We start from the raw sequence: 72,089 nt of genomic DNA, 5'->3' as shown, positions 1-72,089 counted from the left end.
AAATGTAGCTCTAGAAAAGAATTTTAAAATGATTTTCTGTTTCCATTTCAGCTGTAGCGCAATAGATTGGACTGAAAACATCTTTCCTCTGTCTTATCGAAAAAGGCAATTTCTTCCGTCCAAATCCAATGCTCAGTCAATAAGGTCATCTCTTAGTCAGTCAATGTTCAATTTTTATTCAGTCACTGGTCAGGCAAAGAGATCTTCACTTTCTCAGTCGATTTTCAGTGAATGTCCAATTTTTATTCTGTCACTGGTCAGTTAATCAGATCGTCACTCAGTCACTAGGCTGTCAATGAGATCGTCACTTAGTCAGTCAATGTCCAATTTTTATTCAGTCACTGGTCAGGAAAGGAGATCTTCACTTTCTCAGTTCCTGTTCAGTGAATGTCCAAATTTTAGTCTGTCAGTGCTCAGTTAATGAGATCACTCAGTCACTGCCCAGACAATGTCCAAATTTAGTCAGTCTCCGGTCTGTCAATGAGATAGTCAGTTAGTCAGTCACTGGTCAGACAATGTCCTACTTTTAGTCACACAATGAGATTGTCATTTAGTAAGTCACTGGTCAGACAATGTCCAATTTTTATTCAGTCACTGGTCAGGCAAAGAGATCTTCACTTTCTCAGTCGATTTTCAGTGAATGTCCAATTTTTATTCTGTCACTGGTCAGTTAATCAGATCGTCACTCAGTCACTAGGCTGTCAATGAGATCGTCACTTAGTCAGTCAATGTCCAATTTTTATTCAGTCACTGGTCAGGCAAGGAGATCTTCACTTTCTCAGTTCCTGTTCAGTGAATGTCCAAATTTTAGTCTGTCAGTGCTCAGTTAATGAGATCACTCAGTCACTGCCCAGACAATGTCCAAATTTAGTCAGTCTCCGGTCTGTCAATGAGATAGTCAGTTAGTCAGTCACTGGTCAGACAATGTCCTACTTTTAGTCACACAATGAGATTGTCATTTAGTAAGTCACTGGTCAGGCAATGTCCAATTTTTAGCCAGTCAACGGGCAATCAAGGAGACCGTCACATAGTCAGTCAATGTCCAATTTTTAGGCAGGCCCTGGTCAGTCAATGTGATCGTCAGTTAGTGACTGGTCAGAAAATGGATAATTTTTAGTCAGTCACTGGTCAGACAATGTCCTACTTTTAGTCAATGAGATTGTCATTTAGTCAGTCACTGGTCAGTCAATGTCCAATTTTTAGGCAAGTACTGGTCAGTCGAGTTTGGTGTCATGGCAAACAAATTTATCACGAATACAAACTGAATTTGTGTAAACTTATCTCAGATCTATATAGTATGTTTAAGTCCGTTGTTTATTTTTAATTTTTTAAAGCAGAAATATTTCAGTAGTGTTTTTCTTATGTTTGAAATTTTGAAACGCTTGCTATGATTCGAGGAAGGATGTTGAGTGTACTCGTCATCAAACCAGATAACAGGGACGGTAGCAACGACGAGATTAACGAGCTGTTCTTCAGAATCTTCAGTTGGTTTCAGTTCTGTTCTGTCTACTTGATCCAGTTTGCCATTCATTTTTGGTTCATTATTTGTGTTAAGGAGATTACCAGAATCGATGTCTCTTTGTGCTCCAAGATCGTTATGCGATACAATGCATTCAGCATCCAATGATTCAATAGAGGCATTCAAACTGAATTCTTCCTGGTTCAAGATGGTTATACTGCTATTCGGGACTATTTGATTACCTGAGTTATCAGGTTTTGGAAAATCAAAATCCTTTTCTGTTTCATGTTGGAGGTAATTAAATTGCTTTTCATCGCTGATATTGTGCACATCATAAGAATTATTATCGAAATCTTTGGCAAAATGGCCTATGTGGTCAGAATCACTATCAATATGCAACTTAAGAAGGTTATTATCAAAAGCTTCGTTATTAACTTCGAGAAGATCGGTGTCACTGTCTATGTCCACATCAAAGGAATCATCATTAAGTTCATTAATATCAGCATATGATTCAAGGAAATTTAAATTACGTACCTTGTTTCCGGCATTAATGTCGTGTTCATTACGGTTAATAGAGTTTTTATCATTATTTTCCCGAATTCTCTCTTCTCTTCGAGAAAACAAAAGGAAGACAGTCGCAAAACAAATAAGTATGCCCAATAAGCTGTCGATAAAGGCTGTTGGTATAAAAAAGAAACACAATACTGTCAAAAAAAAAAGAACTCCATTTCTAAAAATGGTTCGAATGCGATTTCAGCATTAAAAATAACAAGCAAATAAGCTCCACACGTAAGATTTTAGCACCACTAGATTGGATATCTCTAATGATTATGGTTTATAAGCATTGTTAAAAATGTATACATTAACTTCGTTTTAATTCAACAAAGCCTAAAACAATTATTGGTAAATTTATTGTTCCGAACGTTGTTAAAAGTATTCTTTGAATATATAACAATGAAAGGTATTCTGATATATAACTTTACTCACAATAGAGGGAAGATTCTATGAGTCTGTCTTTCGTTCGGTCTGCGTGTAAGCTGATAGACCCAGGCCTACGAATTTGCTACATAGGTGCATCTAGACAAGAGCCAGTGCACCTCGAAACGAGGTTTCCAAAATTCGAATGAATTTTTAAATTTTATTTTTTTATTTTTGTTTTATTCATTCATTTTTTTGATAAAATCGCATAAAATCGGTAATTTTCTCTCATTACATCAGCAATAATGGCACGCAACCATCATTGCTGTTGTATACCTGTCGCCATTGTTGATGATATCAGCAATGTTGCCATTCGGAAAAATGAGGGCTAAAATTAGCGTTTTAATAACTGTAAATTAATATCTCTGATTTTTGCTATTTTTGGGGATAAACGTGGAAGCGGAAAAGAGGAAAACGAACCAACGCTAAACTGCCGCTGCCATACATATTCAAATAAATGTTTCTTCTTTGGGGGTTTCTTGCAATACAAAGAATAAACGTAATACTTATATGTACATATATATAATTATATATAACCAGAGATTATTAATATTATTAAAACGAAAATACTTAAATACTCTGGGAAAATATTTTTTATACAAAAAGTAATTAAAAACATGAATTTGTATTGGATTTATTAGTGCAAAGCACAGAGAGTCATGTTTACCTGCCACTCTGATGGAAAGGGTTTCATCTACCTTTGACTGGGTAAAAATGAAGCTAAATATATACACAATACAAAAATATATAAAACTATTTTTAATTCTTTAATAGTCACCTCTTTAAGATAAAATTAACTGGTTAGCGTAACATGAACTTACGTTATATAATTAGCGAGAACGATACACCAAAATGAGTTTTGGTGATCGATGTACTTAGTGTACATAGTGTTTTTTCTACTTTTCATTATTTACACTTTATTACATTTACTTAATTATTGCTGATAAATCGATATGGACTTTGCGAAACCTTGGGACAGCACATTGATGTGTATTATGCTTTAAAAATTTCAACAACTGGTCTGTGCAACTATGCTCTGCTCACTTATGTTACATGCCTCAACAGCTACGGCCACGATATTCCGTTAGCTTCAAGACACGGAGCAAGGAGGACGCTACAGCCATGTCTATCCCTAATTTAGTGGCACCTGAGTTGATTACCTGAGTTATCAGGTTTTGGAAAATCAAAATCCTTTTCTGCTTCATGTTGGAGGTAATTAAATTGATTTTCATCGCTGATATTGTGCACATCATAACAATTATTATCGAAATCTTTGGCAAAATGGCCGATGTGGTCAGTATCACTATCAATATGCAACTTAAGAAGGTTATTATACAAAGCTTCGTTATTAACTTCGAGAAGATCGGTGTCACTGTCTATGTCCACATCAAAGGAATCATCATTAAATTCATTAATATCAGCATATGAATTAAAGAAATCTAAATTACGTACCTTGTTTCCGGCATTAAACTCGTGTTCATTACGGTTAATAGAGTTTTCATCATTATTTTCCTGAATTCTCTCTTCTCTTCGAGAAAACAAAAGGAAGGCAGTCGCAAAACAAATACGTATGCCCAATACATAGCCATGTCTATCCCTAATTTAGTGGCACTTCAGTGTAGTTACTACTCGTGAAGCTTGGGTATACGTGTAACGCTTGCAAGAGATAAACATGAATTTACTGTCGAAAAAGGGGAGCAAAAGACTTAATATATTGGTTCAGAGAAAAAAAAATTTTTTTTCTAAAAGTTTTATTGTTCTTACTGGATTCATTTATAAGGGGAAACTTAAGATAAGGAAAGTAGAAAAAAATATCAAAATCAATTCGGATTACAATCAGAAATAACTTTAACCACCTATATTAAAAGACGAAATTCCATCTCTTTATCCAAACAATCTTGACTGTATTAAGTTACATGAGGATAAGTCTACAAACCATACCTCTAAATCTACTGCTTTTCAAAAAAGTGAGATATGAAACCGCAATTGAAGCTATTCCCTCTAGATGCATATCCACCAAATCTCCTGATGTGTCTGCTATGGATTAATGTGCATTTGTACTTTTAAAACAAGCTCTTTATACGTGGCATCCCCAAACATTGGACGGACTGTGGAACATTGTGAAAGAGAAGTGGCATAAAATCAACCTTGATGTTTTCAGGAAAAGGCTTTTCTCTTACAAATCAAGATGTAATATGATGGTTCAACAAAAGGGCTCTCAGACGGAATATATTAGAAAATGAAATTATAACGTTTGTTTATATATATAATTCTTTGCAAAATCCTTAAAAGGATATCTGAACATCCCCTGCACTCAGTCATTTGCGATAGTTACGTTGAATTTTAAACTTCAGACTAAACGTTTCAGGATTATTCATAGGGTTTCCTTTATTCTCATTTTTATTAATAATGCCTCATAAATATTTATTCAAATATATGAAAGTATATGAAAGGTTCATTTTCTAATTTATAAAATACACTGTTTTAAAATATTTTTAACCCAGAGGGACATTAGCCCGAATTCTGTCCAAACGTTTATGTCTGCAAACGAAAAAGTGATCCCTTTGGGCGCAATACAAAGTCTGAAAGCTTTCAGTTTAATATTTGTTTTGGGTGTATCTGTGGGGTGTAAATTCTTTAACTTCCAGTATATATCCAATCGAGACATTTTTATAAAAGTTATTTAAATTAATTTCTTCCAAATTTCATGTCATGACTGATTTGTTTGACTAAAAGTTAGGTTATTTGAAAAGGGCAAAGAAAAGGATGGTTACCTACCTGGCGCGAGGGATGGCTTAGCGGAGAACGTTCTATGGGAAATCGCCTAATATACATCGAGATGAGGAAAACTGCAGAAGCCAACCATGCAGCCAGCACGTTGGCAGGGTATCAGACAGGGTAAAACTCTTAGCATTCTTAAACACAGGGCATATTGCTATGGGACACATATTGAAAATACTTCGTTTGTAAATAAAGCAATATATTCTCATTTATTATTTCTAGTAAGTTTTGACATGAAGGCCACAGAGAGAAAAAAATCTAAAATACAAAATAACATCCTTATTCGTGTGTTAATGATAATCTGGAGGTTTTTTTATACGAAATGCCGACAAATCACATAGGAAAAACAAAAAGGATGTAGCTGACGGTCACTTCGAATTGGGTGCACAGACAACAAGGGAAAATATGCGTAAGAAAAATTTCAATAATAGCTACAACTTAACTTAAGTCAATGAGAAGTTATAGTTAAAATAGAGCATATTGGTAAATCATAATTGAATATGGTGTGTAAACTAGTAAATTAATTTAAGAGCACAAGAAAAACAAATTTAGCAACGGCATTTAACTGCAAATAATATTTTAATTTCAGTTTACCATATAATTTCATTTAAATTTTGCAGTTCTGAAATGTAGCTCTAGAAAAGAATTTTAAAATGATTTTCTGTTTCCATTTCAGCTGTAGCGCAATAGATTGGACTGAAAACATCTTTCCTCTCTCTTATCGAAAAAAGCAATTTCTTCCGTCCAAATCCAATCCTCTATCAATAAGGACGTCACTTAATCAGTCAATGTTCAATTTTTATTCAGTCACTGGTCAGGCAAGGAGATCTTCACTTTCCCAGTTCCTGTTCAGTGAATGTCCAAATTTTAGTCTGTCAGTGCTCAGTTAATGAGATCACTCAGTCACTGCTCAGACAATGTCCAAATTTAGTCAGTCTCCGGTCTGTCAATGAGATAGTCAGTTAGTCAGTCACTGGTCAGACAATGTCCTACTTTTAGTCACTCAATGAGATTGTCATTTAGTAAGTCACTGGTCAGACAATGTCCAATTTTTAGCCAGTCAACGGGCAATCAAGGAGACCGTCACATAGTCAGTCAATGTCCAATTTTTAGGCAGGCCCTCGTCAGTCAATGTGATCGTCAGTTAGTGACTGGTCAGAAAATGGATAATTTTTAGTCAGTCACTGGTCAGTCAATGTCCAATTTTTAGGCAAGTACTGGTGAGTCGAGATTGGTGTCATGGCAAACAAATTTATCACGAATACAAATTGAAATTGTGTAAACTTATCTCAGATCTATACAATATGTTTTAAGTCCTTTGTTTATTTTTAATTTTTTAAAGCAGAAATATTTCAGTAATGTTTTTTTTATGTTTGAAATTTTGAAACGCTTGCTATGATTCGAGGAAGGATGTTGAGTGTACTCGTCATCAAAGCAGATAACAGGGACAGTACCAACGACGAGATCAACGAGCTGTTCTTCAGAATCTTCAGTTGGTTTCAGTTCTGTTCTGTCTACTTGATCCAGTTTGCCATTCATTTTTCTTTCATTATTTGTGTTAAGGAGATTACCAGAATCGATGTCTCTTTGTGCTCAGGGATCGTTATGCGATACAATGTATTCAGCATCCAATGATTCAATAGAGGCATTCAAACTGAATTCTTCCTGGTTCAAGATGGTTATACTGCTATTCGGGACTATTTGATTACCTGAGTTATCAGGTTTTGGAAAATCAAAATCCTTTTCTGTTTCATGTTGGAGGTAATTAAATTGCTTTTCATCGCTGATATGGTGCACATCATAACAATTATTATCGAAATCTTTGGCAAAATGGCCGATGTGGTCAGTATCACTATCAATATGCAACTTAAGAAGGTTATTATCAAAAGCTTCGTTATTAACTTCGAGAAGATCGGTGTCACTGTCTATGTCCACATCAAAGGAATCATCATTAAATTCATTAATATCAGCATATGAATCAAAGAAATCTAAGTTACGTACCTTGTTTCCGGCAATAAACTCGTGTTCATTACGATTAATAGAGTTTTCATCATTATTTTCCTGAATTCTCTCTTCTCTTCGAGAAAACAAAAGGAAGGCAGTCGCAAAACAAATACGTATGCCCAATACATAGCCATGTCTATCCCTAATTTAGTGGCACTTCAGTGTAGTTACTACTCGTGAAGCTTGGGCATACGTGTAACGCTTGCAAGAGATAAACATGAATTTACTGCCGAAAAAGGGGAGCAAAAGACTTAATATATTGGTTCAGAGAAAAAAAAAATTTTTTTCTAAAAGTTTTATTGTTCTTACTGGATTCATTTATAAGGGGAAACTTAAAATAAGGAAAGTAGAAAAAAATATCAAAATCAATTCGGATTACAATCAGAAATAACTTTAACCACCTATATTAAAAGACGAAATTCCATCTCTTTATCCAAACAATCTTGACTGTATTAAGTTCCATGAGGATAAGGCTACAAACCATACCTCTAAATCTACTGCTTTTGAAAAAAGTGAGATATGAAACCGCAATTGAAGCTATTCCCTCTAGATGCATATCCACCAAATCTCCTGATGTGTCTCCTATGGATTAATGTGCATTTGTACTTCTAAAACAAGCTCTTTATACGTGGCATCCCCAAACATTGGACGGACTGTGGAACATTGTGAAAGAGAAGTGGCATAAAATCAACCTTGATGTTTTCAGGAAAAGGCTTTTCTCTTACAAATCAAGATGTAATATGATGGTTCAACAAAAGGGCTCTCAGACGGAATATATTAGAAAATGAAATTATAACGTTTGTTTATATATATAATTCTTTGCAAAATCCTTAAAAGGATATCTGAACACCCCCTGCACTTAGTCATTTGCGATAGTTACGTTGAATTTTAAATTTCAGACTAAACGTTTCAGGATTATTCATAGGGTTTCGTTTATTCTCATTTTTATTAATAATGCCTCATAAATATTTATTCAAATATATGAAAGTATATGAAAGGTTCATTTTCTAATTTATAAAATACTCTGTTTTTAAATATTTTTAACCCAGAGGGACATTAGCCCGAATTCTGTCCAAACGTTTATGTCTGCAAATGAAAAAATGATCCCTTTGGGCGCAATACAAAGTCGGAAAGCTTTCAGTTTAATATTTGTTTTGGGTGTATCTGTGGGGTGTAAATTCTTTAACTTCCAGTATATATCCAATCGAGACATTTTTATAAAAGTTATTTAAATTAATTTCTTCCAAATTTCATGTCATGACTGATTTGTTTGAGTAAAAGTTAGGTTATTTGAAAAGGGCAAAGAAACCTGGCGCGAGGGATGGCTTAGCGGAGAACGTTCTATGGGAAATCGCCTAATATACATCGAGATAAGGAACGAGAATAATTAACGAGAACGATACACCAAAATGAGTTTTGGTGATCGATGTACTTAGTGTACATAGTGTTTTTTCTACTTTTCATTATTTACTCTTTATTACATTTACTTAATTATTGCTGATAAATCGATATGGACTTTGCGAAACCTTGGGGCAGCACATTGATATGTATTATGCGTGAAAAATTTCAACAACTGGTCTGTGCAACTATGCTCCGCTCACTTATGTTACATGCCTCAACAACTACGGCCACGATATTCCGTTAGCTTCAAGACACGGAGCAAGGAGAACGCTACAGCCTAGCACTAACGAGGATAAAGTTAACCAACGTTTATGCTACAGATGTGCTAACTTGCTTTTACGATGTGAAAGTTACGCTTCCGATATTTTAAATCGCTATTTTACACAAGTTATCCCACTGTTACATATTGCCACATTGGATCTGATTTCGAACTTAAAGTAAAAAGGTTTGTTCCAACATTGGGATCTATTTTTTACTTTTATATGATACCCACTAAGGACAGATATAGATAGGTAACGATTTCAGGGTATTGTACCTCTTAAGCGAAGACCTATGAACTATGAACTATATGTTATTAGAGTGAATGTATTTAGCGCTAGGAAGGCTTATAAATAATAAGCTCAATCATATGCTTACATACGAAACCATCACAAGAGACGACATTTTGACATCATAACAGGCGACGACATTTCATACGACCATCATAACAGACATTCTGTACATGGAAAAAGAGTGAATAGAACATAACACTTCAATTCTCTACATTCCTCAATAATAAGATATACTAATTTGGAAAAAATGTTCAGTAGAATTCAAGTCAGGGCTTTTAAGTAACCAATTTATGACAGAGAAGTCAGAGGAATGCTCTTCCATCTAACCAACCAGTAGCCAACCGTAACCTGTGAGAGGCGCAGTTATCTTTCTGAGATACTCCCTTTCCGTGTGAATGACAGGGACATAAATGGATGGAGATGATAGCTCATCAACCTCACGTACAGAATCATATAGAGGGAGGTAAGAACAAGTACTAAAGATCCCAAACACAACCAGAAGAAAGCATCCCAGACCATGATTAAGCCTCCACGGCCTTGTACAGTTCCAATCTGTCACACCGGATTCATACATTCATGATTCTCTTGCCATATTCTGAGCCTCCCATTGGTATTAATTAGAGGGATCGAGACTCATCACTCCTACACATTTCATGTCCACTAGTGTCTATTCTCTATATTATCTTGCCCAGGTAAGAATGGCAACTCCATTGGCATGCATTTAGGAAAGGTACCCTCGTGTGTCTACGGCTTCCGAAGCCCATATGGTGAAGGGAGCGATACACGATCTTTTTACTGACTGTACGACTGTCGCCTACTTTAGCTAGGTGGTAATTTGAGCTAATATTTGGCTTCATTGACCATGTACAATACGGCTGAGACGTCTCACAGCACGATTGTTCTAAGTTAAATGCGCTTTGCACTTTGCAGAGTCGCTACTTCTTTTTCCCACCATCCGTGTATTCTGGTATGCTCTTGACACTGTCGACCGTTAAAATCCTATCTCGCTGAGGATTTAAGAAATTGTATGGCCCATGCGACGAGAGATTACTATCTGCCCGATATTGAAACTTTACCTATACTGGTATATGAAACAACTGATTATCGACAAGCATAGTGCTAGATGTATGTGCATTTACCACAACTCCCTCACGTAAGCCCAGATGCGGCGCAGCGCTATTCAATTTGCATAGCCATGTCTATCCCTAATTTAGTGGCACTTCAGTGTAGTAACAACTCGTGAAGCATGGGCATACGTGTAACGCTTGCAAGAGATAAACATGAATTTACTGCCGAAAAAGGGGAGCAAAAGACTTAATATATTGGTTCAGAGAAAAAAAAATTTTTTTCTAAACGTTTTATTGTTCTTACTGGATTCATTTATAAGGGGAAACTTAAAATAAGGAAAGTAGAAAAAAATATCAAAATCAATTCGGATTACAATCAGAAATAACTTTAACCACCTATATTAAAAGACGAAATTCCATCTCTTTATCCAAACAATCTTGACTGTATTAAGTTCCATGAGGATAAGGCTACAAACCATACCTCTAAATCTACTGCTTTTGAAAAAAGTGAGATATGAAACCGCAATTGAAGCTATTCCCTCTAGATGCATATCCACCAAGTCTCCTGATGTGTCTCCTATGGATTAATGTGCATTTGTACTTCTAAAACAAGCTCTTTATACGTGGCATCCCCAAACATTGGACGGACTGTGGAACATTGTGAAAGAGAAGTGGCATAAAATCAACCTTGATGTTTTCAGGAAAAGGCTTTTCTCTTACAAATCAAGATGTAATATGATGGTTCAACAAAAGGGCTCTCAGACGGAATATATTAGAAAATGAAATTATAACGTTTGTTTATATATATAATTCTTTGCAAAATCCTTAAAAGGATATCTGAACAGCCCCTGCACTTAGTCATTTGCGATAGTTACGTTGAATTTTAAATTTCAGACTAAACGTTTCAGGATTATTCATAGGGTTTCGTTTATTCTCATTTTTATTAATAATGCCTCATAAATATTTATTCAAATATATGAAAGTATATGAAAGGTTCATTTTCTAATTTATAAAATACTCTGTTTTTAAATATTTTTAACCCAGAGGGACATTAGCCCGAATTCTGTCCAAACGTTTATGTCTGCAAATGAAAAAATGATCCCTTTGGGCGCAATACAAAGTCGGAAAGCTTTCAGTTTAATATTTGTTTTGGGTGTATCTGTGGGGTGTAAATTCTTTAACTTCCAGTATATATCCAATCGAGACATTTTTATAAAAGTTATTTAAATTAATTTCTTCCAAATTTCATGTCATGACTGATTTGTTTGAGTAAAAGTTAGGTTATTTGAAAAGGGCAAAGAAAAGGATGGTTACCTACCTGGCGCGAGGGATGGCTTAGCGGAGAACGTTCTATGGGAAATCGCCTAATATACATCGAGATAAGGAACGAGAATAATTAACGAGAACGATACACCAAAATGAGTTTTGGTGATCGATGTACTTAGTGTACATAGTGTTTTTTCTACTTTTCATTATTTACTCTTTATTACATTTACTTAATTATTGCTGATAAATCGATATGGACTTTGCGAAACCTTGGGGCAGCACATTGATATGTATTATGCGTGAAAAATTTCAACAACTGGTCTGTGCAACTATGCTCCGCTCACTTATGTTACATGCCTCAACAACTACGGCCACGATATTCCGTTAGCTTCAAGACACGGAGCAAGGAGAACGCTACAGCCTAGCACTAACGAGGATAAAGTTAACCAACGTTTATGCTACAGATGTGCTAACTTGCTTTTACGATGTGAAAGTTACGCTTCCGATATTTTAAATCGCTATTTTACACAAGTTATCCCACTGTTACATATTGCCACATTGGATCTGATTTCGAACTTAAAGTAAAAAGGTTTGTTCCAACATTGGGATCTATTTTTTACTTTTATATGATACCCACTAAGGACAGATATAGATAGGTAACGATTTCAGGGTATTGTACCTCTTAAGCGAAGACCTATGAACTATGAACTATATGTTATTAGAGTGAATGTATTTAGCGCTAGGAAGGCTTATAAATAATAAGCTCAATCATATGCTTACATACGAAACCATCACAAGAGACGACATTTTGACATCATAACAGGCGACGACATTTCATACGACCATCATAACAGACATTCTGTACATGGAAAAAGAGTGAATAGAACATAACACTTCAATTCTCTACATTTCTCAATAATAAGATATACTAATTTGGAAAAATGTTCAGTAGAATTCAAGTCAGGGCTTTTAAGTAACCAATTTATGACAGAGAAGTCAGAGGAATGCTCTTCCATCTAACCAACCAGTAGCCAACCGTAACCTGTGAGAGGCGCAGTTATCTTTCTGAGATACTCCCTTTCCGTGTGAATGACAGGGACATAAATGGATGGAGATGATAGCTCATCAACCTCACGTACAGAATCATATAGAGGGAGGTAAGAACAAGTACTAAAGATCCCAAACACAACCAGAAGAAAGCATCCCAGACCATGATTAAGCCTCCACGGCCTTGTACAGTTCCAATCTGTCACACCGGATTCATACATTCATGATTCTCTTGCCATATTCTGAGCCTCCCATTGGTATTAATTAGAGGGATCGAGACTCATCACTCCTACACATTTCATGTCCACTAGTGTCTATTCTCTATATTCTCTTGCCCAGGTAAGAATGGCAACTCGATGGCATGCATTTAGGAAAGGTACCCTCGTGTGTCTACGGCTTCCGAAGCCCATATGGTGAAGGGAGCGATACACGATCTTTTTACTGACTGTACGACTGTCGCCTACTTTAGCTAGGTGGTAATTTGAGCTAATATTTGGCTTCATTGACCATGTACAATACGGCTGAGACGTCTCACAGCACGATTGTTCTAAGTTAAATGCGCTTTGCACTTTGCAGAGTCGCTACTTCTTTTTCCCACCATCCGTGTATTCTGGTATGCTCTTGACACTGTCGACCGTTAAAATCCTATCTCGCTGAGGATTTAAGAAATTGTATGGCCCATGCGACGAGAGATTACTATCTGCCCGATATTGAAACTTTACCTATACTGGTATATGAAACAACTGATTATCGACAAGCATAGTGCTAGATGTATGTGCATTTACCACAACTCCCTCACGTAAGCCCAGATGCGGCGCAGCGCTATTCAATTTGCATAGCCATGTCTATCCCTAATTTAGTGGCACTTCAGTGTAGTAACAACTCGTGAAGCTTGGGCATACGTGTAACGCTTGCAAGAGATAAACATGAATTTACTGCCGAAAAAGGGGAGCAAAAGACTTAATATATTGGTTCAGAGAAAAAAAAAATTTTTTTCTAAAAGTTTTATTGTTCTTACTGGATTCATTTATAAGGGGAAACTTAAAATAAGGAAAGTAGAAAAAAATATCAAAATCAATTCGGATTACAATCAGAAATAACTTTAACCACCTATATTAAAAGACGAAATTCCATCTCTTTATCGAAACAATCTTGACTGTATTAAGTTCCATGAGGATAAGCCTACAAACCATACCTCTAAATTTACTGCTTTATGTTTTGAAAAAAGTGGGCGACCAATACTGCTACAGCAACCTGCTAGTTTTTTGTTTGTTTTTTTTTTTTTTTGGACGCCATTTTGTTTTCACGAAGTAAAGGCTTTTTTTTTTTTTTTTTTTTTCTCTCAACATTTTTTTCGAACAATCTGCTAGCCGAATTACGCTTATGCTAGAACTTTTATTGAACAAAAGTGCTTAATCATGACGAAGATTAGGTGCGAAATTGGGAGAAAGTGCAGAATCGCTCACTGCTTGCCTCGTTTTTAAGAATTGCACATACACGGTATCATCCATATACACTTCGACCTATTTTCACTTAAAAACACATCCCAGAATTGCACAAAAATCGCATTGCGCACACTCTTGACTTTATCCATGTACACTGCTAATGTCCTAGCTACTAACCTTTATCGCCTTACCAAAATGTCGCCAAACTACCTGTTACCATATTCCACAGATTAGCCGCATTTTCAGTGCATTTAGAGCAGAGTCTTTTGAACTGTAGGTTTCAACCTGCAGTAGCAGTTTTAATATTGCTTTAACTTGTAATAATAATTTTACAATTAACAAATATTTTTACACAATATATCTGAAGATGGTTAAAGATAAGACCATTCAGAGTAAATCGAAAAACGAAAACGTTTTGACGCATTCCTTTTACAATATAAACTTTCATTTTACTTGCTTTGACGCTGTCATTTCGTCTGTTACTTGTTTAAAATGTTCACATTGTTCTGCGTCTTAAAATTAGAAATAAAGTTAATGACCTAAAATTGCAATAGAATTTGCGTAATGCTCATGGGGTCCTGGGGTCGCGAAAAAATCTCAGTGCAGAAAAGGGGTCGCGACTGAAAAAAAGTCTAAGAAGCCCTGATTTAGAGTGTGCTGGATTATTTTCACCTACAATTTGCACAGAAACACTAAAGCAAGCGCATCAACTCGCTAATGAAAGAAGCTGAGTTGTGTGTGAACATTTTAGTCACGTATGGATTATGGGAAAACTTGCTATTTATAGTTGATTTCTTAAAAAGAATTTTTTTTTTTTTTTTTTTTTTTTTTTTTTTTGTGTGTGTGTGTGTGTTAAGTTAGCGAGTTCGTTCTGTTGAGATTCTCCAGTATCCAGTACTTAAAAGTTAAACCTTAAACTTTAGTAAGATTTATGCATGTAAAATTAATATGTAAAAATGACACTGTATTAGGATTTTTCGTATACAGAGTGACTGTCAATTGTTCTTACAAAACCAGAAGGGTGGTAGTACCCATCCAGACGAATAATAATTACACTCCATGGAACACTCCACTATGAGAGACAGAAAAGAGTAAAATAAGAATTCCGACATGAACTTATAACAGTGCTGAGAAAGCGAATGAACGATACAAAAAGTTGCATAATCTGATTCGTAGATGAGCTCAAAGTAGGCTCACCAGTAGTCGAGCCCACCAGCGGCCGAGCGGTAAAGTCGCTGAACACCGGTAGTTCGGTCCGAGGTTCGAATCCCGCGAACGGGCTGGCTGCATGGGCGTTTTCGTGGTTTTCCCCATGTGTAACGTGTATACGAGCCAGTTTTCCTTAGAAAGTCCTCCACGAAGGAATCCCTCCCCTTAGGCAGATAGGCCTCGTGTGCTTTGCCATAATTAAATACACACACACAAGTAGTCGAACGGTAAAGTCCCTGAACAGTCGAATCACGCGAACGGGCTGGCTTATGGGCATTTTCGTGATTTTCGCCATGTGTAACGGGTTAAGTACGAGTCAGTTTCCCTTAGAAAATTCTCCAGGAAGGGATCGTTCCCTTCCGTGTAGTGTCGTGTAGGGCGGCACACGTAAATAATAATAAGAGCTCAAAGTGGCGGTCTTGTTGCACAGTTCACCACGGGCAATGAATGACTGGCACAATAGCATGTGAACAGGCATCTTCTTATGCAGTGTTAGTGAACGCTTGTGTGCCTCATGGTGCAGTCATTGCTGGGGCTTTGCCCATTAATTAGTGCTACAACAGCCTCGTGCTTTTTAACAGTGTTTTTTTATCTATGTTCTTAGCGACGCTACAATAATCAACGCCTTAGCAATCTAACTGCACTCTTCTGCACACATGAGTATTCATGAACACATCATTCATCATTCAAGATGTACCTGTATTTACATACACTAACATTGTGCTCCAGCTATCTTGTGACTTCATGTACTGCATTTGTCTTAAGCTACTTTTTTGCCACTCTCTTTTTCACCCATGCTTTTCATGCCAGGATTTAACGAGCGTTTATTCAGATTGAATGAGAAAGAAGTGGAATTGAAGAGATGGTTTCGCAAGTTAATTTTAGAGCATGTTCTGCTTACTTGAACCCACGCTGTACCGGGATTTATTAGCGATTTGATTCTGTGGCTTTGAGTGCTTTTAAGCACTAGGCTTGTCTCGCCGGTTTCCTACAAACCAGGGCCTTTCCTGAGCGTTACTTTATACTGTGAGCCGTTAGGCTAATCTATTACATTTGAGTTAGTTCAACATTACGTATTTAAGTTAACCCAGAAGTTGTGGCTTGTGTAAACCTAAGCTGGGTCATTGTAACTTCTTTGGTGTTGAAATAAAAAGGTCTTATAGACCCTTCCTTTGACATTCTGTAATCACAAGACTCGAAGATAAGTTTGTTCCCCTTCAAAATCAACGAAATTCCGATCAAAGACGATAATTATTTGGTTTAATAATTACTTTTTCATTTTTAAATGATTCCATTTTCAATTTTTTTCGTGATTCATATTTGAAGTTTCTTTTTAAAAAAAATTCAAGGTTCATTTTTAAATGCTTATAAGTTACTTCATTGAACTAAAATTTTACTAACTCTCTCAAAGGATATAATATACTCAATAATCCATAAGTAAATGAATTATTATTTAATTACTCTGCAGCTTTTGCGCAAGGTATTAGGCAATTTTTTACGATTTATTAATATATTTACTTTAATTCAATCTTTGGTATAGATATATATATACTCACATATATAACGTAAGGCGTAATATAAAGGGAAATGAAGCCAGAAAAATGCTAATCGACTTTAACAATTTAGTGTATATGTATATACTACATATAAACATAAATACATATTATTTCATTATAAATATATAATATATGTGTGTGTATATATGTAATTTAAAAACTTCTAATTGCTTCCAAACCTAACTAAAAATTTGTGTTGCAGTTACATATATTTACGTAAATGAATACAATATATTTAAGAATTTTTCTGTGATATTTTATATCTTCTTTAGTATTTTGTTCCATATATATTTACTTACATTGTACACTAATGGATAGATAGAGCAATTTGCCATAATTAAGTAAACGAAACCAAATCTTAAAATTGCGACTTCTAGGCGTTCTTAAAATTTAACGACTTCATACGGCTCTGGTGGCGATTAGTTTGTGTTATGGTGCTAAAGTTGACAACTGGTCGCTCGGTTTTGCCTTTTTGTCCGTTAACACCTAAGTACCTTAAAGATAGCCAATGTAGCAAAAATTGCAGAACGCCTAAAAGAGAAAGGACAAATATGTCGAACCTGCAGAAATATCTCAGCCCGTTCCCTGAAATTTCCGTATTTCGTAACGTAATTTTCCTCCCTTTTTATTAATTCTAGCGGTAAAGTCGTTGAAAGTAGAAAGAAAAACTAACATGGAAGAAATCAGATTAACAGCCCTTTTTGAATATGAATAAGATCCGATTACAAATTTTAAATTGATATTAAAATTCCACATATAAATAACTATATGATTTGTTTCATTTATAAGCGAAAAATTTGCATCTATAGGATGGTAAGCATTACAACTTACGTATGTAATACAATTCATAGTGTCATATATTAGAATTATTTAGAAACGTTTTTGGTATTTTCACCGAAGATTTATTCCAAATTATTTACATGCTTGCTATCTGATAAAATGGGTCACAAACTATAAAAAATTCCCAGATATTAAACTGTAAACTCTAAAACTTGGATTACAAAAGTTATTGGTAAAGTGTCTATAATTAAAATTATCGTTGGTACAACCTGTTAATTGTTTACATCTCATACTTTTTTTTTTTTTTTTTTGTGTGTGTGTGTGTGTGTTAACGCTCGGCCACCGATAAGGCAAAAAGGTTTGTAAAATTCAAGGTTAATTTGAAAAAAAATTAGAATGACAAATGATAATTAACTGAGGCATTACATGAAACAAAAGTTGCTGAAAAGGGAAATTTCCGTCAGGATCTTCTGAAGCTGTTATAGTGCATTTTTACAAGCTTCACTAGAGTTCTACTTTCACTTCATTAAAATTGTTACTCAATCTACAGTTTAAAAAAAAACTCGAGTAACGCGAATACTAATGCTTTCCATGTTGACTTAAAAATAGTAATAAATTAATTAATTATTTAATTAATTTATTACTATTAAGATATTTATTAATTAATTAAGACAGATTAAGACATTTAGAGGCGCTTAAAGCATTCTGGTGTCCCCTCATACATTTACGCTAGTAGTCTTAACTGTACTGCTCATTCTGTGATAAAACTGGCAATGAAATTTTTTTTTGAAATTATGTATACAGTACATTTTTGCTGGTATGAAAAAAGTGAAGCACAATTTTAGCAGGTCCAAGAGATTCAGGCGCATAACTTTGGGAAGTCCGTCAAAGATGAAACATTTTGGTGCTTTTGAGTCTTTTTGGGGGTGCCTCTTTGATGTTCTAAGCGTGTACTCATTTTGCTCAATGGCTAATATATTAAGTAACCATTCAATAAAAATTTTTGCTTGAAAATACAATCCTGAAAAAAATAAATAGAAAAAAATTATGTAGTTTTGAATGTTACAATTACTTCTAAAGGTTTACCTATTCGTTTCACTTGCCCCAGTGCGACTACTTTTTAAAATATATTAAAATTCTCTAATGCATCTCTGTACATTCGTATTTCAAGGACTAGGCATTCAATCAGCATAATTGCACTTTGATTCATTTTACTTCCACTTCCTCGTTGGCCCACCAGCGGCCGAGCAGTACTGTTGGTTCGGTCCGAGGTTCGAATCCCGCAACCGGGCTGGCTGTATGGGAGTTAATGTGTATGCGAGCTAGTTACCTTAGAAAGTCCTCCCCGAAGGCTTCCCTCCTCTTAGTCATATAGCTCTTCAGTTTCCTGCACACTATGAGGATCTTGTAGATTTTCTGAGCCGATTTTCAGTCGCAACCGTTGGAATTCACATTCTGAGTCGAATTTTAGCCTTCTGTGTTAGTTTCTAATGAGCATTTCTGATGTTTACTTTCGGCCCACCAGCGGCCGAGCGGTAAGGTAGCTGAACACTGGTAGTTCGGTCCGAGGTTCGAATCTCGCGAACGGGCTGGCTGCATGGGCGTTTTCGTGGTTTTCCCCATGTGTAACGTGTATACCAGCCAGTGTCGCTTAGAAAGTCCTCCACGAAGGCATCCCTCCTCTTAGGCAGATAGCCCTAGTGGGCTTTGCCATAATTAAATACACACACACACACTGATGTTCACTTTCCTGGTCAGCTCGTGGTTAAGTTTTCAGTAATTCACTTTACGAGTTCCTGCCAAGCTCAGTTTTCTGCACCGACAATATCGAGACAATTTCTTAAAAATTTACTCTTAAACTGCTCACTGTACTGAACTGTGTTAAAGACTGGAAGAAAAGAAATGCTTAATCTTTCAAAATAAGTATTTTCATGACTTATTTTGAAATTAGTCGTTTTTAAGTAATGAATTTTTAAGTAATTAAAGTTCGTCATTCATTAGCGAACACACACTTGCCTAGTCGTTTTCTGCTTTTATTTGAAATTCTAGTTTTTATTATTAATTGTTCACATTTCCTCTCATTCTCATTCCAAAATTTGCTCCATTCTGCGGGTTACCCCGTTTTACCCGTTATAATCCGCACAATGGAGCAAATTTTAGTCCGATTTTCTCGGTTCCTATGGCTCCGATTGAAACGCGGTTTGGGTCTTAATATGCCAGAGGGTAGCCCCATTTTTTGATGTCAAAAAATTTCGTTTCACCGTGGGGGGTCAAGGTGATTTTGAAACCCATCGATTTCGATGATTTCTCCATAACTGCTCGATAGCTCGATAGAAAATCGCAATTTTTTGTGTGTAGGAGGAAACCCATGTGACCTTTCATCTCCGCAAGAAAGGTGATTCTATCTACAATAGGCGAAAATTTTTTAATTTTGTAAAAATATCCAAAAATCGGTAAAATTTAAAAATTATTTAAAAAACTGAAATTGCCAAAATGTTTGTCTCGAGACGCTCTATGATTAAAAAAAATATTCTTTCTCTAGGCCAATTACGACACGAGATCCATATAAGCGCCCTAACCCGTACAACGGGGCAAATTTTGGTTCCTATTTTCTCGAGTCCAATGGCTCCGACTGAAACGCGGTTTGAGGTTTAATATGCCAGAGGGAAGCCATATTTTTTTATAACAAAAAAAATTCATTTTAGCATGTTGGGTCAAGGTGATTTTCGAACCCCATGTTAATTTTTTTCGACAATTTCTCCGGAACTGCTCCATAGAAATCTCCATTTTTTGTGTGGAGGAGGAGACGCATGTGACCATTCATTTCCGCAAGAAAGGTGACTATCTACAATAGGCGAGTTTTAGCGATTTTTTTTTAATTTTGCAAAAATATTCAAAAGCAATAAAAATTTAATAATTAATAAAAATCCGAAATAGCAAAAATGTTTTTTCTCGACATGCTCTACGATTTAAAAAAAAAAAATTCTCTCTCTAGGTCAATTACGATACGAGATCCATGTGGGCGCTCTAACCCATACAACGGGGCACATTTTGGTCCCGATTTTCTCGGTCCCTATGACTCCGATTGAAACTTGGTTTCCGGCTTTAATATGCCAGAGGGTAAACCTATTTTTTCATATTAAAAAAAATTCATTTCGCCATGGGGGATCACGGTGATTTCGAACCCTATATGTTAAGGTTAGCAATCGCCTTCGCCAGGAATCGAACCACGGACCTCTGAAATACCGGCTCAGTGTGCAGAACCACTACACCACGAAAGCACGCTAGGGAAGTGGGAGAAATACCTTATATACTCCCCTTTTTAAAGGGCGACTAGGGTTTCAGGTGGCCTAGTCGCCAAATCCTGGGTGCGGAGAATCATCATCCACAACCCTTTTATAGTTCGGGCGCCATTCCAGAGACATTAGGATTTTTTCGGAAGCAGGCAAATAAAAAATATGCAACGTCTTCGCCGGGAATCGAACCAAAGACCTCTAAAATACAGGCTAAGTGTGCTGACCACTACACCACGAAGGCACGCCAAGAAGGTGGAAGAAATACCTTACAACTCTTATTATTACATTACGACAAAATACACTAACGCTAAGGGTGCGACTTCGGGGTCTGCTTTCTAAAGAACACTGCCTCGTGTTTAATTTACGCATAAATGTTTACTTCGTGTTTACTTTATGTACTCATGAAAAGTGACATGCAAGCAGTGATTGGCATTTGAACCCGGATCGAACAGCCAATCTTCAGAGATTTTTACCACTCAATAACTAAAGTAGTTTCATTTTCCAATGGCCCTTATTATTTTTCATAGTAATGGGATTCATAGTACATCATATTTACAATGTGGAAAACGTGAGCAATTTTTCTGGTTTTGGCCATAATTCCACAAAAATTCATGTCAGAGACTTGAAATTCATCCTACAAAGGCTTATGATGCCTTATTTTATTCTGCTCTATAGGTGGTGCTGTCCTTGCACCAGACGTTTTCCTGCGTAGGTAGTTTTAGTTTTGCTTTTGTGGCAAACGATGTGAAAAATCAAACCACACAATTCAATATTCCATGAAAATGTCAACATGCAAAAATTTCAAATAGTGCATTAAAAGAACCACTACACCACGAAAGAGAAGTGGGAAAAATACCTTATAACAGAATCAAATCGCTAATAAATCCCGGTACAGCGTGGACTCAAGTACGGAACATGCTCTAAAATTAACTTGCGAAACCTTCTCTTCAATTTCACTTCTTTCTCATTCAATCTGAATAAACACTCGTTAAATTCTGGCATGAAAAGCATGGGTGAAAAAGAGAGTGGCAGAAAAGTAGCTTAAGACAAATGCAGTACATGAGAGTAGGTAAATACAGGTACATCTTGAATGATGAATGATGTGTTCATGAATACTCATGTGTGCAGAAGAGTGCAGTTAGATTGCTAAGGCGTTGATTATTATAGCGTCGCTAAGAACATAGATAAAAAAACACTGTTAAAAAGCACGAGGCTGTTGTAGCACTAATTAATGGGCAAAGCCCCAGCAATGACTGCACCATGAGGCACACAAGCGTTCACTAACACTGCATAAGAAGATGCCTGTTCACATGCTATTGTGCCAGTCATTCATTGCCCGTGGTGAACTGTGCAACAAGACCGCCACTTTGAGCTCTTATTATTATTTACGTGTGCCGCCCTACACGACACTACACGGAAGGGAACGATCCCTTCCTGGAGAATTTTCTAAGGGAAACTGACTCGTACTTAACCCGTTACACATGGCGAAAATCACGAAAATGCCCATAAGCCAGCCCGTTCGCGTGATTCGACTGTTCAGGGACTTTACCGTTCGACTACTTGTGTGTGTGTATTTAATTATGGCAAAGCACACGAGGCCTATCTGCCTAAGGGGAGGGATTCCTTCGTGGAGGACTTTCTAAGGGAAACTGGCTCGTATACACGTTACACATGGGGAAAACCACGAAAACGCCCATGCAGCCAGCCCGTTCGCGGGATTCGAACCTCGGACCGAACTACCGGTGTTCAGCGACTTTACCGCTCGGCCGCTGGTGGGCTCGACTACTGGTGAGCCTACTTTGAGCTCATCTACGAATCAGATTATGCAACTTTTTGTGTCGTTCATTCGCTTTCTCAGCACTGTTATGAGTTCATATCGGAATTCTTATTTTACTCTTTTCTGCCTCTCATAGTGGAGTGTTCCATGGAGTGTAATTATTGCTCGTCTGGATGGGTACTACCACCCTTCTGATTTTGTAAAAACAATTGACATTCACTCTGTATACGAAAAATCCTAATACAGTGTCACTTTTACATATTTATTTTACATGCATAAAACTTACTAAAGGTTAAGGTTTAACTTTTAAGTACTGGATACTGGAGAATCTCAACAGAACGAACTCGCTAACTTAACAAAAAAGAAAAAAAAAAAAATTCTCTTTAAGAAATCAACCATAAATAGCAAGTTTTCCCATAATCCATACGTGACTACAATGTTTACACACAACTCAATTTTTTTCAACTAATACTCTAAAAGCCTTTATCTTCTAACTTTGTCAGATGTAAATACCTAGGTATTATCCTAAATTCGGAATTAATGTAACCCTACATTAACACGTTGAGCACCACGCGCTTCGCTTAAAAGCGCTGGTATTGTAGGGCCAGTTATTACAGACAGTTATTACAGATTAGACAGTTATTACAGATACACAGAATAAAAGGGATAATGATCTTCGAGAAGAGTAAATAATTTCAGCGCTGGTAAAAAGATGGCACCAAAAGACAATAAGCAGGTAATTTTAAATGACAAATAAACAAAATAAACTTTACTGTTAGCTTTGAAGCAGGTGTTATATATTAAACAGTCTTAATTCACACACAGAATTAGTGACATAACAGATCAAAAAAGAGTAATAATCAAACTCGCAATATATTAACATTAAAATAGCTATACATATATATATTTTTATAGATTTTTTTTTTAGAAAGGCTTTAAAAACACCATTCTAAAAACAGATTTCGAAGAACATCTTGGAAGCAAAAGTCATAAACCATAAAAGAAATATTTCATTCAGAATTTTAACGTAAGAACCGTTTCTATTTTTAAGTTCTTTACTTAGGTAAACTTATCCATGAGAGAGGAACGCTTAGTCCAATGTACAAGAAATTATCCTGAAATATTACATCACTTTAATGAAATTATAGCAATATTTCACTCAGGGAAAGGACATATTGACTGGCTGCCCGGGTTCGAGCCCAGCTTTAATACAGCAAGCCAAAACACATCAAATTCCATTGAATGATACAGCATTTTGAAATGATGCAAAAAATTTAAATGCAATTTCCTGGAAGCACTATTGTAATTACCTACATACTAAAATTTTGAGCAAAAATTAAAGAAAACTAAGATACACTTTTTCTTTAGAAGGAATCAAAGTCATATACTAATGTACGGATGCTCAACGTATTGTACTATAAAACCTAAACATAGGAATGAAATTTTGTCAGCTATGTGAGATGTCCAATAAAGAGAAATTCCGTAAATTGTAGAATACAACCTACGTCTGAAAACATATGAACGGTAAAACATAATTCAAATACTTTACTTTTAGCACTGAAGCAGGTATTCTACATTAAACTGTCTTAATTCATATACAGGATTAGTAATATAATAGCTCAAAATATTGTAAGAACAAAACACGCATTACATAAACATTAAAAAAAAGTCTATATACATTTATTAGTGTTAAGAGGGTTTATTCTGAAATATTGTAAAGTCACTTTCAATCAAATGATAGAAATTTTCACTCAGGGAAGGGACATTCTGTCTGGCTGCCTAGGTTCCATCCCAACTTTTGTTACAAAAGTTTCATAGAAGAAATTAAAAAATTCAGAAACGAAACTTATGAAGAAATTATTGAACATACCTTGTTCTATGATTTAGCCATTCTTACAGACATAATAACTAAATCTTAAACTTGAGGGGGTGGAGAGAACTAAAGTCTTTGAATTAAAGGTATTATAAATTCATTTTAAATCAAATTAATTTTGTGAAAATAATACACAAATATAAGGAATATACATTTTTACCATAATGTAATGTACGTTTTGCCACTTTGAAAATCTCGAGAACTAAAGCGTGAAATATAAGAAAACTGAAACAAACATTTCGAAAATCTCATCGAGCTTAAGTTAGTTTCTAAATTAGATGTTTTGAGTGTATTTAAAATTAGGCCAACTACTTCATTCACTTCAAACCCATTACATAATACTAGTATTTAAGAAAAATGGTAAAAGATTGCAAATATGTTAAATAACAATGCTACTGATCTAGAAATGGAAGTAACTGATTTTCATCCTAATTAAGATCAAAAATATCACAAAATGCCATTTGAATAGTCCTAGATCAGAAAAATCATGACCTGTTAAACTTTTAGAATGATAAATTTCTGCTTTCGATTTACTAAAAAATGTGAAAGAGGATTTTCAACAACGAACTTGTTAAAAATCAATGTTCAGATACAGGATAACAAGCAAACATCCAAAGGACTGCATGGATTTAGCCATAACATCGCATGTATCAGAGGGAAAGAAAAACTCGCAGAAGAAATGCAGTGTACAAATTATAACATTCAAGCATTTCTAGTGGAAATAAAGTTAATATAAAACAAGAATTACCAGCCACAGATGTCTTTTTGCTCTGCACTATTTCTCCATTCTTTTCATCTTCGTTCTTTTTCTTTCATGATATCATGTTCTGCAATCCAAGAGTGCACAAAATTGATGACAAATTACACTAGAAGAGGCCAAGGGGGGGGGAAGGAATCATTAGATTTTAACTACTTTAAAATTAAAGAATAATTATACACACACAGAAATATCTAATATTCTTTCTTAATATATATAACTTCAAAAGTAGCCTTCTTTGTTTTAAATTCCAGCAATGTGCTACATTGTTACTAAAATCACGACTAAAGTCGATAGAAAAGCAAATTATTTTCCTAATACGACAGAAGCACAGTAAGCGAAGGGGGATTTTAATGTATGGGTACAGCATGAACAATGAAAGAAAAAAAATTAGACAGTTATTACAGATACACAGAATAAAAGGGATAATGATCTTCGAGAAGAGTAAATAATTCCAGCGCTGGTAAAAAGATGGCACCAAAAGACAATAAGCAGATAATTTTAAATGACAAATAAACAAAATAAACTTTACTGTTAGCTTTGAAGCAGGTGTTATATATTAAACAGTCTTAATTCACACACAGAATTAGTGACATAACAGATCAAAAAAGAGTAATAATCAAACTCGCAATATATTAACATTAAAATAGCTATACATATATATATTTTTATAGATTTTTTTTTTAGAAAGGGCTCAAAAACACCATTCTAAAAACAGATTTCGAAGAACATCTTGGAAGCAAAAGTCATAAACCATAAAAGAAATATTTCATTCAGAATTTTAACGTAAGAACCGTTTCTATTTTTAAGTTCTTTACTTAGGTAAACTTATCCATGAGAGAGGAACGCTTAGTCCAATGTACAAGAAATTATCCTGAAATATTACATCACTTTAATGAAATTATAGCAATATTTCACTCAGGGAAAGGACATATTGACTGGCTGCCCGGGTTCGAGCCCAGCTTTAATACAGCAAGCCAAAACACATCAAATGCCATTGAATGATACAGCATTTTGAAATGATGCAAAAAATTTAAATGCAATTTCCTGGAAGCACTATTGTAATTACCTACATACTAAAATTTTGAGCAAAAATTAAAGAAAACTAAGATACACTTTTTCTTTAGAAGGAATCAAAGTCATATACTAATGTACGGATGCTCAACGTATTGTACTATAAAACCTAAACATAGGAATGAAATTTTGTCAGCTATGTGAGATGTCCAATAAAGAGAAATTCCGTAAATTGTAGAATACAACCTACGTCTGAAAACATATGAACGGTAAAACATAATTCAAATACTTTACTTTTAGCACTGAAGCAGGTATTCTACATTAAACTGTCTTAATTCATATACAGGATTAGTAATATAATAGCTCAAAATATTGTAAGAACAAAACACGCATTACATAAACATTAAAAAAAAGTCTATATACATTTATTAGTGTTAAGAGGGTTTATTCTGAAATATTGTAAAGTCACTTTCAATCAAATGATAGAAATTTTCACTCAGGGAAGGGACATTCTGTCTGGCTGCCTAGGTTCCATCCCAACTTTTGTTACAAAAGTTTCATAGAAGAAATTTAAAAATCCAGAAACGAAACTTGTGAAGAAATTATTGAACATACCTTGTTCTATGATTTAGCCATTCTTACAGACATAATAACTAAATCTTAAACTTGAGGGGGTGGAGAGAACTAAAGTCTTTGAATTAAAGGTATTATAAATTCATTTTAAATCAAATTAATTTTGTGAAAATAATACACATATATAAGGAATATACATTTTTACCATAATGTAATGTACGTTTTGCCACTTTGAAAATCTCGAGAACTAAAGCGTGAAATATAAGAAAACTGAAACAAACATTTCGAAAATCTCATCGAGCTTAAGTTAGTTTCTAAATTAGATGTTTTGAGTGTATTTAAAATTAGGCCAACTACTTCATTCACTTCAAACCCATTACATAATACTAGTATTTAAGAAAAATGGTAAAAGATTGCAAATATGTTAAATAACAATGCTACTGATCTAGAAATGGAAGTAACTGATTTTCATCCTAATTAAGATCAAGAATATCACAAAATGCCATTTGAATAGTCCTAGATCAGAAAAATCATGACCTGTTAAACTTTTAGAATGATAAATTTCTGCTTTCGATTTACTAAAAAATGTGAAAGAGGATTTTCAACAACGAACTTGTTAAAAATCAATGTTCAGATACAGGATAACAAGCAAACATCCAAAGGACTGCATGGATTTAGCCATAACATCGCATGTATCAGAGGGAAAGAAAAACTCGCAGAAGAAATGCAGTGTACAAATTATAACATTCAAGCATTTCTAGTGGAAATAAAGTTAATATAAAACAAGAATTACCAGCCACAGATGTCTTTTTGCTCTGCACTATTTCTCCATTCTTTTCATCTTCGTTCTTTTTCTTTCATGATATCATGTTCTGCAATCCAAGAGTGCACAAAAATGATGACAAATTACACTAGAAGAGGCCAAGGGGGGGGAAGGAATCATTAGATTTTAACTACTTTAAAATTAAAGAATAATTATACACACACAGAAATATCTAATATTCTTTCTTAATATATATAACTTCAAAAGTAGCCTTCTTTGTTTTAAATTCCAGCAATGTGCTACATTGTTACTAAAATCACGACTAAAGTCGATAGAAAAGCAAATTATTTTCCTAATACGACAGAAGCACAGTAAGCGAAGGGGGATTTTAATGTATGGGTACAGCATGAACAATGAAAGAAAAAAAATTAGACAGTTATTACAGATACACAGAATAAAAGGGATAATGATCTTCGAGAAGAGTAAATAATTTCAGCGCTGGTAAAAAGATGGCACCAAAAGACAATAAGCAGATAATTTTAAATGACAAATAAACAAAATAAACTTTACTGTTAGCTTTGAAGCAGGTGTTATATATTAAACAGTCTTAATTCACACACAGAATTAGTGACATAACAGATCAAAAAAGAGTAATAATCAAACTCGCAATATATTAACATTAAAATAGCTATACATATATATATTTTTATAGATTTTTTTTTAGAAAGGGCTCAAAAACACCATTCTAAAAACAGATTTCGAAGAACATCTTGGAAGCAAAAGTCATAAACCATAAAAGAAATATTTCATTCAGAATTTTAACGTAAGAACCGTTTCTATTTTTAAGTTCTTTACTTAGGTAAACTTATCCATGAGAGAGGAACGCTTAGTCCAATGTACAAGAAATTATCCTGAAATATTACGTCACTTTAATGAAATTATAGCAATATTTCACTCAGGGAAAGAACATATTGACTGGCTGCCCGGGTTCGCGCCCAGCTTTAATACAGCAAGCCAAAACACATCAAATGCCATTGAATGATACAGCATTTTGAAATGATGCAAAAAATTTAAATGCAATTTCCTGGAAGCACTATTGTAATTACCTACATACTAAAATTTTGAGCAAAAATTAAAGAAAACTAAGATACACTTTTTCTTTAGAAGGAATCAAAGTCATATACTAATGTACGGATGCTCAACGTATTGTACTATAAAACCTAAACATAGGAATGAAATTTTGTCAGCTATGTGAGATGTCCAATAAAGAGAAATTCCGTAAATTGTAGAATACAACCTACGTCTGAAAACATATGAACGGTAAAACATAATTCAAATACTTTACTTTTAGCACTGAAGCAGGTATTCTACATTAAACTGTCTTAATTCATATACAGGATTAGTAATATAATAGCTCAAAATATTGTAAGAACAAAACACGCATTACATAAACATTAAAAAAAAGTCTATATACATTTATTAGTGTTAAGAGGGTTTATTCTGAAATATTGTAAAGTCACTTTCAATCAAATGATAGAAATTTTCACTCAGGGAAGGGACATTCTGTCTGGCTGCCTAGGTTCCATCCCAACTTTTGTTACAAAAGTTTCATAGAAGAAATTTAAAAATCCAGAAACGAAACTTGTGAAGAAATTATTGAACATACCTTGTTCTATGATTTAGCCATTCTTACAGACATAATAACTAAATCTTAAACTTGAGGGGGTGGAGAGAACTAAAGTCTTTGAATTAAAGGTATTATAAATTCATTTTAAATCAAATTAATTTTGTGAAAATAATACACATATATAAGGAATATACATTTTTACCATAATGTAATGTACGTTTTGCCACTTTGAAAATCTCGAGAACTAAAGCGTGAAATATAAGAAAACTGAAACAAACATTTCGAAAATCTCATCGAGCTTAAGTTAGTTTCTAAATTAGATGTTTTGAGTGTATTTAAAATTAGGCCAACTACTTCATTCACTTCAAACCCATTACATAATACTAGTATTTAAGAAAAATGGTAAAAGATTGCAAATATGTTAAATAACAATGCTACTGATCTAGAAATGGAAGTAACTGATTTTCATCCTAATTAAGATCAAGAATATCACAAAATGCCATTTGAATAGTCCTAGATCAGAAAAATCATGACCTGTTAAACTTTTAGAATGATAAATTTCTGCTTTCGATTTACTAAAAAATGTGAAAGAGGATTTTCAACAACGAACTTGTTAAAAATCAATGTTCAGATACAGGATAACAAGCAAACATCCAAAGGACTGCATGGATTTAGCCATAACATCGCATGTATCAGAGGGAAAGAAAAACTCGCAGAAGAAATGCAGTGTACAAATTATAACATTCAAGCATTTCTAGTGGAAATAAAGTTAATATAAAACAAGAATTACCAGCCACAGATGTCTTTTTGCTCTGCACTATTTCTCCATTCTTTTCATCTTCGTTCTTTTTCTTTCATGATATCATGTTCTGCAATCCAAGAGTGCACAAAAATGATGACAAATTACACTAGAAGAGGCCAAGGGGGGGGAAGGAATCATTAGATTTTAACTACTTTAAAATTAAAGAATAATTATACACACACAGAAATATCTAATATTCTTTCTTAATATATATAACTTCAAAAGTAGCCTTCTTTGTTTTAAATTCCAGCAATGTGCTACATTGTTACTAAAATCACGACTAAAGTCGATAGAAAAGCAAATTATTTTCCTAATACGACAGAAGCACAGTAAGCGAAGGGGGATTTTAATGTATGGGTACAGCATGAACAATGAAAGAAAAAAAATTAGACAGTTATTACAGATACACAGAATAAAAGGGATAATGATCTTCGAGAAGAGTAAATAATTTCAGCGCTGGTAAAAAGATGGCACCAAAAGACAATAAGCAGATAATTTTAAATGACAAATAAACAAAATAAACTTTACTGTTAGCTTTGAAGCAGGTGTTATATATTAAACAGTCTTAATTCACACACAGAATTAGTGACATAACAGATCAAAAAAGAGTAATAATCAAACTCGCAATATATTAACATTAAAATAGCTATACATATATATATTTTTATAGATTTTTTTTTAGAAAGGGCTCAAAAACACCATTCTAAAAACAGATTTCGAAGAACATCTTGGAAGCAAAAGTCATAAACCATAAAAGAAATATTTCATTCAGAATTTTAACGTAAGAACCGTTTCTATTTTTAAGTTCTTTACTTAGGTAAACTTATCCATGAGAGAGGAACGCTTAGTCCAATGTACAAGAAATTATCCTGAAATATTACGTCACTTTAATGAAATTATAGCAATATTTCACTCAGGGAAAGAACATATTGACTGGCTGCCCGGGTTCGCGCCCAGCTTTAATACAGCAAGCCAAAACACATCAAATGCCATTGAATGATACAGCATTTTGAAATGATGCAAAAAATTTAAATGCAATTTCCTGGAAGCACTATTGTAATTACCTACATACTAAAATTTTGAGCAAAAATTAAAGAAAACTAAGATACACTTTTTCTTTAGAAGGAATCAAAGTCATATACTAATGTACGGATGCTCAACGTATTGTACTATAAAACCTAAACATAGGAATGAAATTTTGTCAGCTATGTGAGATGTCCAATAAAGAGAAATTCCGTAAATTGTAGAATACAACCTACGTCTGAAAACATATGAACGGTAAAACATAATTCAAATACTTTACTTTTAGCACTGAAGCAGGTATTCTACATTAAACTGTCTTAATTCATATACAGGATTAGTAATATAATAGCTCAAAATATTGTAAGAACAAAACACGCATTACATAAACATTAAAAAAAAAGTCTATATACATTTATTAGTGTTAAGAGGGTTTATTCTGAAATATTGTAAAGTCACTTTCAATCAAATGATAGAAATTTTCACTCAGGGAAGGGACATTCTGTCTGGCTGCCTAGGTTCCATCCCAACTTTTGTTACAAAAGTTTCATAGAAGAAATTTAAAAATCCAGAAACGAAACTTATGAAGAAATTATTGAACATACCTTGTTCTATTATTTAGCCATTCTTACAGACATAATAACTAAATCTTAAACTTGAGGGGGTGGAGAGAACTAAAGTCTTTGAATTAAAGGTATTATAAATTCATTTTAAATCAAATTAATTTTGTAAAAATAATACACAAATATAAGGAATATACATTTTTACCATAATGTAACGTACGTTTTGCCACTTTGAAAATCTCGAGAACTAAAGCGTGAAATATAAGAAAACTGAAACAAACATTTCGAAAATCTCATCGAGCTTAAGTTAGTTTCTAAATTAGATGTTTTGAGTGTATTTAAAATTAGGCCAACTACTTCATTCACTTCAAACCCATTACATAATACTAGTATTTAAGAAAAATGGTAAAAGATTGCAAATATGTTAAATAACAATGCTACTGATCTAGAAATGGAAGTAACTGATTTTCATCCTAATTAAGATCAAGAATATCACAAAATGCCATTTGAATAGTTCTAGATCAGAAAAATCATGACCTGTTAAACTTTTAGAATGATAAATTTCTGCTTTCGATTTACTAAAAAATGTGAAAGAGGATTTTCAACAACGAACTTGTTAAAAATCAATGTTCAGATACAGGATAACAAGCAAACATCCAAAGGACTGCATGGATTTAGCCATAACATCGCATGTATCAGAGGGAAAGAAAAACTCGCAGAAGAAATGCAGTGTACAAATTATAACATTCAAGCATTTCTAGTGGAAATAAAGTTAATATAAAACAAGAATTACCAGCCACAGATGTCTTTTTGCTCTGCACTATTTCTCCATTCTTTTCATCTTCGTTCTTTTTCTTTCATGATATCATGTTCTGCAATCCAAGAGTGCACAAAAATGATGACAAATTACACTAGAAGAGGCCAAGGGGGGGGAAGGAATCATTAGATTTTAACTACTTTAAAATTAAAGAATAATTATACACACACAGAAATATCTAATATTCTTTCTTAATATATATAACTTCAAAAGTAGCCTTCTTTGTTTTAAATTCCAGCAATGTGCTACATTGTTACTAAAATCACGACTAAAGTCGATAGAAAAGCAAATTATTTTCCTAATACGACAGAAGCACAGTAAGCGAAGGGGGATTTTAATGTATGGGTACAGCATGAACAATGAAAGAAAAAAAATTAGACAGTTATTACAGATACACAGAATAAAAGGGATAATGATCTTCGAGAAGAGTAAATAATTTCAGCGCTGGTAAAAAGATGGCACCAAAAGACAATAAGCAGATAATTTTAAATGACAAATAAACAAAATAAACTTTACTGTTAGCTTTGAAGCAGGTGTTATATATTAAACAGTCTTAATTCACACACAGAATTAGTGACATAACAGATCAAAAAAGAGTAATAATCAAACTCGCAATATATTAACATTAAAATAGCTATACATATATATATTTTTATAGATTTTTTTTTAGAAAGGGCTCAAAAACACCATTCTAAAAACAGATTTCGAAGAACATCTTGGAAGCAAAAGTCATAAACCATAAAAGAAATATTTCATTCAGAATTTTAACGTAAGAACCGTTTCTATTTTTAAGTTCTTTACTTAGGTAAACTTATCCATGAGAGAGGAACGCTTAGTCCAATGTACAAGAAATTATCCTGAAATATTACGTCACTTTAATGAAATTATAGCAATATTTCACTCAGGGAAAGAACATATTGACTGGCTGCCCGGGTTCGCGCCCAGCTTTAATACAGCAAGCCAAAACACATCAAATGCCATTGAATGATACAGCATTTTGAAATGATGCAAAAAATTTAAATGCAATTTCCTGGAAGCACTATTGTAATTACCTACATACTAAAATTTTGAGCAAAAATTAAAGAAAACTAAGTTACACTTTTTCTTTAGAAGGAATCAAAGTCATATACTAATGTACGGATGCTCAACGTATTGTACTATAAAACCTAAACATAGGAATGAAATTTTGTCAGCTATGTGAGATGTCCAATAAAGAGAAATTCCGTAAATTGTAGAATACAACCTACGTCTGAAAACATATGAACGGTAAAACATAATTCAAATACTTTACTTTTAGCACTGAAGCAGGTATTCTACATTAAACTGTCTTAATTCATATACAGGATTAGTAATATAATAGCTCAAAATATTGTAAGAACAAAACACGCATTACATAAACATTAAAAAAAAAGTCTATATACATTTATTAGTGTTAAGAGGGTTTATTCTGAAATATTGTAAAGTCACTTTCAATCAAATGATAGAAATTTTCACTCAGGGAAGGGACATTCTGTCTGGCTGCCTAGGTTCCATCCCAACTTTTGTTACAAAAGTTTCATAGAAGAAATTTAAAAATCCAGAAACGAAACTTATGAAGAAATTATTGAACATACCTTGTTCTATTATTTAGCCATTCTTACAGACATAATAACTAAATCTTAAACTTGAGGGGGTGGAGAGAACTAAAGTCTTTGAATTAAAGGTATTATAAATTCATTTTAAATCAAATTAATTTTGTAAAAATAATACACAAATATAAGGAATATACATTTTTACCATAATGTAACGTACGTTTTGCCACTTTGAAAATCTCGAGAACTAAAGCGTGAAATATAAGAAAACTGAAACAAACATTTCGAAAATCTCATCGAGCTTAAGTTAGTTTCTAAATTAGATGTTTTGAGTGTATTTAAAATTAGGCCAACTACTTCACTCACTTCAAACCCATTACATAATACTAGTATTTAAGAAAAATGGTAAAAGATTGCAAATATGTTAAATAACAATGCTACTGATCTAGAAATGGAAGTAACTGATTTTCATCCTAATTAAGATCAAGAATATCACAAAATGCCATTTGAATAGTCCTAGATCAGAAAAATCATGACCTGTTAAACTTTTAGAATGATAAATTTTTGCTTTCGATTTACTAAAAAATGTGAAAGAGGATTTTCAACAACGAACTTGTTAAAAATCAATGTTCAGATACAGGATAACAAGCAAACATCCAAAGGACTGCATGGATTTAGCCATAACATCGCATGTATCAGAGGGAAAGAAAAACTCGCAGAAGAAATGCAGTGTACAAATTATAACATTCAAGCATTTCTAGTGGAAATAAAGTTAATATAAAACAAGAATTACCAGCCACAGATGTCTTTTTGCTCTGCACTATTTCTCCATTCTTTTCATCTTCGTTCTTTTTCTTTCATGATATCATGTTCTGCAATCCAAGAGTGCACAAAAATGATAACAAATTACACTAGAAGAGGCCAAGGGGGGGGAAGGAATCATTAGATTTTAACTACTTTAAAATTAAAGAATAATTATACACACACAGAAATATCTAATATTCTTTCTTAATATATATAACTTCAAAAGTAGCCTTCTTTGTTTTAAATTCCAGCAATGTGCTACATTGTTACTAAAATCACGACTAAAGTCGATAGAAAAGCAAATTATTTTCCTAATACGACAGAAGCACAGTAAGCGAAGGGGGATTTTAATGTATGGGTACAGCATGAACAATGAAAGAAAAAAAATTAGACAGTTATTACAGATACACAGAATAAAAGGGATAATGATCTTCGAGAAGAGTAAATAATTTCAGCGCTGGTAAAAAGATGGCACCAAAAGACAATAAGCAGATAATTTTAAATGACAAATAAACAAAATAAACTTTACTGTTAGCTTTGAAGCAGGTGTTATATATTAAACAGTCTTAATTCACACACAGAATTAGTGACATAACAGATCAAAAAAGAGTAATAATCAAACTCGCAATATATTAACATTAAAATAGCTATACATATATATTTTTTTATAGATTTTTTTTTTAGAAAGGGCTCAAAAACACCATTCTAAAAACAGATTTCGAAGAACATCTTGGAAGCAAAAGTCATAAACCATAAAAGAAATATTTCATTCAGAATTTTAACGTAAGAACCGTTTCTATTTTTAAGTTCTTTACTTAGGTAAACTTATCCATGAGAGAGGAACGCTTAGTCCAATGTACAAGAAATTATCCTGAAATATTACGTCACTTTAATGAAATTATAGCAATATTTCACTCAGGGAAAGAACATATTGACTGGCTGCCCGGGTTCGCGCCCAGCTTTAATACAGCAAGCCAAAACACATCAAATGCCATTGAATGATACAGCATTTTGAAATGATGCAAAAAATTTAAATGCAATTTCCTGGAAGCACTATTGTAATTACCTACATACTAAAATTTTGAGCAAAAATTAAAGAAAACTAAGATACACTTTTTCTTTAGAAGGAATCAAAGTCATATACTAATGTACGGATGCTCAACGTATTGTACTATAAAACCTAAACATAGGAATGAAATTTTGTCAGCTATGTGAGATGTCCAATAAAGAGAAATTCCGTAAATTGTAGAATACAACCTACGTCTGAAAACATATGAACGGTAAAACATAATTCAAATACTTTACTTTTAGCACTGAAGCAGGTATTCTACATTAAACTGTCTTAATTCATATACAGGATTAGTAATATAATAGCTCAAAATATTGTAAGAACAAAACACGCATTACATAAACATTAAAAAAAAAGTCTATATACATTTATTAGTGTTAAGAGGGTTTATTCTGAAATATTGTAAAGTCACTTTCAATCAAATGATAGAAATTTTCACTCAGGGAAGGGACATTCTGTCTGGCTGCCTAGGTTCCATCCCAACTTTTGTTACAAAAGTTTCATAGAAGAAATTTAAAAATCCAGAAACGAAACTTATGAAGAAATTATTGAACATACCTTGTTCTATGATTTAGCCATTCTTACAGACATAATAACTAAATCTTAAACTTGAGGGGGTGGAGAGAACTAAAGTCTTTGAATTAAAGGTATTATAAATTCAGTTTAAATCAAATTAATTTTGTGAAAATAATACACAAATATAAGGAATATACATTTTTACCATGTACGTTTTGCCACTTTGAAAATCTCGAGAACTAAAGCGTGAAATATAAGAAAACTGAAACAAACATTTCGAAAATCTCATCGAGATTAAGTTAGTTTCTAAATTAGATGTTTTGAGTGTTTTTAAAATTAGGCCAACTACTTCACTCACTTCAAACCCATTACATAATACTAGTATTTAAGAAAAATGGTAAAAGATTGCAAATATGTTAAATAACAATGCTACTGATCTAGAAATGGAAGTAACTGATTTTCATCCTAATTAAGATCAAGAATATCACAAAATGCCATTTGAATAGTCCTAAATCAGAAAAATCATGACCTGTTAAACTTTTAGATCGATAAATTTCTGCTTTCGATTTACTAAAAAATGTGAAAGAAGATTTTCAACAACGAACTTGTTAAAAATCAATGTTCAGATACAGGATAACAAGCAAACATCCAAACGACTGCATGGATTTAGCCATAACATCGCATGTATCAGAGGGAAAGAAAAACTCGCAGAAGAAATGCAGTGTACAAATTATAACATTCAAGCATTTCTAGTGGAAATAAAGTTAATATAAAACAAGAATTACCAGCCACAGATGTCTTTTTGCTCTGCACTATTTCTCCATTCTTTTCATCTTCGTTCTTTTTCTTTCATGATATCATGTTCTGCAATCCAAGAGTGCACAAAAATGATGACAAATTACACTAGAAGAGGCCAAGGGGGGGGGAAGGAATCATTAGATTTTAACTACTTTAAAATTAAAGAATAATTATACACACACAGAAATATCTAATATTCTTTCTTAATATATATAACTTCAAAAGTAGCCTTCTTTGTTTTAAATTCCAGCAATGTGCTACATTGTTACTAAAATCACGACTAAAGTCGATAGAAAAGCAAATTATTTTCCTAATACGACAGAAGCACAGTAAGCGAAGGGGGATTTTAATGTATGGGTACAGCATGAACAATGAAAGAAAAAAAATTAGACAGTTATTACAGATACACAGAATAAAAGGGATAATGATCTTCGAGAAGAGTAAATAATTCCAGCGCTGGTAAAAAGATCGCACCAAAAGACAATAAGCAGGTAATTTTAAATGACAAATAAACAAAATAAACTTTACTGTTAGCTTTGAAGCAGGTGTTATATATTAAACAGTCTTAATTCACACACAGAATTAGTGACATAACAAATCAAAAAAGAGTAATAATCAAACTTGCAATATATTAACATTAAAATAGCTATACATATATATATTTTTATAGATTTTTTTTTTTTAGAAAGGGCTCAAAAACACCATTCTAAAAACAGATTTCGAAGAACATCTTGGAAGCAAAAGTCATAAACCATAAAAGAAATATTTCATTCAGAATTTTAACGTAAGAACCGTTTCTATTTTTAAGTTCTTTACTTAGGTAAACTTATCCATGAGAGAGGAACGCTTAGTCCAATGTACAAGAAATTATCCTGAAATATTACGTCACTTTAATGAAATTATAGCAATATTTCACTCAGGGAAAGAACATATTGACTGGCTGCCCGGGTTCGCGCCCAGCTTTAATACAGCAAGCCAAAACACATCAAATGCCATTGAATGATACAGCATTTTGAAATGATGCAAAAAATTTAAATGCAATTTCCTGGAAGCACTATTGTAATTACCTACATACTAAAATTTTGAGCAAAAATTAAAGAAAACTAAGATACACTTTTTCTTTAGAAGGAATCAAAGTCATATACTAATGTACGGATGCTCAACGTATTGTACTATAAAACCTAAACATAGGAATGAAATTTTGTCAGCTATGTGAGATGTCCAATAAAGAGAAATTCCGTAAATTGTAGAATACAACCTACGTCTGAAAACATATGAACGGTAAAACATAATTCAAATACTTTACTTTTAGCACTGAAGCAGGTATTCTACATTAAACTGTCTTAATTCATATACAGGATTAGTAATATAATAGCTCAAAGTATTGTAAGAACAAAACACGCATTACATAAACATTAAAAAAAAGTCTATATACATTTATTAGTGTTAAGAGGGTTTATTCTGAAATATTGTAAAGTCACTTTCAATCAAATGATAGAAATTTTCACTCAGGGAAGGGACATTCTGTCTGGCTGCCTAGGTTCCATCCCAACTTTTGTTACAAAAGTTTCATAGAAGAAATTTAAAAATCCAGAAACGAAACTTATGAAGAAATTATTGAACATACCTTGTTCTATGATTTAGCCATTCTTACAGACATAATAACTAAATCTTAAACTTGAGGGGGTGGAGAGAACTAAAGTCTTTGAATTAAAGGTATTATAAATTCAGTTTAAATCAAATTAATTTTGTGAAAATAATACACAAATATAAGGAATATACATTTTTACCATGTACGTTTTGCCACTTTGAAAATCTCGAGAACTAAAGCGTGAAATATAAGAAAACTGAAACAAACATTTCGAAAATCTCATCGAGATTAAGTTAGTTTCTAAATTAGATGTTTTGAGTGTATTTAAAATTAGGCCAACTACTTCACTCACTTCAAACCCATTACATAATACTAGTATTTAAGAAAAATGGTAAAAGATTGCAAATATGTTAAATAACAATGCTACTGATCTAGAAATGGAAGTAACTGATTTTCATCCTAATTAAGATCAAGAATATCACAAAATGCCATTTGAATAGTCCTAAATCAGAAAAATCATGACCTGTTAAACTTTTAGATCGATAAATTTTTGCTTTCGATTTACTAAAAAATGTGAAAGAAGATTTTCAACAACGAACTTGTTAAAAATCAATGTTCAGATACAGGATAACAAGCAAACATCCAAACGACTGCATGGATTTAGCCCTAACATCGCATGTATCAGAGGGAAAGAAAAACTCGCAGAAGAAATGCAGTGTACAAATTATAACATTCAAGCATTTCTAGTGGAAATAAAGTTAATATAAAACAAGAATTACCAGCCACAGATGTCTTTTTGCTCTGCACTATTTCTCCATTCTTTTCATCTTCGTTCTTTTTCTTTCATGATATCATGTTCTGCAATCCAAGAGTGCACAAAAATGATGACAAATTACACTAGAAGAGGCCGGGGGGGGAAGGAATCATTAGATTTTAACTACTTTAAAATTAAAGAATAATTATACACACACAGAAATGTCTAATATTCTTTCTTAATATATATAACTTCAAAAGTAGCCTTCTTTGTTTTAAATTCCAGCAATGTGCTACATTGTTACTAAAATCACGACTAAAGTCGATAGAAAAGCAAATTATTTTCCTAATACGACAGAAGCACAGTAAGCGAAGGGGGATTTTAATGTATGGGTACAACATGAACAATGAAAGAAAAAAAAATTAGACAGTTATTACAGATACACAGAATAAAATGGTTAATGATCTTCGAGAAGAGTAAATAATTTCAGCGCTGGTAAAAAGATGGCACCAAAAGACAATAAGCAGGTAATTTTAAATGACAAATAAACAAAATAAACTTTACTGTTAGCTTTGAAGCAGGTGTTATATATTAAACAGTCTTAATTCACACACAGAATTAGTGACATAACAGATCAAAAAAGAGTAATAATCAAACTCGCAATATATTAACATTAAAATAGCTATACATATATATATTTTTATAGATTTTTTTTTTAGAAAGGGCTCAAAAACACCATTCTAAAAACAGATTTCGAAGAACATCTTGGAAGCAAAAGTCATAAACCATAAAAGAAATATTTCATTCAGAATTTTAACGTAAGAACCGTTTCTATTTTTAAGTTCTTTACTTAGGTAAACTTATCCATGAGAGAGGAACGCTTAGTCCAATGTACAAGAAATTATCCTGAAATATTACGTCACTTTAATGAAATTATAGCAATATTTCACTCAGGGAAAGAACATATTGACTGGCCGCCCGGGTTCGAGCCCAGCTTTAATACAGCAAGCCAAAACACATCAAATGCCATTGAATGATACAGCATTTTGAAATGATGCAAAAAATTTAAATGCAATTTCCTGGAAGCACTATTGTAATTACCTACATACTAAAATTTTGAGCAAAAATTAAAGAAAACTAAGATACACTTTTTCTGTAGAAGGAATCAAAGTCATATACTAATGTACGGATGCTCAACGTATTGTACTATAAAACCTAAACATAGGAATGAAATTTTGTCAGCTATGTGAGATGTCCAATAAAGAGAAATTCCGTAAATTGTAGAATACAACCTACGTCTGAAAACATATGAACGGTAAAACATAATTCAAATACTTTACTTTTAGCACTGAAGCAGGTATTCTACATTAAACTGTCTTAATTCATATACAGGATTAGTAATATAATAGCTCAAAATATTGTAAGAACAAAACACGCATTACATAAACATTAAAAAAAAGTCTATATACATTTATTAGTGTTAAGAGGGTTTATTCTGAAATATTGTAAAGTCACTTTCAATCAAATGATAGAAATTTTCACTCAGGGAAGGGACATTCTGTCTGGCTGCCTAGGTTCCATCCCAACTTTTGTTACAAAAGTTTCATAGAAGAAATTTAAAAATCCAGAAACGAAACTTATGAAGAAATTATTGAACATACCTTGTTCTATGATTTAGCCATTCTTACAGACATAATAACTAAATCTTAAACTTGAGGGGGTGGAGAGAACTAAAGTCTTTGAATTAAAGGTATTATAAATTCAGTTTAAATCAAATTAATTTTGTGAAAATAATACACAAATATAAGGAATATACATTTTTACCATAATGTAATGTACGTTTTGCCACTTTGAAAATCTCGAGAACTAAAGCGTGAAATATAAGAAAACTGAAACAAACATTTCGAAAATCTCATCGAGATTAAGTTAGTTTCTAAATTAGATGTTTTGAGTGTATTTAAAATTAGGCCAACTACTTCACTCACTTCAAACCCATTACATAATACTAGTATTTAAGAAAAATGGTAAAAGATTGCAAATATGTTAAATAACAATGCTACTGATCTAGAAATGGAAGTAACTGATTTTCATCCTAATTAAGATCAAGAATATCACAAAATGCCATTTGAATAGTCCTAAATCAGAAAAATCATGACCTGTTAAACTTTTAGATCGATAAATTTCTGCTTTCGATTTACTAAAAAATGTGAAAGAAGATTTTCAACAACGAACTTGTTAAAAATCAATGTTCAGATACAGGATAACAAGCAAACATCCAAACGACTGCATGGATTTAGCCATAACATCGCATGTATCAGAGGAAAAGAAAAACTCGCAGAAGAAATGCAGTGTACAAATTATAACATTCAAGCATTTCTAGTGGAAATAAAGTTAATATAAAACAAGAATTACCAGCCACAGATGTCTTTTTGCTCTGCACTATTTCTCCATTCTTTTCATCTTCGTTCTTTTTCTTTCATGATATCATGTTCTGCAATCCAAGAGTGCACAAAAATGATGACAAATTACACTAGAAGAGGCCGGGGGGGAAGGAATCATTAGATTTTAACTACTTTAAAATTAAAGAATAATTATACACACACAGAAATGTCTAATATTCTTTCTTAATATATATAACTTCAAAAGTAGCCTTCTTTGTTTTAAATTCCAGCAATGTGCTACATTGTTACTAAAATCACGACTAAAGTCGATATAAAAGCAAATTATTTTCCTAATACGACAGAAGCACAGTAAGCGAAGGGGGATTTTAATGTATGGGTACAACATGAACAATGAAAGAAAAAAAAATTAGACAGTTATTACAGATACACAGAATAAAATGGATAATGATCTTCGAGAAGAGTAAATAATTTCAGCGCTGGTAAAAAGATGGCACCAAAAGACAATAAGCAGGTAATTTTAAATGACAAATAAACAAAATAAACTTTACTGTTAGCTTTGAAGCAGGTGTTATATATTAAACAGTCTTAATTCACACACAGAATTAGTGACATAACAGATCAAAAAAGAGTAATAATCAAACTCGCAATATATTAACATTAAAATAGCTATACATATATATATTTTTATAGATTTTTTTTTTAGAAAGGGCTCAAAAACACCATTCTAAAAACAGATTTCGAAGAACATCTTGGAAGCAAAAGTCATAAACCATAAAAGAAATATTTCATTCAGAATTTTAACGTAAGAACCGTTTCTATTTTTAAGTTCTTTACTTAGGTAAACTTATCCATTAGAGAGGAACGCTTAGTCCAATGTACAAGAAATTATCCTGAAATATTACGTCACTTTAATGAAATTATAGCAATATTTCACTCAGGGAAAGAACATATTGACTGGCTGCCCGGGTTCGCGCCCAGCTTTAATACAGCAAGCCAAAACACATCAAATGCCATTGAATGATACAGCATTTTGAAATGATGCAAAAAATTTAAATGCAATTTCCTGGAAGCACTATTGTAATTACCTACATACTAAAATTTTGAGCAAAAATTAAAGAAAACTAAGATACACTTTTTCTTTAGAAGGAATCAAAGTCATATACTAATGTACGGATGCTCAACGTATTGTACTATAAAACCTAAACATAGGAATGAAATTTTGTCAGCTATGTGAGATGTCCAATAAAGAGAAATTCCGTAAATTGTAGAATACAACCTAAGTCTGAAAACATATGAACGGTAAAACATAATTCAAATACTTTACTTTTAGCACTGAAGCAGGTATTCTACATTAAACTGTCTTAATTCATATACAGGATTAGTAATATAATAGCTCAAAGTATTGTAAGAACAAAACACGCATTACATAAACATTAAAAAAAAAAGTCTATATACATTTATTAGTGTTAAGAGGGTTTATTCTGAAATATTGTAAAGTCACTTTCAATCAAATGATAGAAATTTTCACTCAGGGAAGGGACATTCTGTCTGGCTGCCTAGGTTCCATCCCAACTTTTGTTACAAAAGTTTCATAGAAGAAATTTAAAAATCCAGAAACGAAACTTATGAAGAAATTATTGAACATACCTTGTTCTATGATTTAGCCATTCTTACAGACATAATAACTAAATCTTAAACTTGAGGGGGTGGAGAGAACTAAAGTCTTTGAATTAAAGGTATTATAAATTCAGTTTAAATCAAATTAATTTTGTGAAAATAATACACAAATATAAGGAATATGCATTTTTACCATAATGTAATGTACGTTTTGCCACTTTGAAAATCTCGAGAACTAAAGCGTGAAATATAAGAAAACTGAAACAAACATTTCGAAAATCTCATCGAGCTTAAGTTAGTTTCTAAATTAGATGTTTTGAGTGTATTTAAAATTAGGCCAACTACTTCACTCACTTCAAACCCATTACATAATACTAGTATTTAAGAAAAATGGTAAAAGATTGCAAATATTTTAAATAACAATGCTACTGATCTAGAAATGGAAGTAACTGATTTTCATCCTAATTAAGATCAAGAATATCACAAAATGCCATTTGAATAGTCCTAAATCAGAAAAATCATGACCTGTTAAACTTTTAGATCGATAAATTTCTGCTTTCGATTTACTAAAAAATGTGAAAGAAGATTTTCAACAACGAACTTGTTAAAAATCAATGTTCAGATACAGGATAACAAGCAAACATCCAAACGACTGCATGGATTTAGCCATAACATCGCATGTATCAGAGGGAAAGAAAAACTCGCAGAAGAAATGCAGTGTACAAATTATAACATTCAAGCATTTCTAGTGGAAATAAAGTTAATATAAAACAAGAATTACCAGCCACAGATGTCTTTTTGCTCTGCACTATTTCTCCATTCTTTTCATCTTCGTTCTTTTTCTTTCATGATATCATGTTCTGCAATCCAAGAGTGCACAAAAATGATGACAAATTACACTAGAATAGGCCGGGGGGGGGAAGGAATCATTAGATTTTAACTACTTTAAAATTAAAGAATAATTATACACACACAGAAATGTCTAATATTCTTTCTTAATATATATAACTTCAAAAGTAGCCTTCTTTGTTTTAAATTCCAGCAATGTGCTACATTGTTACTAAAATCACGACTAAAGTCGATATAAAAGCAAATTATTTTCCTAATACGACAGAAGCACAGTAAGCGAAGGGGGATTTTAATGTATGGGTACAACATGAACAATGAAAGAAAAAAAAATTAGACAGTTATTACAGATACACAGAATAAAATGGATAATGATCTTCGAGAAGAGTAAATAATTTCAGCGCTGGTAAAAAGATGGCACCAAAAGACAATAAGCAGGTAATTTTAAATGACAAATAAACAAAATAAACTTTACTGTTAGCTTTGAAGCAGGTGTTATATATTAAACAGTCTTACTTCACACACAGAATTAGTGACATAACAGATCAAAAAAGAGTAATAATCAAACTCGCAATATATTAACATTAAAATAGCTATACATATATATATTTTTATAGATTTTTTTTTAGAAAGGCCTCAAAAACACCATCCTAAAAACAGATTTCGAAGAACATCTTGGAAGCAAAAGTCATAAACCATAAAAGAAATATTTCATTCAGAATTTTAACGTAAGAACCGTTTCTATTTTTAAGTTCTTTACTTAGGTAAACTTATCCATGAGAGAGGAACGCTTAGTCCAATGTACAAGAAATTATCCTGAAATATTACGTCACTTTAATGAAATTATAGCAATATTTCACTCAGGGAAAGAACATATTGACTGGCCGCCCGGGTTCGAGCCCAGCTTTAATACAGCAAGCCAAAACACATCAAATGCCATTGAATGATACAGCATTTTGAAATGATGCAAAAAATTTAAATGCAATTTCCTGGAAGCACGATTGTAATTACCTACATACTAAAATTTTGAGCAAAAATTAAAGAAAACTAAGATACACTTTTTCTTTAGAAGGAATCAAAGTCATATACTAATGTACGGATGCTCAACGTATTGTACTATAAAACCTAAACATAGGAATGAAATTTTGTCAGCTATGTGAGATGTCCAATAAAGAGAAATTCCGTAAATTGTAGAATACAACCTACGTCTGAAAACATATGAACGGTAAAACATAATTCAAATACTTTACTTTTAGCACTGAAGCAGGTATTCTACATTAAACTGTCTTAATTCATATACAGGATTAGTAATATAATAGCTCAAAATATTGTAAGAACAAAACACGCATTACATAAACATTAAAAAAAAAGTCTATATACATTTATTAGTGTTAAGAGGGTTTATTCTGAAATATTGTAAAGTCACTTTCAATCAAATGATAGAAATTTTCACTCAGGGAAGGGACATTCTGTCTGGCTGCCTAGGTTCCATCCCAACTTTTGTTACAAAAGTTTCATAGAAGAAATTTAAAAATCCAGAAACGAAACTTATGAAGAAATTATTGAACATACCTTGTTCTATGATTTAGCCATTCTTACAGACATAATAACTAAATCCTAAACTTGAGGGGGTGGAGAGAACTAAAGTCTTTGAATTAAAGGTATTATAAATTCATTTTAAATCAAATTAATTTTGTGAAAATAATACGCAAATATAAGGAATATACATTTTTACCATAATGTAATCTACGTTTTGCCACTTTGAAAATCTCGAGAACTAAAGCGTGAAATATTAGAAAACTGAAACAAACATTTCGAAAATCTCATCGAGCTTAAGTTAGTTTCTAAATTAGATGTTTTGAGTGTATTTAAAATTAGGCCAACTACTTCATTCACTTCAAACCCATTACATAATACTAGTATTTAAGAAAAATGGTAAAAGATTGCAAATATGTTAAATAACAATGCTACTGATCTAGAAATGGAAGTAACTGATTTTCATCCTAATTAAGATCAAGAATATCACAAAATGCCATTTGAATAGTCCTAGATCAGAAAAATCATAACCTGTTAAACTTTTAGAATGATAAATTTCTGCTTTCGATTTACTAAAAAATGTGAAAGAGGATTTTCAACAACGAACTTTTTAAAAATCAATGTTCAGATACAGGATAACAAGCAAATATCCAAACGACTGCATGGACTTAGCCATAACATCGCATGTATCAGAGGGAAAGAAAAACTCGCAGAAGAAATGCAGTGTACAAATTATAACATTCAAGCATTTCTAGTGGAAATAAAGTTAATATAAAACAAGAATTACCAGCCACAGATGTCTCTTTGCTCTGCACTATTTCTCCATTCTTTTCATCTTCGTTCTTTTTCTTTCATGATATCATGTTCTGCAATCCAAGAGTGCACAAAAATGATGACAAATTACACTAGAAGAGGCCAAGGGGGGGGGGGGAAGGAATCATTAGATTTTAACTACTTTAAAATTAAAGAATAATTATACACACACAGAAATATCTAATATTCTTTCTTAATATATATAACTTCAAAAGTAGCCTTCTTTGTTTTAAATTCCAGCAATGTGCTACATTGTTACTAAAATCACGACTAAAGTCGATAGAAAAGCAAATTATTTTCCTAATACGACAGAAGCACAGTAAGCGAAGGGGGATTTTAATGTATGGGTACAGCATGAACAATGAAAGAAAAAAAATTAGACAGTTATTACAGATACACAGAATAAAAGGGATAATGATCTTCGAGAAGAGTAAATAATTCCAGCGCTGGTAAAAAGATCGCACCAAAAGACAATAAGCAGGTAATTTTAAATGACAAATAAACAAAATAAACTTTACTGTTAGCTTTGAAGCAGGTGTTATATATTAAACAGTCTTAATTCACACACAGATTTAGTGACATAACAGATCAAAAAAGAGTAATAATCAAACTTGCAATATATTAACATTAAAATAGCTATACATATATATATTTTTATAGATTTTTTTTTTTAGAAAGGGCTCAAAAATACCATTCTAAAAACAGATTTCGAAGAACATCTTGGAAGCAAAAGTCATAAACCATAAAAGAAATATTTCATTCAGAATTTTAACGTAAGAACCGTTTCTATTTTTAAGTTCTTTACTTAGGTAAACTTATCCATGAGAGAGGAACGCTTAGTCCAATGTACAAGAAATTATCCTGAAATATTACGTCACTTTAATGAAATTATAGCAATATTTCACTCAGGGAAAGAACATATTGACTGGCTGCCCGGGTTCGCGCCCAGCTTTAATACAGCAAGCCAAAACACATCAAATGCCATTGAATGATACAGCATTTTGAAATGATGCAAAAAATTTAAATGCAATTTCCTGGAAGCACTATTGTAATTACCTACATACTAAAATTTTGAGCAAAAATTAAAGAAAACTAAGATACACTTTTTCTTTAGAAGGAATCAAAGTCATATACTAATGTACGGATGCTCAACGTATTGTACTATAAAACCTAAACATAGGAATGAAATTTTGTCAGCTATGTGAGATGTCCAATAAAGAGAAATTCCGTAAATTGTAGAATACAACCTACGTCTGAAAACATATGAACGGTAAAACATAATTCAAATACTTTACTTTTAGCACTGAAGCAGGTATTCTACATTAAACTGTCTTAATTCATATACAGGATTAGTAATATAATAGCTCAAAATATTGTAAGAACAAAACACGCATTACATAAACATTAAAAAAAAAGTCTATATACATTTATTAGTGTTAAGAGGGTTTATTCTGAAATATTGTAAAGTCACTTTCAATCAAATGATAGAAATTTTCACTCAGGGAAGGGACATTCTGTCTGGCTGCCTAGGTTCCATCCCAACTTTTGTTACAAAAGTTTCATAGAAGAAATTTAAAAATCCAGAAACGAAACTTATGAAGAAATTATTGAACATACCTTGTTCTATGATTTAGCCATTCTTACAGACATAATAACTAAATCCTAAACTTGAGGGGGTGGAGAGAACTAAAGTCTTTGAATTAAAGGTATTATAAATTCATTTTAAATCAAATTAATTTTGTGAAAATAATACGCAAATATAAGGAATATACATTTTTACCATAATGTAATCTACGTTTTGCCACTTTGAAAATCTCGAGAACTAAAGCGTGAAATATTAGAAAACTGAAACAAACATTTCGAAAATCTCATCGAGCTTAAGTTAGTTTCTAAATTAGATGTTTTGAGTGTATTTAAAATTAGGCCAACTACTTCATTCACTTCAAACCCATTACATAATACTAGTATTTAAGAAAAATGGTAAAAGATTGCAAATATGTTAAATAACAATGCTACTGATCTAGAAATGGAAGTAACTGATTTTCATCCTAATTAAGATCAAGAATATCACAAAATGCCATTTGAATAGTCCTAGATCAGAAAAATCATGACCTGTTAAACTTTTAGAATGATAAATTTCTGCTTTCGATTTACTAAAAAATGTGAAAGAGGATTTTCAACAACGAACTTGTTAAAAATCAATGTTCAGATACAGGATAACAAGCAAATATCCAAACGACTGCATGGATTTAGCCATAACATCGCATGTATCAGAGGGAAAGAAAAACTCGCAGAAGAAATGCAGTGTACAAATTATAACATTCAAGCATTTCTAGTGGAAATAAAGTTAATATAAAACAAGAATTACCAGCCACAGATGTCTCTTTGCTCTGCACTATTTCTCCATTCTTTTCATCTTCGTTCTTTTTCTTTCATGATATCATGTTCTGCAATCCAAGAGTGCACAAAAATGATGACAAATTACACTAGAAGAGGCCAAGGGGGGGGGAAGGAATCATTAGATTTTAACTACTTTAAAATTAAAGAATAATTATACACACACAGAAATATCTAATATTCTTTCTTAATATATATAACTTCAAAAGTAGCCTTCTTTGTTTTAAATTCCAGCAATGTGCTACATTGTTACTAAAATCACGACTAAAGTCGATAGAAAAGCAAATTATTTTCCTAATACGACAGAAGCACAGTAAGCGAAGGGGGATTTTAATGTATGGGTACAGCATGAACAATGAAAGAAAAAAAATTAGACAGTTATTACAGATACACAGAATAAAAGGGATAATGATCTTCGAGAAGAGTAAATAATTCCAGCGCTGGTAAAAAGATCGCACCAAAAGACAATAAGCAGGTAATTTTAAATGACAAATAAACAAAATAAACTTTACTGTTAGCTTTGAAGCAGGTGTTATATATTAAACAGTCTTAATTCACACACAGAATTAGTGACATAACAGATCAAAAAAGAGTAATAATCAAACTTGCAATATATTAACATTAAAATAGCTATACATATATATATTTTTATAGATTTTTTTTTTTTAGAAAGGGCTCAAAAACACCATTCTAAAAACAGATTTCGAAGAACATCTTGGAAGCAAAAGTCATAAACCATAAAAGAAATATTTCATTCAGAATTTTAACGTAAGAACCGTTTCTATTTTTAAGTTCTTTACTTAGGTAAACTTATCCATGAGAGAGGAACGCTTAGTCCAATGTACAAGAAATTATCCTGAAATATTACGTCACTTTAATGAAATTATAGCAATATTTCACTCAGGGAAAGAACATATTGACTGGCTGCCCGGGTTCGCGCCCAGCTTTAATACAGCAAGCCAAAACACATCAAATGCCATTGAATGATACAGCATTTTGAAATGATGCAAAAAATTTAAATGCAATTTCCTGGAAGCACTATTGTAATTACCTACATACTAAAATTTTGAGCAAAAATTAAAGAAAACTAAGATACACTTTTTCTTTAGAAGGAATCAAAGTCATATACTAATGTACGGATGCTCAACGTATTGTACTATAAAACCTAAACATAGGAATGAAATTTTGTCAGCTATGTGAGATGTCCAATAAAGAGAAATTCCGTAAATTGTAGAATACAACCTACGTCTGAAAACATATGAACGGTAAAACATAATTCAAATACTTTACTTTTAGCACTGAAGCAGGTATTCTACATTAAACTGTCTTAATTCATATACAGGATTAGTAATATAATAGCTCAAAATATTGTAAGAACAAAACACGCATTACATAAACATTAAAAAAAAAGTCTATATACATTTATTAGTGTTAAGAGGGTTTATTCTGAAATATTGTAAAGTCACTTTCAATCAAATGATAGAAATTTTCACTCAGGGAAGGGACATTCTGTCTGGCAGCCTAGGTTCCATCCCAACTTTTGTTACAAAAGTTTCATAGAAGAAATTTAAAAATCCAGAAACGAAACTTATGAAGAAATTATTGAACATACCTTGTTCTATGATTTAGCCATTCTTACAGACATAATAACTAAATCCTAAACTTGAGGGGGTGGAGAGAACTAAAGTCTTTGAATTAAAGGTATTATAAATTCATTTTAAATCAAATTAATTTTGTGAAAATAATACACAAATATAAGGAATATACATTTTTACCATAATGTAATCTACGTTTTGCCACTTTGAAAATCTCGAGAACTAAAGCGTGAAATATTAGAAAACTGAAACAAACATTTCGAAAATCTCATCGAGCTTAAGTTAGTTTCTAAATTAGATGTTTTGAGTGTATTTAAAATTAGGCCAACTACTTCATTCACTTCAAACCCATTACATAATACTAGTATTTAAGAAAAATGGTAAAAGATTGCAAATATGTTAAATAACAATGCTACTGATCTAGAAATGGAAGTAACTGATTTTCATCCTAATTAAGATCAAGAATATCACAAAATGCCATTTGAATAGTCCTAGATCAGAAAAATCATGACCTGTTAAACTTTTAGAATGATAAATTTCTGCTTTCGATTTACTAGGACATGAGGACAGGACATGAGGAAGCCACTTGCCCAGTTCCCATATTATTTCAAGTCTATAAAGATATGGTCGAATGGTTTCGTCAGATACTACAAACCTGTATTCAAGTTCCTGGGCATTTTTAATTGGCATTCTGCTTGATTTCCTCCTCCAGCTGGACTTTACCGAAGGCGAATGGACGACCAGCGCAAAATTTGTCTTCAAGACTCTCGTCTCCGGATGAAAATCAACTGAATCCCTTTTGAGCAGTCTATTCTCTCACTGATGTCTCTCCAAGCACACAGCATATTCTTTTAACGGCCTTTGCAGCTTTATTTCCTAATTTGTACTTGTAAAGCAAAATAGGCTTCAAAATCTCCTTTCCCACCGACGTATTTTTTCGAAGACTGAAATACCTACAAAACCGATAGCGAAACGTTCGATACACTGAATCTCTACTAAATAAGATTTGAAAGGAATATAAACGTATGACGTCATCAGAATCAGTTTGATCACACTAAGCACCGCAAGTAACTGTTCTTAAAAACCGCACGAACTTTCTTAGTTACTTGCTATAATTTGTAAATAGTATGTAAACAAAAACATTAAGTTCCTTCACTTACATTCAATAAGCACTTATTTTTCCTATTCAAAAGGCAATGCAGTTGTCTGGATTAGTTGTCATATTAAATTCGAATGTTATAACTTTATATTTCTCTAGAAATGTTACACATGAAATAATTTATTTATAAATTATTGATAGTGTGTTTTTCTTATTCATTTGTTTTTCCTTCAGTTACAAGTTCTACATTCCAAGAATTTAAAATAAAAACTGAAAATTGAGATCTCTTATCATTTTGCTAAAACTGCCCATCTGTTAAGAGATTCAGTTTTAGTTTATATTTAAATACGTTAAAGGATTAGGCAATATTTTTATTAGTTAATTCAGACATCCATGTCCAGATTTTTACTGTATTTCGGGAAATAATCCCACAAAATAATATATATAATTATTCTAGCAATAGTTTTTATTTTATTCGATATCTAATATACGTATAAAACTATTTATAATTTAACGAAAGCAGTATAAATAATTCATGGCTATAAACGGACAATAACTTAACTGTTAAAAATTTTTTTAAATAAGTACTATTCTATAATTTGAGTCCTAGATTTTAAGTTTATAAATTTTCACACCCAATGATTGGCTTCTCAATCTTTTCTATGAATAAACATTAAAAAATTTTAAATCTAGATCGTTGCATGACGGTAGGAAGAAAAATCTATTGAGATGATCTAGTTATTAATTTTCAAATATAAAACTCAGAACTTACGTAGAAATAAATTATATTAAATTGTATTTTACTTGATGTAAATTTTTCACTCTAAACTCATAGCACGTTCGGAACTTGAATATTAACGCAACCACCTTGGCGCAATTTGGAGATTTTTTTTACACATAAGAAAGTAACACACATGGGGTGAAAGTTCGTGGTTTTCACACCTTATTTATAGAAAAATTCGAAAAAAATCCATAATGATCATAAATCGGTAAACATTATCAATGTATACATTATCATTATCTTCTACATTACATTATCTTTGAGATACATTATCATATATAAAAGTTAAAAATATATTTACGGGTGCCCCTTAGCGATAATTGGCGATTTTTGGCGGAACATGGACACCGAGTTTGTGCAATTCTTGGACGACTTGTTATTTTGGATTTGTATAGCGGCAATTTTTGCCCCAAAAATCGCTGCTACACAAATCCAAAATAACAAGTCGAAGAATTGCACAAACTTGGTATCCATGTACAAATCAACCTATTTTCACTGAAAAAACATCAGAGCATTGCGCACCCGTTGACTTTGTCTATGTACACATCGATTTATATTCACTTAAAAAGTCAAAGGGCCAGCCAACAAAAAATATATAATCTCAATAAACTACATTTATTTTAAATCAAACAATGAAATAACATAAAAAAGGAAATTCATCTTAGCACTACATGAAGGAAATATCCACTTACCTTATTTACGTGTCTTCTGCCAAACAAAATTCCTTAACAGCAACCAAAAACTTCTTAAAATTATCTGAACTAGAATCCGTGTACTGGCTAAAAAAATATCACTAGTAAATTAAACGAGATTCTTGCACGAAGAACATGTTGTTCAGTTTTTTCCTTATTTTTTTATTCACATCACATACAAAAACATATTATACTGAAAAATCCAAGTGCAATTAATCCGAGAAACAAGAAATAAAAAGCTAGCCTAGTAAAGCCAAAAAGTACGTTACATAGAATTCTAAAGATTCGTTTACATAAACATTTACGTCAAGGCTTGCCGGGAAAGAATTCAGACGACCGTTAATCACGCCGTCTGATTACATGATCACTTTATTTTTAACAACTTCCCCCCCTCATGAACCACAGGCGTTCATCGAACTTGTATATAAACAGTATACACGCGTACAACAAAAACACTCGAGTTCCAGACACAAGAGAAAATTTAAATGGAACATTAGAAAATTTAAAAAAAAAAAGTTATCCAAATTCAAAAAAGCAATATTCACCTTTTTCAGAAGATTATTCAATGACCCCCTAAGAGAATACTCACAAAAGATGCACTCACAATACATATTTGTAAATTAACACTGAAGATGAAACTTTAGTTCTGAAGTTCTAAACTGTGCAAAAGTTGTACAGGACGCCTGATAACCGATGACTCTGTTTTTACTTTGCAAGCCCTCTTCTAGATACAAAACGTCGAAAGGCAAGCAAAAAATTAATCTGATGTCATATTACTAACTAGTTCCAGATGAACACTTCTTGTAACAGCACAGGTTATCAATAGAATATATTGTTTGTTTTTATTCTTTCGTTTAGGAGGGAAAACGGGGAATAGCTTTTACCCAAAACTGTTCAGCGCGATTTTGTTCTTTAGTAGTAAGAAGACCCATTGTACTAGTTTTTCTTCAAAGAACATCAACAAATCGTAATACCCAAGAAGTCACCTTCAGTAGTTTGCGTAAGCAATAAACTTATTAACATCAATTATCTGTTTGGAAACAATTGCGGAACTAATTACAGCACAAGCTATATATTCAGCTTCAATCTCCTGGTCTATTGAGTCATATTCAAATCTCTTCGGCTGGGGCCAAGTATTCTCCTGGTACAATAACCATTTTGGGCCCTGCCACCATTTTTTTTAAGTTAGCAAATCTTTACTAGTTAAATCTCCTGTTAACAAGTCCGCAGGGTTATCTTTACCTATACAATGTCTCCATGCAGTGGAATCTGTAGTTTCTTGAATTTCTAATACTCTGTTTGAAACAAATTGCGTCCACGTAGATGCCGTGCCTTTTATCCAGTGTAGCACAATTGTTGAATCACTCCATAGAATAATCTTTGTAAATTTAAAAAAGGATTTTTACAATATTTGGCTATTCTTGCTGTAATTTCTGCACCCATTAATTCCAGTCGGGGCAACGTCACGTTTTTAATTGGCGCAACTCGTGGTTTAGAAACTATGAAGCTAGTTTTAAAAGTGCCATGCGATGTCTTGTACCTAAAGTATGCAACCGCTCCAAAAGCTTTTCATGAAGCATCAGAGAATATAACCACTTGTGGCCAAGGCTCTTGCCAACAGGCGCAAATCTTGACTCCTAACCACCTTGAATTTCGTGGGCGTGCTTTGATTTCAAGAAAAGTGAAATTAGTAACAACAACCACGCATAAAATATTTGAAATTTTAAGCAAGAATTATTTTTACTCAACAGAAAACAAAACAAAATTTCGTAATGTTTAGCCCGAAAGGTGTTAACCCAGAAGGACTAATTATTTCGTTTTGCTATTTTGCGTCAATTCACTCACTGCATTAATTCACTTTTCAAACTGTTGCCACCAAATATTACAGCCCTATATTATATTTAAAGAAATTAAGTAATGAAGCATCTAGATAAAGGTATATGTGTTTCTCACATTGTAGTAAAAGGACGGTATCTAGAACCATAAAATTCTGACTAACGTAATCCTCCAGCGAATATGGGCATCTGGAAGCCCTTATTCGGAATTTGTTCTATTATCTCTTTTATATTTTGCCAGACATTAAAAATTTTTGATTAAGAAACTCTATGATTTCAAAGTGAGGAATCGAAGAATGGAAACACTACACGGAAAAAAAAATCTCCAGCGCCCGAGACTGTGTATCGGAAATTCTAAAGATAGGCTCATTTTAAACTTATTTTGCGATATTACTATTGAACTGAATTTCATCGTTTAAGCGCGAAGAACATGATATCTAGTAAATAAAGGCAACACATAAAACATTAAAAAAGGCCCCTCTGCGCGTAATGTAAAATCTGAAAAAAGCTTTCAGATTTTTTTCTTTTCTTAAAATATGATTTTAATATTCCTTAAGTATAAAAGAATAAAAATAATTATTTTTATCTTTTCACATTTCTTTTTTTCAGAATTTCAATGCAATGCAAGATCCATTTGCTCTCCTAGAAATAGTAAGTTTGCAGAATTCCTTTAAAAAGATAAATTTTATAAATATTTTCTGAATTTTATTTGCAGGAGAATTATTTAACTTAAGATAAATCTCTGTAACATGAATTAGCAAAATATACTTCTGGCTGAAGCAAATTATTACAAGCAAAGAATATGGTATTTAACCATTAAAATTATTGTATTAATTATTAAAATTATTGTATTAATTATTAAAATTATTGTATTAATTATTAAAATTATTGTATTTAATAATTAAATACAACTGAAAAATGCTCTGTTGAAATTGCTATGTTGAAAGATAAAATTTTACTATTCCTTTGTTATGCAAGCCGCATATATGATGAAATTTTGTATCAATACTAAATTTTTCGGATTCTACAATTTTATTGTTGATTCATTATCTTTGGAAAACTTTAAGAGTTTGGGGTAGATTAAAATCTTCTGTTAATTTTAATAGCCATAGTAATTCTTGCGATAGTGCAACATATTCAGCTTCTGCCGAGGATAATGAGACGCATTTTTTTTTAAACCACGAAATACAATTTTTGCCTAACAAATTTGCACTTCCTGATGGGGATGTTTTCTATCTTCAGTATCTGGTCTCCAATCAGCATCTGAATAAACTGTAAGGTTAGGTTCTTCACTCGACGAAATTTCCAGAGATAAATGCTTTGTCGTGTTTAAACAGCTAATGATTCTTTTTACAGCATTCTAGTCTTTTTGACGTAGATTATTACACTTTCTGCTAAGTATGCGAGTTGAAACTGTGATATCTGGTCTTGTGAAAGACGATATAAAGAAAAAGACTCCCAATAAGCTTGAATTTATCATTTGAAATTAGGAGATTTTCTTCCCGGTTTAGACTATAATAATTTGTTTCCATTGGTGTACTACAGTGAGTTTCGCTTCTTCAAGTTGAAATTGCTTGACTAGTTGATTTATTTTGTTTTCCGGAGATAAGAGATAACTTCCATCTTCCTTTCGATTTATTTCCATGCCTAAGAAATATTTAGCTTCACCAAGATGTGTTATTTGATAACGTTTCATTAAATCGTTAATTACTTGAAGAATTAGTGCTTCTTCTGTAGAACTTATTAGGATATCATCAAGATGTACAATTCAATTGATTCTTCGGTGACGATCCTCTTTTGCGAAAAGACACAGATCTGCTTTAGTTTGACTGAACCCAAGATTCTTCAATGTAATTTGAATTTCTGCAGTCTAGCTCCTAGCTGTTTATTTCAGACCATAAATCGAATTCTGCCATTTATAAACTTTATGTCTTTCTTCTGGAACTACAAATCTTTCTGGTTGTTCCATACATATTTCTTCATTTAACTTGCCATTCAAAAAAGCTGTTTTAACATCTAGTTGATGTACCTTGGCATTATTATATGATGCCATGCTAAGAAAACTCGAATTGTAGTGTGTTTCGCTACTGGTGAAAAATTTTCTTCATAATCACTGCCTGAATTTACTGCCGAGAAAGAGGAGCAAAAGACTTAATATATTGGTTCAGAGAAAAAAAAATTTTTTTTCTAAAGGTTTTATTGTTCTTACTGGACTCTTTTATAAGGGGAAACTTAAAATAAAGAAAGTAGAAAAAATACCAAAATCAATTCGGATTACAATCAGAAATAACTTTAAACACCTATATTAAAAGACGAAATTCCATCTCTTTATCCAAACAATCTTGACTGTATTAAGTTCCATCAGGATAAGGCTACAAACCATACCTCTAAATCTACTGCTTTATGTTTTGAAAAAAGTGAGATATGAAACCGCAGTTGAAGCTATTCCCTCTAGATGCATATCCACCAAATCTCCTGATGTGTCTCCTATGGATTAATGTGCATTTGTACTTTTAAAACAAGCTCTTTATACGTGGCATCCCCAAACATTGGACGGACTGTGGAACATTGTGAAAGAGAAGTGGCATAAAATCAACCTTGATGTTTTCACGAAAAGGCTTTTCTCTTACAAATCATAATGTAATATGATGGTTCAACAAAAGGGCTCTCAGACGGAATATATTAGAAAATGAAATTATAACGTTTGTTTATATATATAATTCTTTGCAAAATCCTTAAAAGGATACCTGAACACACCCTGCACTCAGTCATTTGCGATAGTTACGTTGAATTTTAAATTTCAGACTAAACGTTTCAGGATTGTTCATAGGGTTTCCTTTATTCTCATTTTTATTAATAGTGCCTCATAAATATCTATTCAAGTATATTAAAGTATATGAAAGGATTCATTTTCTAATTTATAAAATACCCTGTTTTTAAATATTTTTAACCCAGAGGGACATTAGCCCGCATTCTGTCCAAACGTTTATGTCTTCAAATGAAAAAATGATCCCTTTGGGCGCAATACAAAGTCTGAAAGCTTTCAGTTTAATATTTGTTTTGGGTGTATCTGTGGGGTGTAAATTCTTTAACTTTCAGTATATATCCAATCGAGACATTTTTATAAAAATTATTTAAATTAATTTCTTCCAAATTTCATTTCATGATTGATTTGTTTGAGTAAAAGTTAGGTTATTTGAAAAGGGCAAAGAAAAGGATGGTTACCTGCCTGGCGCGAGGGATGGCTTAGCCGAGAACGTTCTATGGGAAATCGCCTAATATACATCGAGATAAGGAAAACTGCAGAAGCCAACCATGCAGCCATCACGTTGTCAGGGAATCAAACAGGGTAAAACTCTTAGCATTCTTAAACACAGGATATATTGCTATGGGACACATATTGAAAATACTTCGTTGTAAATAAAGCAATATATTCTCATTTATTATTTCTAGTAAGTTTTGACATAAAGGCCACAGAGAGAAAAAAATCTAAAATACAAAATAACATCCTTATTCGTGTTTTAATGATAATCTGGAGGTTTTTTTATACGAAATGCCGACAAATCACATAGGAAAAACAAAAAGGAAGTAGCTGACGGTCACTTCGAATTGGGAGCACAGACAACAAGGCAAAATATGCCTAAGAAAAATTTCAATAATAGCTACAGCTTAACTTAATTCAATGAGAAGTTATAGTTAAAATAGAGCATATTGGTAAATCATAACTGAATATTGTGTGTAAACTAGTAAATTTATTTAAGAGCACAAGAAAAACAAATTTAGCAACGGCATTTAACTGCAAATAATATTTTAATTTCAGGTTACCATATAATTTCATTTAAATTTTGCAAATCTGAAATGTAGCTCTAGAAAACAATTTTAAAATGATTTTCTGTTTCTATTTCAGCTGTAGCGCAATAGATTGGACTGAAAACATCTTTCCTCTCTCTTATCGAAAAAGGCAATTTCTTCCGTCCAAATCCAATGCTCAGTCAATAAGGTCATCTCTTAGTCAGTCAATGTTCAATTTTTATTCAGTCACTGGTCAGGCAAAGAGATCTTCACTTTCTCAGTCGATTTTCAGTGAATGTCCAATTTTTATTCTGTCACTGGTCAGTTAATCAGATCGTCACTCAGTCACTAGGCTGTCAATGAGATCGTCACTTAGTCAGTCAATGTCCAATTTTTATTCAGTCACTGGTCAGGCAAGGAGATCTTCACTTTCTCAGTTCCTGTTCAGTGAATGTCCAAATTTTAGTCTGTCAGTGCTCAGTTAATGAATCACTCAGTCACTGCTCAGTCAATGTCCAAATTTAGTCAGTCTCCGGTCTGTCAATGAGATAGTCAGTTAGTCAGTCACTGGTCAGACAATGTCCTACTTTCAGTCACTCAATGAGATTGTCATTTAGTAAGTCACTGGTCAGACAATGTCCAATCTTTAGTCAGTCAACGGGCAATCAAGGAGACCGTCACATAGTCAGTCAATGTCCAATTTTTAGGCAGGCCCTGGTCAGTCAATGTGATCGTCTGTTAGTGACTGGTCAGAAAATGTCTAATTTTTAGTCAGTCACTGGTCAGACAATGTCCTACTTTTAGTCAATGAGATTGTCATTTAGTCAGTCACTGGTCAGTCAATGTCCAATTTTTAGGCAAGTACTGGTGAGTCGAGATTGGTGTCATGGCAAACAAATTTATCACGAATACAAACTGAAATTGTGTAAACTTATCTCAGATCTATATAATATGTTTTAAGTCCTTTGTTTATTTTTAATTTTTTAAAGCAGAAATATTTCAGTAATGTTTTTCTTATGTTTGAAATTTTGAAACGCTTGCTATGATTCGAGGAAGGATGTTGAGTGTACTCGTCATCAAAGCAGATAACAGGGACGGTACCAACGACGAGATCAACGAGCTGTTCTTCAGAATCTTCAGTTGGTTTCAGTTCTGTTCTGTCTACTTGATCCAGTTTGCCATTCATTTTTGTTTCATTATTTGTGTTAAGGAGATTACCAGAATCAATGTCTCTTTGTGCTCCAAGATCGTTATGCGATACAATGCATTCAGCATCCAATGATTCAATAGAGGCATTCAAACTGAATTCTTTCTGGTTCAAGATGGTTATACTGCTATTCGGGCCTATTTGATTACTTGAGTTATCAGGTTTTGGAAAATCAAAATCCTTTTCTGTTTCATGTTGGAGGTAATTAAATTGCTTTTCATCGCTGATATTGTGCACATCATAAGAATTATTATCGAAATCTTTGGCAAAATGGCCTATGTGGTCAGAATCACTATCAATATGCAACTTAAGAAGGTTATTATCAAAAGCTTCGTTATTAACTTCGAGAAGATCGGTGTCACTGTCTATGTCCACATCAAAGGAATCATCATTAAGTTCATTAATATCAGCATATGATTCAAGGAAATTTAAATTACGTACCTTGTTTCCGGCATTAATGTCGTGTTCATTACGGTTAATAGAGTTTTTATCATTATTTTCCCGAATTCTCTCTTCTCTTCGAGAAAACAAAAGGAAGACAGTCGCAAAACAAATAAGTATGCCCAATAAGCTGTCGATAAAGGCTGTTGGTATAAAAAAGAAACACAATACTGTCAAAAAAAAAAGAACTCCATTTCTAAAAATGGTTCGAATGCGATTTCAGCATTAAAAATAACAAGCAAATAAGCTCCACACGTAAGATTTTAGCACCACTAGATTGGATATCTCTAATGATTATGGTTTATAAGCATTGTTAAAAATGTATACATTAACTTCGTTTTAATTAAACAAAGCCTAAAACAATTATTGATAAATTCATTGTTCCGAACGTTGTTAAAAGGATTCTTTGAATATGTAACAATGAAAGGTATTCTGATATATAACTTTACTCACAATAGAGGAAAGATTCTATGAGTCTGTCTTTCGTTCGGTCTGCGTGTAAGCTGATAGAACCAGGCCTACGAATTTGCTACATAGGTGCATCTAGACTAGAGCCAGTGCACCTCGAAACGAGGTTTCAAAAATTCGAATGACTTTTTAAATTTTATTTTTTTATTTTTTTTTATTTATTTTTTTGATAAAATCGCATAAAATCGGTAATTCTCTCTCATTACATCAGCAATAATGGCACGGAACCATTATTGCTGTTGTATCCCTGTCGCCATTGTTGATGATATCAGCACTGTTGCCATTCGGAAAAATGAAGGCGAAAATTAGCGTTTTAATAACTTTTAATTAATATCTCTGATTTTTGCTATTTTTTGGGATAAAACTGGAAGCGGAAAAGTGGAAAACGAACCAACGCTAAACTGCTGCTGCCATGCATATTCAAATAAATGTTTCGTCTTTGGGGGTTTCTTGCAATACAAAGCATAAACGTAATACTTATATGTACATATATATATTTATATATAACCAGAGATTATTATTATTAAAACGAAAGTACTTGAATACTCTGGGAAAGTATTTTTATACAAAAAGTACTTTCAAAACATGAATTTGTATTGGATTTATTGGTGCAAAGCACAGAGAATCATGTTTACCTGCCACTCTGATGGAAAAGGTTTCATCTACCTTTGAGTGGGTAAAAATGAAAGTAAATATATACACAATACAAAAATATATAAAACTCTTTTTAATTCTTTAATAGTCACCTCTTTAAGATAAAATCAACTGGTTAGCGTAACATGAACTTACGTTATATAATTAGCGAGAACGATACACCAAAATGAGTTTTGGTGATCGATGTACTTAGTGTACATAGTGTTTTTTCTACTTTTCATTATTTACTCTTTATTACATTTACTTAATTATTGCTGATAAATCGATATGGACTTTACGAAACCTTGGGGCAGCACATTGATGTGTATTATGCGTTAAAATTTTCAACAACTGGTCTGTGCAACTATGCTCCGCTCACTTATGTTACATGCCTCAACAACTACCGCCACCATATTCCGTTAGTTTCAAGACGCGGATTAAGGAGGACGCTACAGCCATGTCTATGCCTAATTTAGTGGCACCTGAGTTGATTACCTGAGTTATCAGGTTTTGGAAAATCAACATCCTTTTCTGTTTCATGTTGGAGGTAATTAAATTGCTTTTCATCGCTGATATTGTGCACATCATAAGAATTATTTTCGAAATCTTTGGCAAAATGGCCGATGTGGTCAGTATCACTATCAATATGCAACTTAAGAACGTTATTATCAAAAGCTTCGTTATTAACTTCGAGAAGATCGGTGTCACTGTCTATGTCCACATCAAAGGAATCATCATCAAATTCATTAATATCAGCATATGAATCAAAGAAATCTAAATTACGTACCTTGTTTCCGGCATTAAACTAGTGTTCATTACGGTTAATAGAGTTTTCATCATTATTTTCCTGAATTCTCTCTTCTCTTCGAGAAAACAAAAGGAAAGCAGTCTCAAAACAAATAAGTATGCCCAATACATAGCCATATATCTCCCTAATTTAGTGGCACTTCAATGTAGTTACTACTCGTGAAGCTTGGGCATACGTGTAACGCTTGCAAGAGATAAACATGAATTTACTGCGTAAAAAGAAGAGCAAAAGACTTAATACATTGGTTCAGAGAAAAATTTTTTTTTTTTTCTAAAGGTTTTATTTTTCTTACTGGATTCTTTTATAAGGGGAAACTTAAAATAAGGAAAGTAGAAAAAGTACCAAAATCAATTCGGATTACAATCAGAAATAACTTTAAACACCTATATTAAAAGACGAAATTCCATCTCTTTATCCAAACAATCTTGACTGTATTAAGTTCCATCAGGATAAGGCTACAAACCATACCTCTAAATCTACTGCTTTATGTTTTGAAAAATTGAGATATGAAACCGCATTTGAAGCTATTCCCTCTAGATGCATATCCACCAAATCTCCTGATGTGTCTCCTATGGATTAATGTGCATTTGTACTTTTAAAACAAGCTCTTTATACGTGGCATCCCCAAACATTGGACGGACTGTGGAACATTGTGAAAGAGAAGTGGCATAAAATCAACCTTGATGTTTTCAGGAAAAGGCTTTTCTCTTACAAATCAAGATGTAATATGATGGTTTAACAAAAGGGTTCTCAGACGGAATATATTAGAAAATGAAATTATAACGTTTGTTTATATATACAATTCTTTGAAAAATCCTTAAAAGGATATCTGAACACCCCCTGCACTCAGTCATATGCGATAGTTACGTTGAATTTTAAATTTCAGACTAAACGTTTCAGGATTATTCATAGGGTTTCGTTTATTCTCATTTTTATTAATAATGCCTCATAAATATTTATTCAAATATATGAAAGTATATGAAAGATTCATTTTCTAATTTATAAAATACTCTGTTTTTAAATATTTTTAACCCAGAGGGACATTAACCCGAATTCTGTCCAAACGTTTATGTCTGCAAATGAAAAAATGATCCCTTTGGGCGCAATACAAAGTCTGAAAGCTTTCAGTTTAATATTTGTTTTGGGTGTATCTGTGGGGTGTAAATTCTTTAACTTCCAGTATATATCCAATCGAGACATTTTTATAAAAGTTATTTAAATTAATTTCTTCCAAATGTCATGTCATGACTGATTTGTTTGAGTAAAAGTTAGGTTATTTGAAAAGGGCAAAGAAAAGGATGGTTACCTACCTGGCGCGAGGGATGGCTTATCGGAGAACGTTCTATGGGAAATCGCCTAATATACATCGAGATAAGGAACGAGAATAATTAACGAGAACGATACACCAAAATGAGTTTTGGTGATCGATGTACTTAGTGTACATAGTGTTTTTTCTACTTTTCATTATTTACTCTTTATTACATTTACTTAATTATTGCTGATAAATCGATATGGACTTTGCGAAACCTTGGGGCAGCACATTGATGTGTATTATGCGTGAAAAATTTCAACAACTGGTCTGTGCAACAATGCTCCGCTCACTTATGTTACATGCCTCAACAACTACGGCCACGATATTCCGTTAGCTTCAAGACACGGAGCAAGGAGGACGCTACAGCCTAGCACTAACGAGGATAAAGTTAACCAACGTTTCTATGCTACAGATGTGCTAATTTGCTTTTACGATGTGAAAATTACGCTTCCGATATTTTAAATCGCTATTTTACAAAAGTTATCCCACTGTTATATATTGCCACATTGGATGTGATTCCGAACTTCAAGTGAAAAGGTTTTTTCCAACATTGGGATTTATTTTTGACTTTTATATGATACCCACTAAGGACAGATAGAGATAGGTAAATATTTCAGGGTATTGTACCTCTTAAATAAGCAAAGACCTATGAACTATGAACTATATGTTATTAGAGTGAATGTATTTAGCGCTAGGAAGGCTTATAAATAATAAGCTCAATCATATGCTGACATACGAAACCATCACAAGAGACGAAATTTTGACATCAGAACAGGCGACGACATTTCATATGACCATCATAACAGACATTCTGTACATGGAAAAAGAGTGAATAGAACATAACACTTGAATTCTCTACATTCCTCAATAATAAGATATACTAATTTGGAAAGATGTTCAGTAGAATTCAAGTCAGGGCTTTTAAGTAACCAATTTATGACAGAGAAGTCAGAGGAATGCTCTTCCATCTAACCAACCAGTAGCCAACCGTAACCTGTGAGAGGCGCAGTTATCTTTCTGAGATACTCCCTTTCCGTGTGAATGACAGGGACATAAATGGATGGAGATGATAGCTCATCAACCTCACGTACAGAATTATATAGAGGGAGGTAAGAACAAGTACTAAAGATCCCAAACACAACCAGAAGAAAGCATCCCAGACCATGATTAAGCCTCCACGGCCTTGTACAGTTCCAATCTGTCACACCGGATTCATACATTCATGATTCTCTTGCCATATTCTGAGCCTCCCATTGGTATTAATTAGAGGGATCGAGACTCATCACTCCTACACATTTCATGTCCACTAGTGTCTATTCTCTATATTCTCTTGCCCAGGTAAGAATGGCAACTCGATGGCATGCATTTAGGAAAGGTACCCTCGTGTGTCTACGGCTTCCGAAGCCCATATGGTGAAGGGAGCGATACACGATCTTTTTACTGACTGTACGACTGTCGCCTACTTTAGCTAGGTGGTAATTTGAGCTAATATTTGGCTTCATTGACCATGTACAATACGGCTGAGACGTCTCACAGCACGATTGTTCTAAGTTAAATGTGCTTTACACTTTGCAGAGTCGCTACTTCTTTTTCCCGGTATGCTCTTGACACTGTCGACCGTTAAAATCCTATCTCGCTGAGGATTTAAGAAATTGTATGGCCCATGCGACGAGAGATTACTATCTGCCCGATATTAAAATTTTACCTATACTGGTATATGAAACAACTGATTATCGACAAACATAGTGCTAGCTGTATGTGCATTTACCACAACTCCCTCACGTAAGCCCAGATGCGGCGCAGCGCTATTCAATTTGCATAGCCATGTCTATCCCTAATTTAGTGGCACTTCAGTCTAGTAACAACTCGTGAAGCTTGGGCATACGTGTAACGCTTGCAAGAGATAAACATGAATTTACTGCCGAAAAAGGGGAGCAAAAGACTTAATATATTGGTTCAGAGAAAAAAAAATTTTTTTTCTAAAAGTTTTATTGTTCTTACTGGATTCATTTATAAGGGGAAACTTAAAATAAGGAAAGTAGAAACAAATATCAAAATAAATTCGGATTACAATCAGAAATAACTTTAAACACCTATATTAAAAGACGAAATTCCATCTCTTTATCCAAACAATCTTGACTGTATTAAGTTCCATCAGGATAAGGCTACAAACCATACGTCTAAATTTACTGCTTTATGTTTTGAAAAAAGTGGGCGACCAATACTGCTACAGCAACCTGCTAGTTTTTTTTTGTTTTTTTTTTTTTTTTTTTTTGGAGGACATTTTGTTTTCACGAAGTAAAGGCTTTTTTTTTTTTTTTTTTTTTTTCTCAACATTTTTTTCGAACAATCTGCTAGCCGAATTACGCTTATGCTAGAACTTTTATGGAACAAAAGTGCTTAATCATGACGAAGATTAGGTGCGAAATTGGGAGAAAGTGCAGAATCGCTCACTGCTTGCCTCGTTTTTAAGAATTGCACATACACGGTATCATCCATATACACTTCGACCTATTTTCACTTAAAAACACATCCCAGAATTGCACAAAAATAGTATTGCGCACGCTCTTGACTTTATCCATGTACACTGCTAATACCTTTATCGCCTTACCAAAATATCGCCAAACTACCTGTTACCATATTCCACAGATTAGCCGCATTTTCAGTGTATTTAGAGCAGAGTCTTTTGAACTCTAGGTTTCAACCTGCAGTAGCAGTTTTAATATTGCTTTAACTTGTAATAATAATTTTACAATTAACAAATATTTTTACACAATATATCTGAAGATGGTTAAAGATAAGACCATTCAGAGTAAATCGAAAAACGAAAACGTTTTGACGCATTCCTTTTACAATATAAACTTTCATTTTACTTGCTTTGCACGTGACGTTCTCATTTCGTCTGTTACTTGTTTAAAATGTTCACATTGTTCTGCGTCTTAAAATTAGAAATAAAGTTAATGACCTAAAATTGCAATAGGATTTGCGTAATGCTTATGGGGTCCTGGGGTCGCGAAAAAATCTCAGTGCAGAAAAGGGGTCACGACTGAAAAAAAGTCTAAGAAGCCCTGATTTAGAGTGTGCTGGATTATTTTCACCTACAATTTGCACAGAAACACTATAGCAAGAGCGTCAACTCGCCAATGAAAGAAGCTGAGTTGTGTGTAAACATTTTAGTCACGTATGAATTATGGGAAAACTTGCTATTTATAGTTGATTTCTTAAAGGGAATTTTTTTTTTTTTTTTTTTTTTTTTTTTTGTGTGTGTGTGTGTGTGTGAAGTTAGCGAGTTCGTTCTGTTGAGATTCTCCAGTATCCAGTACTTAAAAGTTAAACCTTAAACTTTAGTAAGTTTTATGCATGTAAAATAAATATGTAAAAGAGACACTGTATTAGGATTTTTCGTATACAGAATGATTGTCAATTGTTCTTACAAAACCAGAAGGGTGGTAGTACCCATTTAGACGAATAATAATTACACTCCATGGAACACTCCACTATGAGAGACAGAAAAGAGTAAAATAAGAATTCCGACATGAACTTATAACAGTGCTGAGAAAGCAAATGAACGATACAAAAAGTTGCATAATCTGATTCGTAGATGAGCTCAAAGTAGGCTCACCAGTAGTCGAGCCCACCAGCGGCCGAGCGGTAAAGTCGCTGAACACCGGTAGTTCGGTCCGAGGTTCGAATCCCGCGAACGGGCTGGCTGCATGGGCGTTTTCGTGGTTTTCCCCATGTGTAACGTGTATACGAGCCAGTTTCCCTTAGAAAGTCCTCCACGAAGGAATCCCTCCCCTTAGGCAGATAGGCCTCGTGTGCTTTGCCATAATTAAATACACACACACAAGTAGTCGAACGGTAAAGTCCCTGAACAGTCGAATCACGCGAACGGGCTGGCTTATGGGCATTTTCGTGATTTTCGCCATGTGTAACGGGTTAAGTACGAGTCAGTTTCCCTTAGAAAATTCTCCAGGAAGGGATCGTTCCCTTCCGTGTAGTGTCGTGTAGGGCGGCACACGTAAATAATAATAAGAGCTCAAAGTGGCGGTCTTGTTGCACAGTTCACCACGGGCAATGAATGACTGGCACAATAGCATGTGAACAGGCATCTTCTTATGCAGTGTTAGTGAACGCTTGTGTGCCTCATGGTGCAGTCATTGCTGGGGCTTTGCCCATTAATTAGTGCTACAACATCCTCGTGCTTTTTAACAGTGTTTTCTTATCTATGTTCTTAGCGACGCTACAATAATCAACGCCTTAGCAATCTAACTACACTCTTCGGCACACATGAGTATTCATGAACACATCATTCATCATTCAAGATGTACCTGTATTTACATACACTAACATTGTGCTCCAGCTATCATGTGACTTCATGTACTGCATTTGTCTTAAGCTACTTTTCTGCCATTCTCTTTTTCACCCATGCTTTTCATGCCAGGATTTAACGAGCGTTTATTCAGATTGAATGAGAAAGAAGTGGAATTGAAGAGATGGTTTCGCAAGTTAATTTTAGAGCATGTTCTGCTTACTTGAACCCACGCTGTACCGGGATTTATTAGCGATTTGATTCTGTGGCTTTGAGTGCTTTTAAGCACTAGGCTTGTCTCGCCGGTTTCCTACAAACCAGAGCCTTTCCTGCGCGTTACTTTATACTGTGAGCCGTTAGGCTAATCTATTACATTTGAGTTAGTTCAACATTACGTATTTAAGTTAACCCAGAAGTTGTGGCTTGTGTAAACCTAAGCTGAGTCATTGTAACTTCTTTGGTGTTCAAATAAAAAGGTCTTATAGATTCTTCCTCTGACATTCTGTAATCACAAGACTCGAAGATAAGTTTGTTCCCCTTCAAAATCAACGAAATTCCGATCAAAGACGATAATTATTTGGCTTAATAATTACTTTTTCATTTTTAAATGATTCCATTTTCAATTTTTTTCGTGATTCATATTTGAAGTTTCTTTTTAAAAAAAAAATTCAAGGTTCATTTTTAAATGCTTATAAGTTACTTCATTGAACTAAAATTTTACTAACTCTCTCAAAGGATATAATATACTCAATAATCCATAAGTAAATGAATTATTATTTAATTACTTTGCAGCTTTTGCGCAAGGTATTAGGCAATTTTTTACGATTTATTAATATATTTACTTTAATTCAATCTTTGGTATAGATATATATATACTCACATATATAACGTAAGGCGTAATATAAAGGGAAATGAAGCCAGAAAAATGCTAATCGACTTTAACAATTTAGTGTATATGTATATACTACATATAAACATAAATACATATTTCATTATAAATATATAATATATGTGTGTGTATATATGTAATTTAAAAACTTCTAATTGCTTCCAAACCTAACTAAAAATTTGTGTTGCAGTTACATATATTTACGTAAATGAATACAATATACTTAAGAATTTTTCTGTGATATTTTATATCTTCTTTAGTATTTTGTTCCATATATATTTACTTACATTGTACACTAATGGATAGATAGAGCAATTTGCCATAATTAAGTAAACGAAACCAAATCTTAAAATTGCGACTTCTAGGCGTTCTTAAAATTTAACGACTTCATACGGCTCTGGTGGCGATTAGTTTGTGTTATGGTGCTAAAGTTGACAACTGGTCGCTCGGTTTTGCCTTTTTGTCCGTTAACACCTAAATACCTTAAAGATAGCCAATGTAGCAAAAATTGCAGAACGCCTAAAAGAGAAAGGACAAATATGTCGAACCTGCAGAAATATCTCAGCCCGTTCCCTGAAACTTCCGTATTTCGTAACGTAATTTTCCTCCCTTTTTATTAATTCTAGCGGTAAAGTCGTTGAACACTGGTAGTTCGAATACTGCGAACGACATGGCTGCATGGGCGCTTTCGTGGTTTTCTCCACGTGTAACCTATATAAAAACCAATTTTCCTTCGAAAGTCTTCGGCAAAGTCCTTTAGGCAGATATTCCGCAAGGGTTTGTCGTAATGACATAAACCAAACCAACCTTTCCCTTAATTTCTAGAACTGCGATTGTTATTTTGGGTTATTTGAATACTGCAAAGCCCTTATAAGAAAAACTACCATGGAAGAAATCAGATTAACAGCCCTTTTTGAATATGAATAAGATCCGATTACAAATTTTAAAATGATATTAAAATTCCACATATGGAGTGTTCCATGGAGTGTAATTATTGCTCGTCTGGATGGGTACTACCACCCTTCTGATTTTGTAAAAACAATTGACATTCACTCTGTATACGAAAAATCCTAATACAGTGTCACTTTTACATATTTATTTTACATGCATAAAACTTACTAAAGGTTAAGGTTTAACTTTTAAGAACTGGATACTGGAGAATCTCAACAGAACGAACTCGCTAACTTCACAAAAAAAAAAAAAAAAAAAAAAAAAAAAAAAAATTTCTCTTTAAGAAATCAACTATAAATAGCAAGTTTTCCCATAATCCATACGTGACTACAATGTTTACACACAACTCAATTTTCTTCAACTAATACTCTAAAAGCCTTTATCTTCTAACTTTGTCAGATGTAAATACCTAGGTATTATCCTAAATTCGGAATTAATGTAACCCTACATTAACACGTTGAGCACCACGCGCTTCGCTTAAAAGCGCTGGTATTGTAGGGCTAGTGATGGGCAAGGATATCTAGAATACCACAACATAAACTCCGAAGAAAACCGAGAAAAGCCTCTGAAGTGCGAAAGTATTGTAAATTATGTTATGATAAAAATGCAACAGAAGCTGGTAGAGTAATGGCCAGAAAAAAAAAGACTAAAAGAGTGTTGTCACATTTTGTAATAGCTGTAATGGAGAACCGTTTTTCATGTTTACCGTGTTTCAATGAAATCCAATGAATCAAAAATCAAATCATGAATCAAAATTAAGTAAATTTAAAATAAATTTTGTGTCATTTCATAAAACAGTGTAAATTTTATAGTTATATATCATGTTACACGCTTGTCAGCTAGCGGCGGTTGACGCGGCCTAAACGAAAAGGTCTAGTGTCAGCCACAAATGGCTGACGCGACCTAAACGGAAAGTCTAATGTCAGCCACAGATGGCTGACGCGACCTAAACGGAAAGTTTAGTGCAGCCACAGATGGCTGACGCGGCCTAAACGGAAAATTTAGTGTCAGCCACAGATGTTTGACGCGGCCCAAACGGAAATTCTAGTGTCAGCCACAGTTGGCTCACGCGGCCTAAACGGAAAATATAGTGTCACCCATAAATGGCTGGCGCGGCCTAAGCGGAAAATACAGTGTCAGCCACAGATGGCTGACGCGGCCTAAACGGAAAATATAGTGTCAGCCACAGATGGCTGACACGGCCTAAACGGAAAATCTAGTGTCAGCCACAGATTGGCTGACGCGGCCTAAACGGAAAATGGCTGACGTGGTGGCTGATGGCTGATGGTGGCTGATGGCTGATGGCTGACGTGGCGCTCAACGTGTTAAGAAAAATTTTTTATGCGAAGTTAGCTAGAACCTAATATTAACTTATATTGGTTACTTATATTAGTTTGAGTTCTAAATTAAGGCCTTATCTAGGTCAGTGTTCTCTAAACTCATCCCAGTCGAAATGCAACTTTCAAGAGTAAAGATATCTCATACATGCGCAGAATTATGACCCATTCAAAACGTATTATCTTGCTCACGTTATAAACCAGACACAAACAATACATGACAATGAAGGAAACACGTATAAATCCAGTCATAGTTTTCACTTATAAAAATTATCCTTCAACGTTGTTGTAGACTCAAAAGCACTCAATCAACTCAAAAGGAATTCAGACGCACAGCGCCATTTCGCCGCTGTAATTCTAGTTACCCCCGGCCTCGAATGATCAGGGGTTCATTCAAAATTTACATTAATGCAATTTTAAGCAGAAGAAGCTTCGCAATATCGCGGCATTACATTACCGATACCGATATCGCACAATGTTAATTCATGCATGACAGTAACGAAATTTAAGAAAATGTATACAAAAACACTTTTATTTTATAGAAACATGATGAGGATCATATTAAATTGGAATAAGGTTTTGGTTTGGTTTCGTTTATTGAGATTACGGCAAAGCACACTAGGGCTATCTGCCTAAGGAGAGGGATGCCTTCGTGGAGGACTTTCTAAGGAAAACTGGCTCGTATATACGTTACACACCACGAAAACGCCCATGCAGCCAGCCCGTTCGCGGGATTCGAACCTCGGACCGAACTACCAGTGTTCAGAGACTTCACCGCTCGGCCGCTGGTGGGCAGA

General features: G+C 33.2%; 1 long non-coding RNA gene across 1 annotated transcript; it reads right to left on the bottom strand.

The window, feature by feature from the left end:
* Positions 1–32,406: 32,406 nt before the first annotated feature.
* LOC146993027 (uncharacterized) lies at positions 32,407–49,224 on the bottom strand. Its single transcript, XR_015039069.1, has 8 exons — positions 49,112–49,224; positions 46,718–46,835; positions 44,330–44,447; positions 41,942–42,059; positions 39,555–39,672; positions 37,172–37,289; positions 34,791–34,908; positions 32,407–32,520 (listed from the first exon to the last, which is right to left on the bottom strand). It is a non-coding gene; the product is annotated as an uncharacterized LOC146993027 (long non-coding RNA).
* Positions 49,225–72,089: the final 22,865 nt, after the last annotated feature.

The sequence above is a fragment of the Stegodyphus dumicola genome, chromosome X2, assembly GCF_044657685.1.
Source record: "Stegodyphus dumicola isolate Sdum_Otavi_A_Nest chromosome X2, ASM4465768v1".
In the NCBI taxonomy this organism is placed as follows: Eukaryota; Metazoa; Arthropoda; class Arachnida; order Araneae; family Eresidae; genus Stegodyphus; species Stegodyphus dumicola.
The sequence above is the reverse complement of the archived record's forward strand: the minus strand, read 5'-3'. Positions and strand labels throughout refer to the sequence as shown.